The sequence below is a fragment of the Dermacentor variabilis genome, chromosome 8 (genome assembly GCF_050947875.1).
Source record: "Dermacentor variabilis isolate Ectoservices chromosome 8, ASM5094787v1, whole genome shotgun sequence".
NCBI classification, from domain to species: Eukaryota; Metazoa; Arthropoda; class Arachnida; order Ixodida; family Ixodidae; genus Dermacentor; species Dermacentor variabilis.
In genome coordinates this window covers 31,828,638-31,889,585 of record NC_134575.1, presented here as the reverse complement: position 1 = coordinate 31,889,585, position 60,948 = coordinate 31,828,638, and the positions used below count along the sequence as shown (strand labels likewise).

Below are 60,948 nucleotides of genomic sequence, written 5' to 3'. Positions count from 1 at the left end.
AAGTCTGAGCGCCGGCTGCAGCCCCGGCCAGTCCGCGTTTACATGCGCACTGCAAACGGGTCGAGCTGGATCGACCTACACCCCGTGCAGTCGGGTGGACTGAGCCCAACTCGACGCTCGTTCAGGCCGACCGAGCAGCGTGTGCACGAGCTGGACAGGCGAATTCCAACCCGAAAAGCCGACTCTACCTGCTTCTGTCGGGCTCATGCAAAACGCCCCGATATTGTGTAGTGTCGTTGAGCGGAAATACGGGTGGGAAGAAACGGGGTGGACAGGACTGAATGGTAAACAAGTCTAATGACAGACTGGCGAGAGAAATTATTGAGGCTGGCACAGCCTTCCACGAGTGTTAGTGTCCCGTCACTTGGCTTGACGGATAAAGAATAGACGTATCTCCTTGGGCGGTAGCATGTTTTACAATGCTTGCGCGTGATTATGCGCGAGGTTTGTATCTGCCTTTTGACTGCGCATGTGCGGCCCTCCGCTTCCTGGAAAACCTTTCATTAAGCTTCAGTTGTAAGGGAGCGTCTGTGCTGTCCACTCCGTTTCTTCCCGCTCGTATTCCCGCTCAACGAGACAACATGCACCTACTGGCCAACACTATAGGCTTCTGCCCCGATATTAGCGCTTCGACAGGGGCGGTATATCATGCTTAAAGGGACACTGAAGGCGAATACTAAGTCAACCTAAAGGGATAGATTGGTGCTCTAGAATTTCTAAGGTGTCTATCTTGTTGCGAACAAAGCTTTAATAATCGAGAAATTGAGGTAAATGCGGGACATGATTAGAGACTTCCCCGGTATGTTCAAGCTCTTGTACAATGACGAAAGCACTCCTCAGTTAAGTTCTGTTACTATTGCTGAGCTACTCGTTGCAAAAAAAACACATCCTTTTGTCGTATTATAGGATGGAATAAAGTGCTACTTGTCAAGTTCTATTTCATCTTTAGAAAAAAAGAACAACTAATTAAAATTGCCCATGACAACGACGCGGGCGGTCCAAAGGTTTCGTTTGCGCTCGACTGTGAGCCGCACACGCTTTCGCGCTTCAGCACTTTCCTAGTCGCGTAGTGCTGCGGTGGCTTTGCTGGCTCGCCAAACTCGCACAAACTGCAAGTACGAAAGAATTCAACTTCTATTTGATGTCGCGGTATGCCCGAACGGTCCACGCCACTTGACCAAAAAACAGCTGCAGTGGCGAATCCACAACTCTTCTTGACTCGGTACCGCCGTCTGTCGGGCGCCGTCTTACTCACGGACGGCAGGAAGCAAAGGGTTATGATGGCATATGCAACGTCAACATTCCCTCGGTTGGGTGGCGGGAGATTTGAATATAAAAAAAAGACATTCGGACCCTTCATATGCACTTTTGTCGTAAACTAAGTCTTTTCTTGGCACGAAACAGGCGTTGCGACGTTTCTGGGATGGTGTTTAAACAGTCCACGTCGACTTATCATTTTCCTTTAGTGTCCCTTTAAGTGCGCTCGTTCGTTGTGACAATGTGACACCGATAAGGCGATGCAACAACTCATGAGTGTTATTTTTACTTAGAGCATTGTGGCTGTTGTACTGAAGTCGCAAGAAAGAAAGAAACAAAATCTCAGTGCCCTTACACTCTCTGAAGAAGGATGACCAGCTAAGCGGTCTGTGTGGTCGCCTTAATGGCGAACTGCACCTCCATCCCGGGTCGCCCGGCATTGCACTATCTTCAGGATCGGCCCACGTATGGGGAGTGCTTAACGCCTGCTTCACCTGAATCGCGGGTCGGCCCGGCACTGCACCATCTTCGGCATCGGCCCACGCATGCGGAGTGCTTAAGGCCTGCTTCACCTCCGCCGTGGGTCGGCCCAGGATTGCACCATTTTCGGGATCGGTTTACGTATGGGGAGTGATCAAGGCATGCTTCACCTCCGCTGCGGGTCAGCCCGGCAATTTACTATCTTCGGGATCGGTCCACGTATGGGGAGTGCTTAACGCCTGCTTCACCTCCGCTGCGGGTCGGACAGGTATGGCAGCACCTTCGGGATCCGTCCATGTATGGGGAGTGTTTAACGCCTGCTTCACCTCCGCCGCGGGTCGGCCTGGCATTGCACCATCTCCGGGATCGGCCCACGTATGAGGAGTGCTTAACGCCTGCTTCACCTCCGCTGAGGTTCAGCCCGGCATTGCACTACCTTCGGTATCCTCCCGCGTATGGGGAGTGCTTAACGCCTGCTTCACCTCTGCTGCTGGTCTTCCCGGCATTGCACCATCTTCGGGATCGGCCCACGTATGGGGAGTGCTTAACGCCTGCTTCACCTCTGCTGCTGGTCTGCCCGTCACTGCACCATCTTCGGGATCGGCCCAGATATGGGGAGTACTTATCGCCTGCTTCCCCTCCGCCGCGGGTCGGCCCGGCATAATGGGGAATTTTTTGCTTACCGCGCCAAGAACCACACGAAAATTTTCTTCGATGGTAGAGGTATCTAGCTTCGCTGTAAAAGAGGGACAGCAGCAAAATTAGACAACAGCAATAGGACAGAGATTAAAAGTTGAACAGCTCACTCCCTTCGTCAACACGTGTTTTATGGAAGTTTATGTTCTCCCACGAGCGCGCTGTTCAAAAAGTCAATGTTTTAAGAATTTATAGTCATGGACGGAGCGCTTGCACATTTGTCTGTGTGGTGCGCTTTTAATGCCTTACCGTGACAAGCGCGCGACGCACCTTCTGGCGTAATCCTCGTTGGGCCGCGAGGTCCGGTGCCAGGCTCGGTGGACAACATCGGTCAACGCACCAAGTAAACACCGACGAGCACACATGCCTGCGGTCGATCATCGTTCACCACCACCACGCTGTGGAGCGTTTCTAACGGTGAATGCCTCGAGCCGCCCACCCTCGTTTGCGAAATCGGGCGGATCGCGACACTGGCGACGAGTGCCCAGGGATCGACGCACGCCTCCGCGAGCGGCGAACCACCGCTCCCCGTTCCTGACGCCATGGCGCTGTACGGAAGGCTGTACGGAACAAGTCAACGCGTTCTTGTGGATAAACGATACACCCGAGACCAAACAGCGGGACATTTTCCCGGTCAACTGCGGTACCCGCGTCTTCAGTCTCCTGCTCGACTTCCTCAAGCCGGCCACACCGCTTGTTGAGACGCTGAGTGAGCCTCTTACCATACTGTGCTCGCATTTCAACCCGGCACCATCCGCACTAAATGGAGCGGTTCCGATTCAACAACCGGAGCCGCCGAAAAGTAGAGACCCTCGGGCAGTTTATCGCAGCGCTATGAGGGTTAGCGAGTGTCTGTGCCTTTGGGGACTAGCTGGACTCGCTGCTCCGGGACCGTTTCGTCGGCGGCATAAGCAACCGCGCCATGCCGACATGACTCCTGCAGCTTTCCGGCCTCTCGTTGGACGACGCCGTGAAGGCAGTGCTGGCCATGGACGGTGCGGGCAAGGACGCCTGTGACATTTCCCGTGCGGCCGGCTCTACGTTGGCGGAAGCGGCGACCAACAAGATGGTGAAAAAGGGCAGTACCTGCAGTTGCTGTGGTGGGGATCATTCTCCCTCACAGTGCACGTTCTCCGAAGCACGTGCTTCACGTGCGGAAAAACTGGGCACCTGGCACGCGTATGCTGAGGTGGAAGGACGAATAGCGGACAGCAGCAGCAGCAGCAGCCTGGATCAAGGCCAGGTTCCACACACCCCTGCGGCCAGGGAATCCGTCGCAAGGATACGCGGCGGAGACGTGCGGCAGCAGGCTCGAGCTTCCCCGCGGCCAGGCTCCAAGTTATGGCCGAGTACCCGCCGAATTTTGACATGTGGCACACAGGCCTTGTTCCGTCGTGCGTGCCGCCGTACATGCTGACCGTCGGTCTGAGGACACCCCATTTGCATGGAGTTGGGCACAGGGACCAGTGTGTCATTCTTGTCGGGAAAACTTAAAGCGCACTTTCTTCGCCGTGTTCGTCCAGACTTCGGGCGTCATGCTGCGCAGCTGCTCCGGACAGCTCTCCCAGGCCTAGGGTCAGGCCCAAGTCAGCGTTCGCTTTGGCTCCTTCCCTTTACTTAACCAAGGGGTCGTCGCCGACACTCCTGGATCGAAACTGGATTCACGCACAGGGCGTTCGTCTGCGGGACCACCGAGAAGCCATGCCGCATGTGGTGAGATACGTTCCAAGTCTCCTGACCGATTTTAAGTGCGTGTTACAGCTACGGGTGTGTCCATTCACCGGGACGACAGCTGGCACCTATGTACCCGAGTGAGCCTGAACTCGTTTTTTTTTCAAGCCTCGCCCACTGCCGTTCGCCCTGAAGGATGGAGTAACCCATGAGCTGCGACGTTTTCAGCGAGAGGGCATCTTGGTACCCGTAAAGACATCTGAATGGGGCGCTCCATCGTACCATTCATCAAGCGAGACGGCAGTGTCGGGATGTGCGGTGATTTAAAAATTACTATCGACCCCGTCGCTACCGCCGAGAAGTACTAGCTGCGCCAGTTTGACGATCTCTGGTCAGCGTTGTTCGGGGGACAGAAGTTCACGAAGCTCGACCTCAGAGGCGCTTACTAGCAGCTGGTGCTTCAGGATGCCTCCCTGGAGTGTGTCACAATATCGACAACACTGGGGCTCTTCCAGTACACGCGCTTACCGTTTGGGGTGGCCTAAGCTTAAGCCATTTCTCAGAGTGAGATGGACAACCTCTTCAGGGGCATGATGCACGTCGCGGCGTACTTCGACGACATCCTGATTACCGGCACCAACAATGGGCACCACTTGCAGAATCTGCACAACGTCCTGGCACGACTGCAGGACGCCGGTCTCAAGCTCAAGTTGGAAAAGCGCGTTTTCCTGGCCCACAGTGTTCAGTACCTGGGACATGTCATTTCGCAGGCCGGCTTAGCCCCGTCCCCCTGCAATGTTGATGGTGTGCTCAAGGCGCCTAAGCCCCAACACGAGGAGCTCCAGAACTACTTTGGCCTCATCAACTTCTACAATAGTTTCCTGCCGAACCTGTCCGCGCATCATTTTCGGCTGCTCCATTTTCTGCTTCAAGATGGTCAGCACTGGGTCTGGAAGGAGCAGGATGTGGCCTTCCAGCGCAGCAAGGAGTTGTTCACCAAGGCTCCAATGGTGGTACACTTCGATCCCACCAAGCGTGTCGTCCTGGCGGTAGATGCATCGCCGTACGAAGTGGCAACCGTCCTGGCGCATCAGGACAAGTATGGCCAGGGACGACCTGTGTCGTTTGCGTCTTCTCGGCTTCATGCTGCAAATCAACGCTACAGCTAGCTGGACAACGAAGGCTTGGCCTTCATGTTCGGGCTCGAGTGTCAGTATCTGTGGGGCAGGAAATTTTAGGCGGTCATAAACCACAAACCGCTGTTGGGGCTGCTAGGGCCTGAAAAGGCGGTGACAAGCTGGTCTATCATCCGTGAAAGGACATGGGACCTGATGATGCCCTGAGATGTCTGCCCTTGCCAGAGGTACCCTGCTGCTGTTCCAGAACCTGCTGAAGTGTCCATGCTGGAGTTCGTGTACGCGGAGGTAGTCTCGAGATCTGTGATGTCACAGGCGACCAGCCAGGACCCAGCCCAGTTTCAGGTGGTCAAGGTGGTGTCCCGAGGGGTGGAAGTCTGTTCGGCGCGCCTATAGCCACAAGGCCGCCAAGCTTAGCCTGCAGCGGGGCTGCCAATGTGGGGTTCCAATGTGGTGACCCACAACGTCTACGGTCCGGGGTCTTGCATTTGCTGTACGCTGGTCATCCTGCCATGCAAAAGACTAAAAGCCCACAACAGGTCCGGTCCCACAATTGTTTGCCTGACCTGGACAAGGACATCGCTCACATGGCGAAGAGTTGCCAAGTCTACCAGGGGAATCAGCGGGCCTCGCGTTATGTGGAAATCACCCTCTGGCCGTTCTGACAGATACCCTGGTCCCACCTGCTTGTTGATTTTAGGGGGCCCTTCAATGGATATTACTTGCTTGTGGTGGTGGATACCTTTTCGCACTGGGTTGAGGTTTTGCCTCTAACTGCTCCAGCAGTAGGTGCGACTCTTGCGCCGCTGTGACAGGTTTTCGCCGCCCAGGGGTTGCCTGACGTTATCCTGTCCGACAATGGTCCCGCTTTGGAAGGAATAGAGTACATGGCCTGGCTGAAAAAGAAGAGAATCTGCCTCATGATGGGTCTACCTTACCGCCTTGCTTCAAACGGTGCAGCCGAGCGGGTTGTACAATCAGTTAAGGGCAAGCTCAAGAAGAGCCATGCTGAGAACTTCCGGACGCAGGTTGCCCGGGTACTGTTCCAGTACCGGACCACAGCCCATGATGTCACTGGGCATGCCCCCTGTGAGCTGCTACTGGGCCAGATGGTCAAGACACCCTTGGACGTCTTGCATCCGGACCTACGATCCACAGCGCTCCTGAAGCAGAAGCTGGCTGCTGACCGAGGGTGCCATCCTGTACCCTTGCCCAAGTCGGGAGCTCCAGTCTAGGCCAGGAACTTCCGCCCTGGCCCGCCCTGGTCCGTCGGACAGGTGGTGTCTCCTGGCAGCGCCTCGTCACTGCTCGTTCACATGCCGGACGGGACCACGTGGCACCGGCACGCCGACCATGTTAGGCCTCGCCTCGGAACCTGACTGGCACCATCGACTACCACTCTACAAGTCCAGCCCGCAGGGGGACCGACGGCAACACCAGTCGCTGCCAGCGAAGCACAGCCAACCTCGGAGGCGGCGAGCGTTGCCAGTTGTGGGGCGTCCGTTGCGCCGGTGTCAAGTCCGGCGCTACTCTCAAAGCCGGCCACTGCAGACCCTTCGGAAGGAATGAGGCTGGCTAAGGCAGCACTCGGTGTTGCCACACCCGGCCTGCCAACAACTGCACCCAGGCGGAGTACTCGACTGCGGAGACCGCCGGACAGTTACTCGCTTGGATAACACGCGCTGAGGAACCGGCTAGGACGGCGGCAGAGCGTCGTCAAGGCGTGAACTTATGGTATTTTTTTGCATTGAGGCTCGACATATTTTGCTTGTATTAAAGAAACTGAGGGTAACGGGTATGATGAGCATGTGACTAGCCATCGTGCATAATCTTCGGTGGCCCGCGAGGCTCGGTGGCCCGCCAGGCTCAGTGGAAATAACATTTCTCACCGTACCAAATAAACACCAACGAGCACAGCTCCTCGCGGTCGGTCATCGTTCACCACCACCTCGCAGCGGAGCGTCTATCTAACGTGTGGGTGCCTCGATCCTGCTTTCCTTCACGAACCCGAGCGGATCGTGACACTTACTGATCTCTTTCTCCATGTTAGTTAACGCGCGAAATAACTTCATAGCGTCGCTGAGCGTGGTACAGATGAGCGTGCAGCACAAATGGATTTAAAAATAAATTTCGCCGTTTTTACGCATCGAAACCCCGACATGATTATGAGGCGCTCTTTAGTAGGAATCCGGAATAATTTTGGCCACCTGGTTTTCATTAACGTGCCCCCAATGCGCGGTACACGGTTGTTCTTTTTTTGCTTTCGAAATAGCGATTCCCAAACTATGGGCATCAATACATTCAGTTCTGCTTCTTCTGTAAAAAAAAGGAAACCTCAACAGAAACACATTAGAAAACTTCCGCCACAAGAAGTTCCGGAATCACTAATTCTAATTGCTTGAAAGTGGTTTAGCAAACAAGCCTTCACAGTTAAAAGAAGCTCTAGAGCTTGACAAATTAATTCTGTATTATTCTCCGAAAACGCTTGCATAAAACTTATTTACGACCAGTTGTGCCGCTATTAGGTGGGATATATATTCCTTGTAGACGTCGAATGGCGATGAAAATGCACGAGGGCACTACGTAGGCAATTACATTTGAACAACCACGACAAAATGCTTACTCGATTTCTCGAGAGTTCTGAGCTATGAATTGTGTACAGGGTAGTCCAGTATCCCATTTTACAAAGATAATATGGCTTCTCTTAGAGCTAAGTGCCTTCTCTCCTTGAAGTGAACACGTAATGCATAGGTAATTAACAGTGGATTATGTATCGCGCTTGATTTCGTACAATATGGATAACGAGCGCGGGAAACTTCGGCAAAAACATTGCATACGCGAACTACGGGTCCGAGAGTGCGCATCGTGGCCAGGAATGTATATATATATATATATATATATATATATATATATATATATATATATAATGAACGGTGTTTGCTGGGGGTTACACTCGTGTGTTGGAACTTGATGCTGCCTTGCGCCCATTCCGGCGTCTTGTTCGACGCGGTTTGTTTTCAAATAGACCTCGTTTGTACTGGCTCGATGAAACAAGCAGTTCTCGGTGCGGACAGCTGAGGGATCCGATGTAGCAGGTTTTCGCGTATCGTGCGAAAGACAGCGGCAAAAAAGACAAGGTGTGCAACGCCAGTCCTTGCAGTAGAGCTCCGCACCAACACAACCAAAACAAATAGGTCGGGAAAGCGTTGCATGATCATTAATTGACTATTCATGAATTTGGCCTCCGGGCACTGCTTTTGCAACCTGCCGGTCCGAATATTAGCGTACGTTACCTTCGCTTAGCCGACCTGTCAAAAAGAAAATCGCTACGTACGTTTGCAACGAAATGACTTGACTATAAATTAGAACATACATGAATATTAATTATTATTACCATCGTAATTCTAACTGATCGCCCGCAGGTTAAAGGCCCCTGTCAGAGCCATCAGGAATCCCTGCCTTGCGTCAACCGAACCCAATGAATGTACATATTCAGGCCCTTATACAAAATTGAACATTGCGCATCAACGCTAATGGTCCTCTGCTTATCTGCCTTACGCATTACGGGAACTGCTCAGCTCAATTTATTTTTCTCTTATGAATAGGAATAGCACATCACCAGATACATCTAGTAGAGCGTAGGGCTCAATAAACGGGAGCTGAGGGCAATACTACATCACTGCACATCGTTCTGACGATGTCCAACAATGGTGAGATTTTACATATAATAAATTGCTTTGTCTATTTCGAGACAACCCATTTGTAGGAGAGTGTGTGGTGTAGCGCGAAGCGGAACAAGGGACAAAGAGGACCAAGAACAAATGCTTGTCCTGGTTCTTCGGTGTTCCTTTCCCGCTTCGAGCTGCATCACACAGTCTTATGGAAAACCCACTAGCCCGAACCATCACCCTAAATTACAATTAGCTGGTTTCCCAGGGCAAGGAATTCTTTCTCAACAGCTGGTAACTATTGTGCTAGTGACCTCCTTCATGTGTTTGTCCGGGAACTTGATCGTTGGCGCAACGACCGCGGTTCTCCTGCACCAGAGTGGTTCAGTAGGTGTCCTCTTGAATCTGTCTTTCTCCCTGTAGACTGCAGGAGCAGCAGTCGTGTTATACATATGGTGTTCGCTAACTTTGAATATGGAATTCTAGAGTCGAATACAATCCGAATAGCAAGAACCATTCGACTGGTATGCGATGGCTTGAACTGCCGTCGTCCTAGGTGCGGCCACATTGGAGGGCCAGCATGGCGAGAAGCTGTGTCACTGACGGCACGTATAAATTCCGAATATTCGCATGCATGTGTCGTATTTTCAGTGTTCCGGTTCTGTGGCTAAAAATTAAATTCGGTGCGCTCTATATAGGAAGTTCTTTGTAAGTGTTCTTTCAAGAACATCCCTGGAAAGGAACGTGCATGTCACAGAAAGGGTTAAAAACATACTCGAACAGCTCTCGTCTTTGACCGAGCGTACTGCGCAATCTATAGTGCGTTGTGTTGGCACTGGGCTCAGAACTTTTCTTCCTTCTCTGCTGCGTTAATCACCAGGGCTTCGCACATCGCCTCTGAGATTTGCCTCCCGATCTCGGAGGCAGTGTTTTGAGTTTTTGTACTACACGAAACCGAGGGGTGCGCCACGGAGGGCTCTGCTGACCTAAAGACCCTCAATTTTCCAAAATTAGCGCCATTCTTAGATCTTTTCGCCACCGCGCTCTCCCTTGTGTTTCCTCCTCCACGCATCTTATCGCCTCAGCGTCCTCCGCTGCCGCATTGGCCAATCTGTGTCACGTGGAAGAGCCCGTTGCTGTTTTGGATATTTTTTCTTTCCAGCGCCCTCCGACCGCCATTGCTGGCGCAGTGCGACGAAATTACGCGCAGACGGATCGATGGCGAGAGGTCGCGGGATCGAATCGCGGCCACCGCGGTCGAATTCCGACGGGGGCGATATGCAAACACGCCTGTGTCCCATCCATTGGGGACACGTTAAAGAACCCCAGCTGGTCAAAAATAAATCGGAGTCCCCCATTACGGCGTGCGTATAATAATATCGTGGTTCATGTGCGTAAAGCCCAGGAATAAATTTTTTTCTTTGGCTTGTGTGCTACGAGTGTTCCAGATAGAGTAACACTGCTTCGCTGCGGAAACTTACAACGCGAAAGAATACAGGCGCACATATACAGATATAAAATGAGCCCTGCAATAAAACTGTTACAGATGCTAATGAGCCAGGGATAATTATTTTCGGAACCTCTGTACAGTTGTCCCATCAAGTTCGCTCTTGGTATCAAATTCCACCCACTTGCACTGTAATAAACAAATAAGACGATTCCATGTGCTGGTATGTTGTTGAAGTTTTTAATACTGTCTACGTGTGAAAACGTTTCTCATGACCGCCACAATGCGTGCATGAGTTGCACACATCTGTAAAAGACGCGGAGCATAAACAGCCCTGTTGCTAGGCATTGCTGGTCCCAGGCATTTGGAATCTCACGCGCCGCCTGTACAAAGGTATCCGGCATTTACGTAATTGAACCTACGAAACCACGTAGACATACTTTATCGCAGTCGAAACCTGGAACTGAGGTAATTACGCGCGTGTTTGAGCACACTGTGTCCATGTGTCGTGTTTAAGCGACATGAACTCTCAAAGTGCCGGCGCTTTGTGCCGTAAATAACGGTCCTTTTCTAATTTCTTTTTCGCGATTCCAACATATTATTAAGGCGAGTTACCCTCTGACGAAGGAAAACCTCGACTCAAGAAGTGATCCGCAGGGCTGGAAACAACTTTTCCGCGGGTTTCGTCTGGTAGCGCGTTAGCCGTCTTCTACAGCAGGGCTAGGACAGGCGGCGCCATTGTCGAGGCCGCGCCGAGCTCGGAGCAGAGGAGGAGTGAAGTGGTTGGCGCTACTTTCGGAGATTGAGGGGTTTTATGTTGAGCAGCGTTTCCGCAGCGCCACCTGGACACGCCGTCACGCCGAATTGTACGTTCCCTGCTGCATGAAAGCGAACGATACCTGGCCCATGCGTTCCGGAAGCATTGTCTCGTTTCTGGCGCGATTTATACAACGGGCTCAAAAAGCGTTGCAGGGCACCCTCAGCGCGAGTTAATAGATATTGGAAGATACGATTGAAAAGTAGCCATTGATAAAATGAACAAGGGATAAGACATACATATTGAAGATAGCAATGAAAAAAGCAAACGATAAGCTCCATTATTGTAGGCAGCACTTTTACGCGTATCTAAGACATCTTATTACATCTAGGCCGTTCCTTCAGCTACATGATCTGTTTGAAGTCTCGATTCAGCGGCTTGGCGAGTCCTATGAACGTAGCCGTCGAACAAAAGAGGAAGCAGGGACCGCTTCGAACCAGGTCGCCACCACTTGTAGCACCAGCCCGCTTCATCCACGTGATCCGGTTCTCGGTGGCGCTGGTGGAGTTTCGGTAGTGAACGTGTACACACTTTATGTGAGGCTTCAGGCTGGCGGTGAACGCCAGCAGGGACACCGTGGCGACATAGTCCAGTAATGGCGCCGCCGACAGAAGGCACAGGTACTGTAGGCTGGCGATGCGGGAGATGTTTTCCTGGAACGTAACGATGCCCGCATGAAATTACGTTACATTTTTAAACAATTCACACCTTCAAAATTTTAACAAGGTTGTAAGTGTGTCTAACTCGCACTTTTACGCCGAAAAAATCTTGTGAGGGTATCATTTATAGACACATTATAAATCCTTTCTTTAAGGCTGCATATCATTTTAGTGTGCACGCATTTGGGCTGGCTAGCTCATGAACTGAGCAGAAATATCACGAAATAACAGCACATGTGTCTGGCCCTTTTTCCTGTCGTGTTACTTTCGCTATTTCAGCTCAAGCAACGACGCAACTGAGTGCAGCAGTGGAGGGGCAGAGAATATGACGTCTTCCCAAAGCAATATCAGTTGCCCTTATCTAACCCTTCGATTTCCTTGTCTGCGGTAAATTCTATGAAGAGAAATTATAATAAAAATTCATCGAAACACCCTAAAATGTTTGAAGGGAGCAAATCGGTTGTGTGTTACTGCAGGAACTTATGTTTGGAATCGGTGGCCTGTTCTGAGCGAAACAGCTAGCTCAGGAAGCAGTTTTCTTTCTTCATGTCTTCTGCTGTTAGACGGCGGCAGCGTCTGCTAGCGTAAGTTACCTTGATCATTTATCTCAAGAAAGATATACTTAACAGCAGTAAAGATAATGCAGAAGTACTTTGTTGCGGATTAGTTTTTTGATACTGAACTAGTAACGCAGTGAACAGAATATGTTTTTCTTTTTTTTCGCTTCTGACAGAAAAGTGTTCAGATCTAGTGCCCGAGTTGCAGCACAACGATTGTAAATGTTTCCGCATTTCTGAGTGGCGCTAGCGATTACCTTGCCTATATATTTACTTTCTGTCTTTTCTTGCAATAAACCAAACTGGTAGTCTGTGCTCTTTCCTACCACTCCCTTCATCGCTTTTCCGGTATTTTGCGCAGTACGAAACTCACTGAGAAAAGAAAAGAAAGGAGGAAATTTCAGTTCCGCCACCGTCGACACGTTCAGAGTACGGAGCTATCCTTAAATATGCTCGTGGCACGGAAAGCCCGTAGCGGAAACCCGACTCACCAGCAGAGACGCCTCGCCGAAGGGCAGAGCATCGTGCCGAAGCACGAGACAACTCAGCGAGCTGTTTCTGGCGAGCAGCTGACCCAGAGTCGGGTAGTCTGGGTGCGAGGGAATAGGGCAGTCTGAGAGCCGCACTGAAACCGCTGGACAGGCCTCGATGAACCAAAGGGCAATACGGCCATGAACTTCATTGAGAGTCAGCCTGGTAAGCACATTACGAAAGACAGGGGCGCTGTCGTACATTTCCAACCTGTCTTCGGGATCGAGGAAGAACTCACCCTCGCAGACGGCGCACCGAACGAAGCTACCCTGCCTTTCGATGCGGACGTCCAGTTCCTTGAAGTCCGGGCAGTTCTGCGCCAGACGGCGCAGAGCTGACGGGCGGCGAAGCCCGCAAGGGGTCGCCGAGAGGGATTGCAGATGCTCCAGCGAGCCGTCCTGGAGCAGTGCCGTCAAGTCGAGGTCCTGGCCGAAGTGGAACGCACTTATGTTAAGCTCGACGATTTGTTGGAGCTTGGAGGAGATGAAGTCGCGAAGACTGTCGCGATACACGGCTCCTGCCGTCGCGTAAACATCATTGGAGGGCTGTGCCGGAAATAGCGGAAGACAGAGTTGGCGCACGTTCCCCCAGAAGTGTCCCTGGCCGGCCACGCGAATCCATTCCGCCGTGGTGCCTTCTGCGTGGTGGACGGCAACCAGGATCAGCTGTTGCGGCAAAATGAGGGGATCAACGCCGTCGACAGCGAGGTCTTGGAGTCGAACACAGCTCCACGAGTTGGTCGACCTCCGGTATCTGACATTGGCGCAGACGGCCGCGCAGCCCGTGAAGTTCAACCGTGTGGACGGCAGGCGTTGAATGGTGGCTGGCACCTCGGACGAGAACTCGAATGTTTCCAAATTGACGCACTGTTGGAGGATGTCGTTGCACTCCAGGAGCGCGTTCAAGAATGCTCCGCGCACGAAATGAACACGCAGGTGGTTCAGCTTCGGGCAGTAGCGCAGGAGCGTGGAGAGGAGCTTGAAGTTCACGTAGCCGCTCACTTCGACGTACATGCGGCGGAGATTGAGAGCCAGGGCGCCTGGCATTTCCCAGGCGCACTGCTGCACGTGCCTTATTTCAGACTCCACGTCCGTGTCAGCCACGAGGGAGAACTCAACTTCCCCCAGATAATGAAGCTGTTCCAGCATTAAACCGAGCAAGGCGCTAGGCCTGAGTGGGCAGGCGACGCAGCGCAAGGTTAGGAGTCCCGTACATTTGCCGATGTGCAAAGGCAATTCGTTGGGTTCGACAAGAATGCAATTTGTGAGGTCCATTTCGCGGATGGCGCACGCCACTTCCACATCTTGCAGCTGCTCGTCCAGAGAAGACACCCCTAGGTTGGCGGGCAGACTCAGCATCACTGCGGTGTTCCGGTGGCGTGTTTCGTTAGGGAAGCTGTTCACACTCGTTGAATTAGAGGCGCGACTGGCGCGGCCCTACGAACAGGGAAAGGCGACTGTGCTAAATGTGCGTTACGCACGACCTTTGACAGATGTTTGTTGCACACGTGATACACTACGGGCGAGGAACGTGACGTCACGCAGGTGCGGCGGCACTGTCGTCACCCCCAACGCGTGCAGAAGAAATATTTCGGTGAGATGCGCGAAGGTGTGTTTTATCCGAAAGGTGCGCGACTGAATTTTCCGCCTTTCCTCGTCGAGGAATATTGTTCAAAGCAGCGAACAGCGATTAAGAGCGTAAGAAGTGACGAAGTTGTTCGCTCGTTTTGCCTTCTTCTGTAAGCCTGCTTGTTCACAGCATAAAGTTATAGATGCATGAACTCGTGGATATGATAGACTGCACGAGATAAGGTTCTGCCGAAGGAGCGCATGTGCGTCTGCAGAACACCGGAGCCATTTTCAAGCGGTATGTCCCCTAACCGTATAGGCTACACTTATGTTAACCCGACAGTTAGAAGATCGGACTGATTGAGCCTGACGTGACCGCAGCGCTTTTACATGAACTCGCTTCTGACAAGTCTTGAACAACGATGGCACGCAGCGTCGTGCCGAGACATCAGTGCGTAGGAACTGTACTTCTGGTTCCCGTAGACGTCTGCAACAGCTTCTGTTTCATGGGTCGCGTAGTTATGATTATGTTGAGTGCTTGTCTTTGCGCCGTGTCATGGTAGCCTTCCCGCTGCACAGCGCATAAATCGCGACGTTACACTGCTTCCGCGCTAGTCCCAGCGCCGGCTGTAGCCCCGGTCAGTCCGCGTTTATATTTAAACTGAACTGATGGTTACAGCTGAAACACCTCAGACGGAGCAGAAAAAGAAGATACCATACACACTGGCGCTGACTAATAACTTCTTTATTTCTTCGTCGTCGATGCATATATAAACCCTAGGCCACATATGCGCGCTGCAAACGGGCTCGAGCTGGATCAACCTGCACCTCGTGCAATCGGGCCGACTGAGCCCGACTCGACGCTCGTTCAGCCCGACCGGGCAGCGTTTGCACGAGCTCGACAGGCCAATTCCAACCAGAAAAGCCGACTCGATCCGTTTCTTTCGGGCTCACACAAGACACCCCGATATTATGTAGTGTCGTTGAGCAGAAATACGGGTGGGAAGAAATTGGGTAGACAGGACCGAATGGTAAACAAGTCTAATGACTGACTAGCGAGAGAAATTATTGAGGCTGGCACAGTGTTCCACGTGTGTCAGTGTCCCGTCAGTTGGCTTGACGGATAAAGAATAGACGTATCTCCCTGGGCGGTAGCATGTTTTACAATGTTTGCACGTGATCACGCATGAACTTTGTATCTTCTTTTTGACTGCGCATGTGCGGCGCTCCGCTTCCTGGAAAACCTTTCATTAAGCTTCAGTTGTAAGGGAGCCTCTGTGCTGTCCACTCCGTTTCTTCCCGCCCGTATTTCCGCTCAACGACACAACATGCACCAACTGGCCAACCGTCTACGCTTCTGCCCCGATATTAGCGCTTCGACAGGGGCGGTATATCATGCTTAAAGGGACACTAAAGGCGAATACCAAGTCAACCTAAAGGGATAGATTGGTGCTCTAGAATTTCTAAGGTGTCTATCTTGTTGCGAACAAAGCTTTAATAATCGAGAAATTGAGGTAAATGCGGGACATGATTAGAGACTTCCCCGGGATGTTCATGCACTTGTAGAATGATGAAAGCACTCCTCAGTTATGTTCTGTCACTATTGCTGAGCTACTCGTTGCAAAAAAATATCCTTTTGTCGTAATATAGGATGGAATAAAATGCTACTTGTCCAGTTCTATTTCATTTTTAGAAAAAAAATGGAACTAATTAAAATTGCCCATGACAACGACGCAGGCGGTCCCAAGGTTTCGTTTGCGCTCGACTCTGCGGAGCCCACGCTTTCGCGCTTCAGCACTTTCGCAGTCGCGTAGTGCTGCACTGGTTTTGCTGGCTCGCGAAACTCGCACAAACTGCAAGTACAAAAGAATTCAACCTCCATTTGATGTCGCGGGATGGCCGAGCGCTCCACAGCACTTGACGAAAAAGCAGCTGAAGCGGCGAATCCACAGCCCTTATTGACTCGGCACCTCCGTCTGTCGGGCGCCGTTTTACTCACCGAGGGTAGGCAGCAAAGGATGGTGATGGCAGGCATATGCAACGCCACCACTCCCCCGGTTGGGGGGCGGGAGATTTGAATTTCAAAAAAGGCATTCGGACCCTTCAGATGCAATTTTCCCGTAAACTAAATCTTTTCTTGGCACGAAAGAAGCGTTGCAAGGTTTCTGGGATGGTGTTTAAACACGCCATGTCGACTTAGTATTTGCCTTTAGTGTCCCTTTAAGTGCGCTCCTTCGTTGCTTAACAAAGGACAAGTTAACAACAACGTGACACCGATAAGGCGATGCAGCAACTCACGACGTTATTTTTCTTTAGAGCATGGTGGCTATTGTACTGAAGTCTCAAGAAAGAAAGAAACAAAATCTTAGTGCCCTTCCACTCTGTGAAGAAGGATGACCAGCGAAGCTGTGTATGTAGTCCCCTTAACGGCGAACTGCACCTCCGCCGCGGGTCGGCCTGGCATTGCACCATCTTCGGGATCAGCCCACGTATGTGGCGGGCTGAACGCCTGCATCACCTCCGCCGTGGGTCGGCCCGGCATTGCACCATCTTCGGGATCGGCCCACGTATGGGAAGTGCTTAACGGCTGCTTCAGCTCCGCTGCGGGTCGGCCCGGCATTGCACCATCTTCGGGATCAGCCCACGTATGAGGATGGCGGAACGCCTGCTTCACCTCCGCCATGGTCCGGGATTGCACCGTCTTCGGGATCGGCCCACGTATGGGATGTGCTTAACGGCTGCTTCACCTCCGCTGCGGGTCGGCCCGGCATTGCACCATTTTTGGAATCGGCCCACGTATGGGGAGTGCTTTTACGCCTGTTTCACCTCCGCCGCGAGTCGGCCCGGCATTGCACTATCTCCAGGATTGGCACACATAGGGGGAATTTTTTGGTTACCACGCCAGGATTGACAGGAAAATTTTCTTGGATGGTAGAGGTATCCAGCTTCGCTGTAAAAACGGGACAGCAGCAAAATGAAACAAAAACAAAGGGACACACATTAAAAGTTGAACAGCTCACTCCCTTCGTCAACACGGGTTTAATGGAAGTCTATGTTCTCCCACGAGCGCGCTGTTCAAAAAGTCAATGTTTTAAGAATTTGTAGTCGTAAATGCAGCGCTTGCGCATCTATCTGTGAGGGGCGCTTTTAATGCCTTACTGTGACAAGAATTCGACGCACTCTCGGGCGTAATCCTCGTTGGCCCGCCAAGCTCGGTGGCATACCAGGCTCGGTGGGCAATATTGATCACCGCACCAAATAAACAATGACGAGCACAAATGCCTGCTATCAGTCATCTTTCACACCACCACGCTGTGGAGCGTTTCTAACGGTCGGAAGGACGATCTGGTCAGCGTTGTTCGGGGGGCTGAAGTTCACCAAGCTCGACCTCGGAGGCGCCTACTAGCAGCTGGGGCTTCAGGATGCCTCCCAGAAGTATGTCACAATATCGACAACTCTGGGGCTCTTCAAGTACACGCGCTTACCGTTTGGTGTGGCTTAAGCCCCAGAACCGGCACCGACGACGGGAACCACTTGCAGAATCTGCTGAACATCCTGGTACGACTGCAGGACGCTGGTCTCAAGCTCAAGCTGGAAAAGCGCGTTTTGCTGGCCCATGTCATTTCGCAGGCCGGTCTAGCCCTTTCCGCTCGAAAGTTGATGCTGTGCTGAAGGCGCCTTAGCGCCACAACAAAGAGCTTCAGAACTACCTTGGCCTCATCAACTTCTGCAAGAGTTTCCTGGCGAACCTGTCCGTGCACCTACAGACGCTGCATTTTCTGCTTCGAGATAGTCAGCAGTGTGCCTGGAAGGAGCAGGACGTGGCCTTTCAGCGTAGGAAGGGGTTAATCACCAAGGCTCCAGTGCTGGTGCACTTCGATCCCACCAAGCATGTCGTCCTGGCTGTAGATGTGTCGCCGTACAGCGCGGCAGCCGTCCTGGCGCATCGGGACGAGTATGGCCAGGAACGCCCTGTGTAGTTTGCGTCTCGTTGGCTTCATGCTGCAGATCAACCCTACAGCGAGCTGCGCTAGGAAGGCCTGGCTTTCCTGTGCGTGCTCGAGCGCCAGTATCTGTGGGGCCCGAAATTGGAGGAGGTCACGGTACGCAAGCCGCGTTTGGGGCTGCTAGGGCCGGACAAGGCGGTGACAAGCTGGTCTACCATCCGGGAAAGGACCTGGAACCTGCTGATGCCCTGAGTTGCCTGTCCCTGCCAGAAGTACTCTGCTGCTGTTCCAGAACGTGCTGAAGTGTTCACGCTGGAGCACGCGTACGCGGACGCACTCTCCAGATCTGCGGTGTCACAGGCGACCAGCCAGGACCCGGACTTGTCTCAGGTGGTCAAGGCAGTGTCCCGAGGGGAAGAGTTGTTTCTGTGGGTCTATAGCCACAAGGCCGTCGAGCTTAGCCTGCAGCAGGGCTGCTTACTGTGGGGTTCTAGGGTGGTGACCCACAAGGTCTCCAGTCCAGGGTCTTGCAGTGGCTGCACGCTAGCCATCCTGACGTGCAAAAGACCAAGACGGTGGCCGGTTCCACGTTTGGTGGCCTGACCTGGACAAAGACTTCGTTCACATGGTGCAGAGCTGCCATGTCTGTCAGGAGCATGAGAGGGCCTCGCGTAACGTTGAAATCACCCCCTGGCCGTTTTTACAGAGGCCCTGGTCCCGCCTGCATGTGGATTTTGGAGGGCCCTTCAAGGCCCATTGCTTGCTGGTGGTGGTGGGTGCCTTTTGGAACTGGGTTGAGGTTTTGCCTGTTTCTACTGCGTCAAGGGGTGCGACTTTTGCGCCGCTGCGACAGTTCTTCGCCGCCCATGAGTTGCCTGACGTCATGCTGTCCGACAATGGTACCGCTTTTTCCAGGAACTGAGTACAAGGCCTGGCTGGTGAAGAAGGGAATCCGCCTCATGATGGGTCTACCGTACCACCCTGCTTCAAACGGTGCAGACGAGAGGCTGGTAGATACAGTTAAGGACAAGCTCAAGAAGAACCAAGAGGGGAATTTCTGGACGCAGGTTGCCCGAGTACTGTTCCAGTACCGGACCAAGACCCACGATGTCACTGGGCGTGCCCGCTGTGAGCTGCTACTGGGCCACATGGTCAAGGCACCATTGAAAGTCTTGCATCCGCATCGACCTACGATCCAGAACGCTCCTGAAGCAAGTGAAGCAGAAGCTAGCTGCTGAACGAGGGTACCGTCCCGGACCCTTGCGCGAGTTCCATTCTCCAGGAACTTCCGTACTGCCCATCCTGGTGCGCCGGACAAGTGGTGTCTCCTGCCAGCGCTTCGTCACTGCTCGTCCGCATGCCAGACGGGACCACGTGGCAAAGGCACGCCGACCACGTTAGGCCTCGCCTCGGAACCTAGCTTGCACCATCGACTGCCATTCCAGAAGTCCAGCCTGCAGGAGAGCACGAACGGCTACACCAGTCGTTGCCAGCGAAGCACAGCCGACCTCGAAGGCGGCGAGCGTTGCCCGTTGTGCCGGTGTAAAGTCCGGCGCCACTCTCAAAGCCTGCCGCTGCAGACCCTTCGGACGGAGTGAGCCTGACTAAGGCAGCACCTGGTGTTGCCACACCCGGCCTGCCAACAGCGGCACCCAGGCGGAATACTGGATGGTAGAGACCGCTGCACCGTTACTCGGTTGGATAACAGGCGCTGTGGACTTTATATATATATATATATATATATGAAGGGGTTTGCTTGGGAATACACACGTATGTTGAAATTTGATGCCGCCTGGCGCTCGTTACGGTGTCTTGTTCCACTCGGTTTGTTTTCAAATAGACCTGGTTGAAACAAGCTGTTCCCGGCGCAGACAGCTGAGGGATCCGATGTAGCAGGTTTTCGTGTATCGTGCGAACGACAGTGTCAAAAAAGACGACGTGTGCAACGCCAGTCCTTGCAGTAGAGCTCCGCACCAACACAACCAAAACAAATAGGTCATCAAACAAATACATCATTAAATGACTATTCATAAATTTGGCATCCGGGCACTGCTCTTGCAAGCTTTCCGCCCGAAGCTTAGCGAACGTTGCCTTCCCTGAGCCGACCTATCAAAAATAAAATCGCTACGTACGTTTGCAACGAAATGACTGCACTTTAAATTAGAACATAAATGAATATTAATTATTATTACCATCGTAATTCCAACTGATCCCTCAGCAGGTTAAAGGCCTCCCAAAGCCATCAAGAAAACCTGCCTTGCGTCAACCGAACCCAATGAATGTACATATTCAAACCCTTATATACAATTGAACATTGCGCATCAGCGCTAATGGTCCTCCGTTTATCTGCCCTACGCATTACGTGAGCCGCTCAGCTGAATTAATTTTTCTCTTAGGAAGAGAAATAGCACATCACCAGATATATCTTGTATAGTATAGCGCTCATTACAGTGGAGCTGAGGGCAATGCTACATCACCGCGTATCGTTCTGATGATGTCGAAGAATGGTGAGATTGTGCATATAATAAATTTCTTTGTCTATATCGAGACAACCAATACGTAGGAGAGTGTGTGGTGTAGCGCGAAGCCGGACAAGGAAGAACAAGGGCAAGCGCTTGTCCTCGTTTTTCGGTGTCCCTTTTCGCGCTTCTCGCTGTATCACACAGTCTTATGGAAAGCCCACTAGCCCAAACCATTAGAATAAGTTATAATTTGCCGGTTTCCTAAGGCAAGCAATTCTTACTCAATGGCTGGCAACTAGTGATCTAACTAGTGACTAACTGTGCTAGTGACCTCTTTCTTGCGTTTGTCCAGGAACTGGATCGCTGGCGCAATGACCGCGGTTCTCCTGCACTAGAGTGGTTCAGAAGGTGTCCGCTTGAATCTGTCTTTCTCCCTGAAGACCGTAAAAGCAGCAGTGGCCTTATACATATGGTGTTCGACAATTTTGAATATGGAATGCTAGAGTCGAATACGATCCGAATAGCAAGAACCATTTGATTCGTATGCGATGGCTTGAACAGCCGTCGTCCTAGGTGTGGCCACATTGGAGGACCAGCATGGCGAGAAGCTGTGTCAGTGACGGCACGTATAAATTTCGAATATGCGCATGCATGCTCCGTATTTCCAGTGTTCCGGTTCTGTGGCTAAGAAATAAATTGGCTGCGGTCTATATAGGAAGTTCTTTTTAAGCGTTCTCTGAAGAACATCCCTGGAAAGGAACGTGCGCGTTTTAGAAGTGGATAAAGACATATTCGACCAACTCTGGTCTTTAACCTTGTACACTGCTCAACCTCTCGTGCGCAGTGTTGGCACTGGGGATACAACTTTTCTTCATTCTCTACTGTATTAACCACCAGGGCTTCGCACATCGCCTCCGAGATTTGCCGCCCGATCTCGGAGGCCGTGTTTTGAGTTTTCGGACTACCCGAAACCGAGAGGTGCGCCACTGAGGGCTCTCTTGACCTAAAGACACTCAATTTTCCAAGAGTAGCGCCATTCTTCGATCTTTTTGCCACCCCGCTCTCCCCGGCGTTTCCTTCTCCACGCCTCCTGTCGCTTCAACCTCCTCCGCTGCCCCATTGGCCAATCTGTGTCACGTGGAAGAGCCCGTTGCTGTTTTGTCTATTTTTTCTTTCCAACGCCCTCCGACCGCTATTTCTGGCGCAGTGCGAGGAAATTACGCGCAGACGGATTGTTGGCAGGAGGTCGCGGGATCGAGTCGCGGACATCGCGGTCGCATTTCGACGGGGGCGATATGCAAACACGCCTGTGTCCCATCCATTGCGGACACGTTAAGGAATTCCAGCTTGTCAAAGTTAAATCGGAGTCCCCCATTACGGCGTGCTTATAATAATATCGTTGTTGATGTACGTAAAACCCCAGAATAATTTTTTTCTCTTGCTTGTGTGCCTTTAGTGTTCCAGCTAGAGTAACACTGCTTCTATGCGAAAACTTGCAACGCAAAAGAATACAGACGTACGTAGTATACAGATATAAAATGAGCACTGCAATAAACGTGTTACAGGTGCTAATGAGGGAGGGATAATTGTTTTCGGAACCTCTGTTCAGTTGTCCCATCAAGTTCGTTCTTGGCATCAAATTCCACGAACTTGCAATACTATCTACGTGTGAAAACATTTCTCATGGCTGCCACATACCGTGCATGGGCTGCGCACATCTGTAAAAGGCGCGGAGCGTAAACGGCTATGTTGCTAAGCATTGTTGGCCCGACCCATTTGGAGTCTTTCACGCGCCGGCTGTCCAAAGGTATACGGCATTTACGTAAATGAACATACGAAACCACGTACACGTACTTTCACGCAGCCGAAACCTGGAACTGAGGTAATTACGCGCGTGTTTGAGCACACCGTGTGCATGCTTGCTGTTTAAGCGACACGAACTCTCAACGTGCGGGCGCTTTATGCCGTAAATAACGGTCCTTTTTTCAATTTTTTTTTCGTGATTCAAACATGTTATTAAGGCCAGTTACCCTCTGATGAAGGAAAACCTCGCCTCAAAAAGTGCTCAGCAGGGCTCAAAATAAGTTTTCCGCGGATTTCCTCTGGTAGCGCGTTAGCCGTCTTCTACAGCAGGGCCAGCATAGGTAGCGCCATTGTCGAGGTCGCGCCGAGCGTGAGAGTGGAGCGGTGAAGGAGCGAAGTGGTTGGCACTAAAACCCCTTAAACTTCGTAAAGTAGTGCCACGCTCTGAAGAATGCCGCCTCCTCCTCCGGCGCTCTGGCCGAGGCTGACGCGGCGTCGCTGTTGGCCTAATAGCATCACGTGGGTCCTCGCGCCATGCATCCGCGCCATTTTTGCTCGAGAAGCGTCTACGGAGTGGCGATGAGTGCATGTTGGCGCAGTTGCTACGCTCGAGCAGTGTAGGCGGCGCCACGGTCGAGGAGGGAGCGTTGAAGAGAGGAGAAACGAGGAGAGGGAAGGCGGAGGTGGAGAGCGTCACTACTTTACGAAGTTTAAGGGGTTTTAGTTGGCACTACTTTTGGAGATTGAGGGGGTTTTATGTTGACCGGCGTTTTCTCAGCGCCCCGTGGGCACGCGGTCACGCCACACCGTACGTTCCCTGCGTCATGAAAGCGAGCAATAGGCCTCGTGCACCGCCTATAGAGGCGCCACTGATAGCCACCTAGCGGGCGCTTCCAACAGTGCGCGCGTGAGCAATAGCAGACGACATTCCTTTGGAGCAAGAATGGTTGAAGTTCACGGCTGCGATTTCTCCTTTGTTCGGGTAGGGAAGACGCTGACATCTGTGGGAGCATGTATGAACACGATGTTACTGGTGTTTGGGACAACATGGTCGACATACGTGCCTGGTACGCCCCGCAGCCAAACACCATGAACCCCATTTACATTACGTGGAGCTCATATTAACTAGCCGATAAATTTGTTGAGTAATGTGATCTCTCGATTGTTTTCTTTTAATTCTACCCTTGCCGTAATGCTGCTTCTGTACCTCAGTAATCAGCACCCGTCCTTAGTGCAGACTTATATCAAACAAATGCGCACGGTGGAATGTCTGCATGTGCCGTTGTGATTTTTCTGCCGATGAATACATGTGACATCGCCGAATAAGTGCAGTCGAAGTCGCCTCGAGAAGAGTAATTGAAAATTTCTTTATACACTAGTCAACGAAGTCGCCAACCGCACGGGTTAATAAAACCGCGTGTTAGTGCTGTACCGCCGATGCAATTCTGCTGCATACGGTGATGAACTCCGTTCCCGCTGCAGTTTGTTCAATTTTAAATTCCCCAAGGTAGCTTCTTGGAAACGTACAAAGCTAATGCCTAACTTTTCAGTACATTTTTTTATATTGCTAGAGAGAGGTGCTACACGATATATTTCAAGCCGCAGCAGGGCCAGTCAAAGTAGGTGAGCGCTGTCGACAAGGCCGAATTTATTCCTCTGCAGCGTATGCATAATGAGAAAGAATTCAGTTGAGTACAAAATTCACATGCAAGAAGGGACTACGTTGCGAAACAAATTGCTCGGCTTGTTAAATCTGCTCAGGCAGCATCGAGGTGTGATGACTTCCCAAACGTGACGCGAACTTTTCAGCGAAAAATGGAGCAAGGATACCATATGTAGCAACCATTAGCAATTCTCGCACGGGGCTACCTATTTTCTAAACACATTTCCAAAAGAAAACACAATATCTAAGATACCCTAGGGCGAAAAGAATAAAGCTGTTAAAGAAGCACTTCCTTGCTATCATTCCAATGACACACTGCGTGATTTATACCCTTTACAAAGGAGGCAGGGTGAAAACCTCGTAGCTCAAAAGAATCAACAAGAGTTATGCATGGAGCAACTAGCAACAGTTAAACATGTGCGAAGCCACGCATAAAATAAATGTAAAAACACAAAGTGCGCGAAAGGTGGTGCGAGAACTTACCGGGCCACATTAAACCAACAATTTCAGTTCTTACAAACTTCGTAGACGTAAAACACAATGCGCTCGTGCAATCGTGCTACCTAGCTAGCTCAACGCAGTAAAGAAGCGGAAAACAATATAAGCAGCAAACGGCATTCCGAACTTTACGAAATGCCATTAAACCGCATGCGGCACTGCAGACGAACTTTGTCGCTTACGCGTCTAAGTATGATCGAGTGGAAAAAAACACCGACGAGACAACGGAAAGGATGAGAACAAGAAATTTCCCGCGGAAGCGACGATCCATTTTTGCTATCGTTGCTCCCGCTTGATGAGGCTTTGCCGGGAGTGATTAGAACCGTATCGCCGGTACGTTTTCGCCGGTATTTGAGCCCCCCACCGTGCAAAAATTCTTATTCGACATTCCTTGAAGCTTTGGCCACCCCACACATGCGAAGGGTGTTGCCTATTTTGCTCTGAAAACATGAATAAGACAGAGAAGCACTATCAATGACACAACAAACTACGGCGCTTGCCTGGCTCCTCTCCCGTGTGTTCTGCGCAAGGGCGCCACCAGAGGCGCGTCCATCGGCGCGCACTACGCGTATACTTGGCCTATGCGTTCCGGAAGCATTGTCCCGCTTCCAGCGCGGTTTACTTAACGGGCTCAAAAAGTGTTGCAGGGCCCCTCCAGCGCGAGTTGATACATATTCGAAGGTAGGAATGAAAAATAGCTCTTGATGAAATGAACAACGGATAAGACATACATATTGAAGGTAGCAATGAAAAAAGCAAATGATAAGCTTCATTATTGTAGGCAGCACTTTTGCGCGTATCTAAGACATTTTATTACGTCTCTGACGTACCTTCAGCTACATGATCTGTTTGAAATCACGATTAAGGGGCTTGGCGAGTCCTATGAACGTCGCCGTCGAACAACAGAGGAAGCAGGGACCGTCTGGAACCAGGACGCCACCGCTTGTAGCGCCAGCCCGCTTCATCCACGTGATCCGCATTACGGTGGCGCGGGTGGAGTTTCGGTAGTGAACGTGTACACACTTTATGTGAGGCTTCAGGCTGGCGGTGAACGCCAGCAGGGACACCTCGGCGTCCTTGTCAAGTAATGACGCCGCCGACAGAAGGCACAGGTACTGCAGGCTGGCGATGCGGGAGATGTTTTCCTGGAACGGAACGATGTCCGCAGAAAATTACGTTATATTCTTAAACAATTTAATAACGGCGTCATAACGGCGTAAATTTGTCTTTAACTCGCACTTCTACGCCGAAAAACAATCATGCGAGGGTATGAGTTATAGACACATTTTAAATCTTTTCTTTAAAGCTGCAAATTATTTTACCGTGCACGCATTTGGGCTGGCCAGCTCATGACCTGAGCAGAAATATCACGAAATGCCACAGCGTGTGTCTGTCCCTTTTTCCTGTCGTGTTATTTTGCGCTGTTTCAGCTCAAGCAACGATGCAACTACGTGCACCAGCGGAGGGGCAGAACCTATGACGTCTTCCCGAAGCAATTTCAGTTGCTCTTATCCAACCCTTTGATTTTCTTGTGTGCGGTAAATTTTATGAAGAGAAATAATATCAGAAATTCATCGAAACACCCTAAAATGTTTTAAGGGAGCAAATCGGTTGTGTGTTACTGCAGGAACTTATTGTTGGAATCGGTGGCCTGTTCTGAGCGAAACAGCTAGCTCTGGAAGCAGTTTTCTTTCTTGTGTTCTGCCGTTAGAGGGCGGTAGTGTCTGCTAGCGTAACTATATTTTTACCTTGAGCATCTATCTCAAGAAAGGTACTTAACCACAGTAAAGATAATGCAGAAGTACTTTGTTGCGGATTAGTTGGTTCATACTGAACAATAAACGCACCGAGCAGAATCTGTTTTTCTTGTTTTCGCTTCTGAAGGAAACGTGTTCAGATCTACTGCCCGAGTGGCAGCAAGGCGATTGTAAATGTTTTCGTATTTCTGAGTGGCGCTAGCGATTACCTTGCCTGTATATTTACTTTCTGTCTTTTCATGCAATAAACCCATTGGTAGTCTGCGCTCTGTCCTACCTCTCCCTTCATCGTTTTTCACTGATTTTGCGCAGTACGTAACTCACTGAGCGAAGAAATAAACGAGGAAATTTCAGTTCCGCCACCGTCGACACGTTCAGAGTACGGAGCTATCCTTAAATATGCTCGTGGCACGGAAAGCCCGTAGCGGAATCCCGACTCACCAGCAGAGACGCCTCGCCGAAGGGCAGAGCATCGTGCCGAAGCACGAGACAACTCAGCGAGCTGTTTCTGGCGAGCAGCTGACCCAGAGTCGGGTAGTCTGGGTGCGAGGGATTAGGGCAGTCTGAGAGCCGCACTGAAACCGCTGGACAGGCCTCGACGAACCAAAGGGAAATACGGCCATGAACTTCATTGAGAGTCAGCCTGGTAAGCACATTATGAAAAACGGGGGCGCTGTCGCACATTTCCAACCTGTCTTCGGGATTGAGGACGAACTCACCCTCGCAGACGGCGCACCGAACGAAGCTGCCCCGCCTATCGATGCGGACGTCCAGTTCTTTGAAGTCGCGGCAGTTCTGCGCCAGACGGCGCAGAGCTGACGGTCGGCGAAGCCCGCAAGGGGTCGCCGAGAGGGATTGCAGATGCTCCAGCGAGCCGTCCTGGAGCAGTGCCGTCAAGTCGAGGTCCGCGTCGAAGTGGAACGCGCTTATGTTAAGCTCGACGATTTGCTGCAGGAATAGGGAGATGAAGTCGTGAAGACTGTCGCGGTACGCGACGCCTGCCGTCGCGTAAACACCATTGGAGGGCTGTGCCGGAAATAGCAGAAGACAGAGTTGGCGCACGTTCCCCCAGAAGTGTCCAAGGCTGGCCACGCGAATCCATTCCGGCGTCAAGCCTTCTGCGTGGTGGACGGCAACCAGGACCATTTGTTGCGGCAGAATGAGGGGATCAACGGCGTCGACAGCGAGGTCTTGGAGTCGAACACAGCTCCACGAGTTGGTCGACCTCCGGTATGTGATGTTGGCGCAGACGGCCGCGCAGCTCATGAACTCCAACGGTGTGGACGGCAGGCGTTGATTGGAGGCTGGCACCTCGGAAGAGAACGCGAATGTTTTCAAATTTACGCACTGTTGGAGGATGTCGTTGCACTCCAGGAGCGCATTCAAGAAGGCTCCGCGCACGAAATGAACATGCAGCTCGTCGAGGTTCGGGCAGTAGCGCAGGAGCGCCGAGAGGAGCTTGAAGTTCAGGTAGCCGCTCACTTCTACATACATGCGGCGGAGGTTGAGAGCCAGGGCACCTGGTGTTTCCGACGCGCTCTGCTGCACGTGCCTTATTTCCGACTCCACGTCCGACTCAGCCACGAGGGAGAACCCAACTTCCGCCAGATGCGGAAGCCGTTCCAGCATTAAACCGAGCAGGTCGCTCGGCCGGAGCGGGCAGGCGACGCAGCGCAAGGATTGGAGTGCCGTACATTTGCCAATATGCAGAGGCAATTCTTTGGGTTCGACGAGAATGCAATTTGTGAGGTCCAATTCGCGTATGGCGAACATGGCGTGCGCCATCAGATGTTTCAGGTTCTCGACCAGAGAAGACACCCCTAGGTTGGCGCGCAGACTCAGCATCACTGCGGTGTGGCCGGGATGCGCCTGGTTAGGGAAGCTATTCGCACTCGTTGAATTAGAGGCTCGAGTGGCGCGGCCCAACGAACGGGAAAAATTGACGGCGCTGACCGAGCTTTACGATCGACTTTCGCCAGATGCCTGCTGTAGACGTGAGACACTACGAGTGAGCAACGTGACGTCACGCAGGTGCGGCGGCGCTGTCGTCACCCTCAACGCGTGCAGAAGAAATATTGCGGCGAGATGCGCGCAGGCGCATGCTTTATCCAAAAGGCGCGCAACCGAGTTTTCCGGCTTTACTCGGCGAGGGTTATTGTTCAAAGCGGCGAACAGCGATTAAGAGCATGAGAAGTGGCAAGTTGTTCGATCGTTTTGCCTTCTTCTGTGTGCCTGCTGGTACACAGCATAAGGTTATAGGTGCATGAACTAGTGCATGTGATGCACTGCAGGAGATAAGGTTTCATCCGAAGCAATGCATGTGTGGCGACAGAACACCGGAGCCGTTTTCAAGCGATATGGCCTCAAACCTTATAGGCTACAATTATGTGAACCCGACAGTAAGAAAATCGGGCTGATCCAGCCTGTCGTGATCGCGCGCGCTTTACAACGGCACGCAGCGTCGTGCCGAGACATCGGCGCGTAGGAACTGGACTTCCGGTTATGGTAGTCCTCTGCAACAGCTTCTGTTTCATGGGTCGCGTCGTTATGATTATGCAGGGTGCTTGCCTTTGCGCCTTGTCATGGTAGCCTTCCTGCTGCGCAGCGCATTAATCGCGACGTCAGACTGCTTCCGCGCAAGTCTCCGCACCGGTTACAGCCCCCTACAGTTAGCGTTTACATGCGCATTGCAAACGGGTCGAGCTGGGTCTGCCCACGCCCCGTGCAGACGGGCCGACTTAGTCCGACTCGACGCTCGTTCAGGCCGACCGGGCAGCGTTTGCACGAGCTGGAGAGGCCAATTCCAGCCCGACAAGCCGACTGGACCCGCTTCTGTCGGGTTCATGCAAGAGGCCCCGGTATATTAGCGTTTTGACAGTGTATCACCAGTATACCGTCGGCGGGATATCGTGCCCAATAAACGGGGACACGGGTCTTGAAGACGAAAAAAAATTACGAGAAAGTCGATTCTTCAATTTTGTTATGATCGCGTTCAGCACATCATTCTTTACCTGCTCGAAAAGAATTAGCGCCTAAAAACTCATAGTTTTGCTAAAAAGCAAGTTTTATTTGTCGACGGCGCGAGTTTAATGCTGGTGAAACACCCCAAGGCAGCCAATTTGGCGCCGTTCGTAACTTCGCAGCCATTCACCGGAGTCCGGCCATATTGGTCTCCTTCGAAAATGCCTCCTTCGGGCTTTCTTTCCCGCCAAGCGCGAGCATTCAAATCTATGCTGCGCAGGGCTGTCGAACAAGAAAGAAATACGAAATCTTGCTGTCTGATTGGTCCGAAGCCGACATGTGACAAAACGGCGGCTTGTAATTGGCTGTTAGCAGTTTCGATGGCGTCTCAGGCGCCTGGCATGAACGAGGTGTTCGCCATCTTGTCATAGACTGTCATCGAACCCCCGCGAGCGCTATGCCTAAGGACTATCGAAAATTCCACACCCTGTACCAGTTCGGCAAAAACAGACGAAAATGTGCCGCGAAGAGTTGTACCGCTGCCATCTATGGAGACGATAGCGAGCGTCGAAACGGCAGCAGAGAGCTCGACATCGACAAAATGTGTGGCGGCAGCCGACGCGGACGCCTTGGATGTTGCCCCGACAGTTGCAATAACGGCCTCAGCAGAGGTTCGAGATCCGCGGAAGGCGCGTTGGCAAACGACGCGTACGCCTTGGATGTTTAACCGGCAGTTGCGATAGCGGCCCCACAGGACGACGTAGCAGTGCGGCCCCAACGCACAAGGCTTGATTCAACTTTTTTTGACGAGTGCAGGTTGTGGCATCCGGGAGCAGCGAACCCTGCGGAGAATTTCTGAACTCACGTTGGTTTAGGCGACGGAACGAAAAAATGAAGTGCCTCGCGAGTGAGTGCAGAGCCGAGAGTTCTCCCACGACGTACACGATTGTAGACATGGACGCCGTGAACATCTTGTTGGAAGTTGCTGTTTGCCGAGTGTGCGTTGGAGCACTGACTGTTGAAAGGGAGACGCGTGAGTAAGGCATAGCCGTGAAGCGGAAAGTGTTGTTGCAGCAATTGTTGGGAAATTCGTTAGCAGTGAAGCTCGCGACGAATTGCAGGATCGGCGAACTGCAATCCATTTGAAGTAAGTCTTCTTGCGGCGCTCGCTTTGCAGAGCACGGGAAATGGGCAGAGTGTCCTAAATGATATTTTTTCCGCAGTAGGAGTGATATTTTTTCCGCAACCAGAGCATGCACTGATAACGTGCAGAAGTGTGGCGCTGCCGGAAAAAGAGCTTTACAAAGAGCTAAATTTCGGAAAATTTTTGAGCTGTTCTCGGGGTATCTGCTTGAGTATGTGGTCCTTTCCAATTTCTGCCTTGGCTTCGAGTATGGACCAAAACCAGACAGCCGAGGTTATGCTAAATGGAACGCAAAACATTCTTGCCAAAAAAAAAAAAAAGAAACGCAAGCTGCAAGCTAGGCCGGCCAAATTGAAGTTGAGGCAGCGAAGATACTGTTTCAACGTTCACTCTCACTACATGGCCTCAGGTATACCGCCATGCTCTGTGATGGGGACAGCAGGTCCTATAATACCATTGAAGAAGCCAAAATTTATGGCCTTATTGCGGTTAAAAAAGAAGACTGCACAAATCATGTGCAGAAGTGTATGGGCAGGGCACTTCGTAACCTTGTGCAAAAGCACAAGTTTGATGAACCTGGACAGCACTTAGCGGCAAACGATGACTGACTGGAGACTTGATCACAAAGATCTCCAGCTATTACGGATGGGCGATCAAGTCTTTTGCTAGAGATGTTGACAAAATGCACAATGCTGTGTGGGCCACATTCCATCATATTACATCGATGGATGAGCTGCCAGATCACAACTTCTGCCCGTATGGTCCGAACTCGTGGTGCAAGTATAACTCTGCCATGGCAAAGAATGAGCCAGCACCAAAAAGCAGGTGCAACCTGCCAGTAGTGGTCAGCAATACACTGCGTCCTGTCTTGCAGCGCCTGGCTGACAAAAAACTGCTGCAATGGTGCCAGCGAAGGCACACACAGAATGCCAATGAACCACTGCACTCTGTGATTTGGAACCTTGCTCCTAAAGACAAAACTTCATTATTGTTTGCATTTGAGGCAGCAGTTGCAGAGGCAGTGATGCGCTTCAACCTTGGCACCCATGAGGCCAGCTGAAGCATATTGAGAGAGTTGCAATTAGAACAGACCTCTAAAGGTAGTCGGAGGGCCACTGAAAAGGACTGTCGTCGCATTGCTAGTGCAGGGAAAAAGCGAACGTCCTCAGCAGCTTTTCAAGCAGCTGGGAAACGGAGTCAGCGAGGAAAGCCACATTCAGATTATTCCCCTGGAGCCTTTTGAATCATTGGCTATGCCAATTTCATGCATGCAGTAGAATAAAATGTTTTTCTTCACATGGTGATTAGTTTTTTCTACTTTTCTCAATAGACTTTTTGGTAACCAGCAATTTTCCGGGAGGCATGGCTGCACTCCTAATAATCCAATTTGAATAATTTTTGCTTTGTATGGATAGCTAGGCACCCAGGGAGTGCAGCTAATCTATAATACATTTCTGCTCTTTGAAACATGGAAATTTTGAGGAAGCCAAAAAAAGTTCATATGTCAAGTTACAGTTTTGGATATACTAGAGATAGAAACACGAGACAAATCTTACTGCACTCCTTGAATATTCAGGGATATGTTCACACAATTTTTACCTTTCTTGCTGCAAAACGTTTTCTGCATGTAATTCCGAAACTTGGGAACAGAAAAAGTAGTATAAAATAACTTTCTAATTATATAGAGAAAAAGCAATTGCATATTTCCATGGAGCACATTAAATTACATATTACCTATACATTTCATTCCTCTAGCTGTAATATAACAATGGTGTTGCTCGAGACCCAGGTCCACCCTTAAGCGCGATCTTTATTGCTCAACGAAGGAGATGTATGTTGACAACAATGTGACGCCGATAAGGGGATGCGACAACTCACGACTATATTTTTTCGTTTGAGCATGGCGGCTATTGTACAGAAGTCACAAGAAAAAAACTGGTAGCAGCAAGATTACACAAAAAATAAAAGCGACACAGATTAAAACATGATCAGCTTACACACTTCGTCAACACGTGTGCCATAGAAGTTTATTTTCTCGCACGAGCGCGCCGTTTAAAAATTCAATGTTTTAAGAATTTAATATCATACATGGAGTGCTTGCGTATCTATCTGTGTGGTGCGCTTTTAATGTCGTACTGTGACAAGCATGTGACACACCCTCGGACGTAATCTTCGTTGGCCCGCCAGGCTCGGTGGCATGCCAGGCTCGGTGGGTAACATTGATCCCCGCACCAAATAAGCACCGACGAGCACAGCTGCTCTCGGTTGGTCATATAGTTCGCGACTTCCACGCTGCGGAGCGTTTCTGTAACGGTGGGAACCCGAGCGCATCGTTCATGAACGGAACCCCCTCGTTCAGGAACCCCCTCGTTCATGAACCCGAGCGCATCGTGACACTTACTGATCTCTTCTGCGTGCTATCTAACGCGCGAGATAACTTCGTAGCGTCGCTGAGCGTGGTTCTCATGAGCATGCCGTAGAACTCGATTTAAAAATAAATTTCGCTGTTTTAAGCGCCGAAACCCCGACATGAATTTGAGGACCTCCCTTGTTTGAGGAAGAAAAAGACGGCGAACTTCCTTTTCTGAACGTCCTCGTGAAACGTGACTGGCACAGTCTGGCATTTTCATGTACAGACAGAGCACACACACAGGCAGGTATCTGTATTTTAATTCGGGGCACCCGACGAACCAGAAGAGATCGGTAGTAGCCTCTCTTGTCGGCAGAACCAAGCGTATCTAAACAACGCCACAAAGCCGGGTTGCTAACCTACAACAAGTGCACAAAAATCTCTCGGCATGTGACTACCCGAGGTCCTTTGTGAACTCGGTGGAACGCCATCTGTCCCTGCCCCCAAGTGAATGTGTACTCCTAAGAAAACGCGCCACCATACCGTATGTGCCCAATGTGAGCAAGGGCTCAGCCCGCGTTCTACGCGGCTGTGACGTCCAGGTAGCTCACGTACGATCCCAAAAATTAAGCCATCGGTTGGTAAACATGAAAGACAAACTTCCGAAGACAAAGCTTCCTGAAATCGTCTACGGGATTCCATGTGAAGACTGCGACTGCGTATATATCGGCGAGACAGGCAATTTAGAACAGCTGTTGGAGCAGCATGCCAACGATGTGAAAAAGAAAAAAAAGTCTTATCAAACGCCCTGGCAGAAAGTGCAGGTGACTTTGGTCACAGGATTGATTGGGATAACGCCAAGATATTAGAAAAAAGAAAGAAAGTTGACTTCAAGACACCACTTGGAATCCCTCCTAATCGAAATGACAGATAGCACCCTCAACCGGAATGTTGGAACCCTCCCCCGCATATACACGTGGTGCTTACGTCATATCTTAAAGCCATATAAACATTGTGTCGCACGTCCTTGATTTCATTGTGACGAAGGCTCCCGTCAGGGGAGCCGAAACGTCTTTCCTTGTATTCTTTCAGTGGTCGTTGTCCCTTTTACCCTTCTTCATGACGCCTCTCGACCAGACGGGCTTCCGTCAAAACCTAGACTTCACTAAATCAGAAATTGTTTGCTCCTATTTCCAAATTGTTTTCCCAGCCTCAGAAAAACAATTACTAGGGCTCACTCACTCACTCACTCACTCACTCACTCACTCACTCACTCACTCACTCACTCACTCACTCACTCACTCACTCACTCACTCACTCACTCACTCACTCACTCACTCACTCACTCACTCACTCACTCACTCACTCACTCACTCACTCACTCACTCACTCACTCACTCACTCACTCACTCGGCGTTATTTACTTTATTAGAACTTAAAACTTTACTAAAAACCCAAACGACCTCCAGACTAAATGAGAACTTTTTTTGTTTGCTCCTATTTCAAAACGGTTTACTCCCATTTTTTCGCTTTTCAAAATGCGTTACAATGTATTACCAGTTGACATCCACCTTCTATATGATAGGCATCACCCGTTTGGTTGGCAACATTTCTGACCTCTGAGTTAAAAAAGTCTCCTGCATACAACGCACACTCCTTGTAGCTTACTGCTGCATTCCATTCAACTGGTGCGAAATGCATCTGGTCGTGAGTCGATCACCTGTGTAGTCGCCTCTCTCCTCATGTATTGTTCTGAGCCATGGATTATGAATTATGTGCAAGGTAGTCCAGTAGCCCGTTTTACTAAGATAATACACCTTCTCGTAGAGCTAAGTGCCATCTCTCCAGGAAGTGAACACGCCATGCATAGGTAACTATTATCGGATTAAGCATCGCACTTGATTTTGTACAGTATGGATAACGAATGCGGGAAGCTTCAAGAATCCAATGAAGGAGAAAATATGGAGGAAGGGTAACGTGCGGCAAGAACATTGCATAGGCGAACTGCGGGTGCGAGGGGGCACATTGTGGTAAAAAAAAGATATATATGAACGGTGTTTGCTGGGGGTTACACATGTATGTCGAAACCTGATACCGCCTGGCACCCATTCGTGTGCCTTGTTCCACGCGGTTTGTTTTCGAACAAACGTCGTTTGTACTTGCTCGGTGAAAGAAGCTGTTAGAAAGAATCTGAAAGATCCACTCGGAACAAATTTTCAAGATGACACCAGTTTCGAGACATAAATTCCCGAAGTTTGCGGAGAAATGCATTGGCGTTCTAGTTAATTTGTTAACAAAACGTCGTTTCATGCACGGAAGCACACAAGTAACTGGAACGCCAGTGCATTTCTCCACAAAGTTCGGGAATTTGTATCTCGAAAGTGCTGTCGTCCTGAGGATTCGTTCGAAGGGGATCCGTCTCGCGAAGTACGCCGCTAGAATTTGTAAATTGCAATATGGGTCATAATATAATTAGGTTAAAGCTAATTAGCGAATTCTTGTTAATTATTCAATTTTGCATTTCAGTTTTTATGCAAGTAGTGTCCGCGGCTTCGAGTAGACCGGCTAATTAGCTAGAATTGAGCTACCTGCCACAGGCAACCTTTAAAAAATTTTGAAAGTGTTCGCTGAAACATCCTGTATATATATGAACGGGGTTTCCTGGGAGTCACACATCTACTGTGAAACTTAATGCCGACTGGCGCCCAGTCCGGTGTCTTGTTCCACGCGATTTGTTTTCAAATAGACCTCGTTCGTACTGGCTTGGTGAAACGAACCGTTCCGTGTGCAGACAGCTGAGGCCTCCCATGTAGCAGATTTTCGCGCATCGTGCAAACGACAGCGGCAAAAAAAGACGACGTGTCCAACGCCCGTCCTTCCAGCAGAGCTCACCATCCACCCCAACAGAACCAAAATAAATAGGTCGGGAACGCGCTTGCCTGATCATTAAACGACTATTCATGAATTTGCCCTCGGGCTACTGCTTTTGCAACCTGCCCGTTCGAAGCTTAACAAACGTTACCTTCGCTGAGCCGTCCTATCAAAAATGAAATCGCTACGTACGTTTGCAGCGAGATGAGTGCACATTAAACTAGAACATACGTGAATAAAATTTGTTATCTCTATCGTCAATCTAACTGATCCCCCAGCAAGTGGAAGGCGCTTCCCAAAGCTATCAACTATCACTGTTTTGCGTCAACCGACCCCAATGAATATACTTATTCAGACGCTATATATACAATTGTACATGGCGCATCAACACTAATGGTCTACGGGATCGGCACATACATGGGGAGTGCTTAACGCCTGCTTCACCTCAGGGGTGGGTAGGGACGGCATTGCACTACCATCGGGATCGGCCCACGTTTGGGGAGTGCTTAACGCCTGCTTCACCTCGGCCGCGCGTCGCATCGACATTGCACTATCTACGGGATCGGCGCACACATGGGGAGTGCTTAACGCCTGCTTCACCTCCGGGGTGGGTAGGGACGGCATTGCACTACCATCGGGATCGGCCAACGTATGGGAAGTGCTCAACAACTGCTTCACCTGTGTCGTGGGTCGGCCCGGCATTGCACAAGCTTCGGGATCGGCCCACGTATGGAGAGTGCTTAACGCCTGCTTCACCTGTGTGGCGGGTCGGCCTACGTGTGGTGAGCGCTTAACGCCTTCTTCACCTCCACCGCAGAGTTTTTTGCCTGCCGCAACGACACGAAAATATCCTTGTACGGTAGAGGTGTACAGATTCGCTGTAAAACATACTCTACCAACTCTTGTTTTTGACGGAATACCCTGCGCATCCTCTCGTGGACAGTGTTCGCACTGGGTATACAACTTTGCTTCCTTCTCTATATACTGCATTAACCAACAGGGCTTTGCACATCGCCTCCTAGATGTGCCGCCCGATCTCGGAGGCCGTGTTTTGAGTTTTTGTACTACCCGAAACCGATAAGCGCAGCACTGAGGGCTCTGTTCACCTAAGACCCCTGAATGTTCCAAAAGTAGCACCATTCGTAGATCTTTGCGCCACTCCGCTCTCGCCGGTGTTTCCTCCTCCATGCCGCCCGTCGCCCCAGCCTCCTCCATTGGCCAATTGAAACGTGGAAGAACGCGTCGCTCTTTTGGGTATTTTTTTTTTTCGTTCCAGGGCGCTCCGACCGTCATTGCAGGCGCAGTGCGACGAAAGTCAGCGCAGACGAATTGACGGCAGGAGGTCGCGGGATCGGGTCGCGGTCGCGGCGGCCGCATTCCGAAGGGCGCTATATGCAAAGATGCCCGCGGTGGCCCGTCAATTGGGGACACATTAAAGAAGCCCAGCTGGTCAATATTCGGAGGTCGCCATTACGGCGTGCCTATAAACATATCGTGGTTCTGGTACGTAAAGCCCAAGAATGAATTTCGTTCCCTGTCTTGGGTACCTTGAATGTTCCATGTAAAGCAACGCAGCTCCTCTTACAGAACATACAAGGCAAAAGAATGGAGACACACGTAGTACAGATATAAAATGAGCGCTTGAATAAAAGCGTTACTGGGGCTAATGATGGGGGGAATCATAGATAAATATGTTCCGAACCTGTGTTAAGTTGTCCCGTCAAGTGCGTTCTTGCTATCAAATTCCAACCACTCGCGCTGTAATAATTAAATAAAAAACGATTACATGCGCTGGTACGTTGTTCACATTATCAATAATGTGTACGTTTGAAAATGTTTCATGCCCACCACAATGCGTGCATGACCTACACACATCTGTAAAAGGCGCGGGGCAGAAGCGGCCCAGTTGCTAGTCATTGCTGGCCCCAGACAGTTGGAAACTCTCACGCGCCGGCCGGCGCAAAAGTATGCAACGTGCACATAAATGAACCGACGAAACCTCATACACGTACTTTCACGCAGTCGAAACGTAGAACTGAGGTAATTGCGCGCGTGTGTGAGTACACTGTGTGCATGCGTCGTGTTTAAGCAACACGAACTCTCAACGTGCGGGCGCTTTATGCCTTAAATAACGGCGCTTTTCTGTTTTCCGTTTGAGCGATTCCAACACGGCATTATTAAGGCAAGTTTCCGACTGACGAAGACACCCTCGCATCAAAAACTGCTACGAAGGGCTCGAATGAACCTTTCTGCGGTCTTCCTCCGGTAGGGCGTTAGCCGTCGTCTTCCATGGCAGGGCCAGCATAGGCGGCGCCACTGTCCAGTGTGCGCCGAGAGCGGCAGTGGAGCAGAGGAGGAGGGAAATCGTTGCGGCTACTTTTGGAGGTTGAGGGGTTTTATGTCGACCGGCGTTTCCGCAGCGCCACCTGTGCCTGCCGCCACGCCCCATTGTACGTTTCCCGCTTTAGAAAAGCGAGGAATTCATGGCTCATGCGTTGCGGAAACATTGCCTCGCAACTAGAGCGATTTATCTAACGGGCTCAAAAAGTGTTGTAAGGCTCCTTTAGCGCGAGTTCAGATACTGAGTGAAGAAAAATAAACAAAGGATAAGGCATACATATTCGAAGATACGAATGGAAAAAGCAACTGATCAGCTGTATTATTGTAGGCACATTTACGCGTATCTAAGGCATTATATTACGTCTCGGCCGTGCATTCATCTACAGGATCTCTTTGAAGTCGCGATTCAGCGGCTTGGCGAGTCCTATGAACGTAGCCGTCGAACAATAGAGGAAGCAGGGACCGTCTGGAACCAGGACGCCACCGCTTGGAGCGATAGTGCGCTTTATCCACGTGATCCGCTTCTCGATGCCGTCGGTAGAGTTTCGGTAGTGAACGTGTACACACTTTATGCGAGGCTTCAGTCTGTCGCTGAACGTCTGCAGGGACACCTCGGCGACATTGTCCAGTAACGGCGCCGCCGAGAGAAGGCACAGGTACTGCAGGCTGGCAATGCGGGAGATGCTTTCCTGGAACGGAACGATGCCCGCAGAAAATTACATTACGTTCGTAAATGATTTAGACCTCCAAAAATTTAAGAAGGGTGTAAACGTCTAACTCGCACTCTTACGCCAAAAGAAAGGATGCAATGTGCGAGCTATAGACATTTCCAATTTTAAATCCCTGTTTTTAAGGTGAAAATTATTTTACAGCGGATGCGTTTGAGCTCGTTAGCTCATGACCTGAGCAGAAATATAACGGAATAACAGGACGTGTGTGTCCCTCTTTTCCCCTCTGGTTATTTCGCGCGTTTCAGCATAGGACGCCTTCCCGAAACAATTTCAGTGGCCCTTATGTAAGCCATCGTTGTCTTTTTATGCGGCAAGTGTTTTAAAGAGAAATTAAGCTTTCAGAAATTGTGCTAAGCACCCTAAAGGATTTGAAGGCAGCAAATAGGTTGCGTGTTACTGCATTAACTTATGATAGGGATTGATGGCCTGTTCTGGCGAAACGGCTAGCTCTCGAAAGCAGTTTTTCTTTTTGTTTCTACTGCCATTTGAGGGCGACAATGTCTGCGAGTGTAATGATATAGTTACCTTGAGGATTTATCTCATGAAAGATACTTAACCGCAGTAAAGATAATGCAGAAGTACTTTGTTGCGGATTAGTTGGTTCATACTGAACAAGTAATGCACAGAGCAGTGTATGTTCTATTTTCCCGCTTCTGAAAGGAAAGTGTGCGCATCTCATGTCACAGTGGTGGCAAAACTGCTGTAGAAGTCACCGCCTTTTCGGGTGGTGCTAGCGATCACTTTACGTATATGTTGGCTTCATTTCGTTTCTTGCAATAAACCATTCGTGGACCTTATTTTGATGTACGGCAAGCTGATGAAGAACAATAGAAAGCCCCATCTGATAAACAGCTATGTGTGCGTCAGATGTGCCTTTCTGTTGTCCTTGTTCAGCTTGCGCTACAACAAAATAAAATATGCCGTACCAACAAGCCCCTATAGCTATCCTCATAAAGAATAGGTAGTATGCTTTGTGCCCACCTGTACCTCCACCATTTTTCATGTATATTGCGCACTACCTAACTCGCTGAGGAAATAAATAAACGAGGCAATTTCACTTCCTGCGCCATCGACACGTTTAGGGTACGGAACCATCCTTAAGTATGCTCGCGGCAAGGAAAGCCTGTTGCTCAAACCCGACTCACCAACAGACACGCCTCGCCGAAGGGCAAGGCATCGTGCCGAAGCACGAGACAACTCAGGGAGCTGTTTCTGGCGAGCAGCTGTCCCAAAGACGGGTAGCGTGGGTGCGAGGGACTTGGGCAGTCTGAGAGACGCACCGAAACCGCTGGGCAGGCCTCGACGAACCAAAGGGAGATACGGTCATGCACGTCAGTGAGAGTCAGCCTGGCAAGAACATTGTGAAAGACGGGGGCGCCGTCGTACATTTGCAGCATGTCTTCGAGATCGGGGATGAACTCACCCTCGCAGACGGCGCACCGAACGAAGCTACCCCGCCTATCGAAACGCACGTCCAGTTCTTTGAAGTCGGGGCAGTTTTGCGCCAGACGGCGCAGAGCTGACGGGCGGCGAAGCCCGCAAGGGGTCGCCGAGAAGGATTGCAGATGCTCCAGCGAGCCGTCCTGGAGCAGTGCCGTCAAGTCGAGGTCGGGGCCGAAGTGGAACGCGCTTATGTTAAGCTCGACGATTTGCTTGAGCTTGACGGAGATGAAGTCGCGAAGACTGTCGCGGTACGCGGCGCCAGCCGTGGCGTAAACACCATCGGAGGGCTGTGCCGGAAATAGCAGAAGACAGAGTTGGCTCACGTTCGTCCAGAAGTGTCCAAGGGCGGCCACACGAATACATTCCGCCGTGGTGCCTTCTGCGTGGTGGACGGCAACCACGACAAGCTGTTGCGGCAGACGGAGGGGATCAACGCTGCCGTCAACGAGATCCCGGAGTAGAACACAGTTCCACATGTTGCTTGACCTCTGGTAGCAGACGTTGGCGCAGACGGCGGCGCAGCTCGTGAAATCCAATGGTTCGGGCGGCAGTCGTTGAATGCAGGCTGGCACCTCGGAAGAAAACGCGAATGTTTCCAAACTCGCGTAATGTTGGAAAATGACGTTGCACTCCAGGAGCGCGTCGAGGAAGATTCCGCGCGCCAGATGAACACGCAGCTCGTCCAGCTTCGGGCAGCAGCGCACGAGCGCGGAGAGGACCTTGAAGTTCAGGTGTCCACTCACTTCGGCGTACATGCGGCGGAGATTGAGAGCCAGGGCGCCTGGCACCTGCGACGCCATGTAGTGCACGTGCCTTATTTCCGAGTCCACGTCCGTATCAGCCACGAGGGAGAACTCAACTTCCTTCAGATGCGGAAGCTATTCCAGCATTAAACCGAGCAGGGCGCTCGGCGTGAGCGGGCAGGCGACGCACCGCAAGCATTGGAGTCCCGTACATCTGGCGATGTGCAGAGGCAATTCGTTGGGTTCGAGAAGAATGCAATTTGTGAGGTCCAATTCGCGGATGGGCCCCTCCCCCCTCATAGCTATTTGGAGCTCGGCCAGAGAAGGCAACCTTAGGCTGGGGCGCAGTCTCAGCGTCATTTCGGGGCTCCGGGGACGTGTCTCGTTAGGGAAGCTGTTCACACTCGTCGATTATAGAGGCTCGAGGGGGGCGGCCATACGGACGGGTATGTGCGACTGTGCTAACCGAGTGTTACGGGCGACTGTTCACACATGTTTGCTGCACACGTGATGCACAACTTGATGTCACGTGGGTGCGGTGGCGCTCTCGTCACTCCCAACGCATGCAAAGAAAATATGTCAGCGAGATCAGCGAAGGCGTGCGCTACTCGAAGGGTGCGCGCACGTGTTTTACACATGCACTCGGCAAAGATTATTGTTGAAAGCGGCGAACAGCGATTAAGAGTAGCAGAAGTGACAAAGTCATTCGCTCGTTTCAGCCCCTTCCACATGGCTGCTTGTTCACAGCGTAAAATTTAGATGCACGAACTCGCTGATATGGTACATATCACGAGTTCGTGCTACACGAGATTAGGTTTTACGCTATCCGTAAACAAAGACAAGTGTACCCACACAGGTCTCCTCCGGAGAACACTCTGGCCGAAAGAATGGACTAGGCGACAGGTGTACCCACACAGATGCACATTTAATACAACCCACGCGACACGAACAGCAGCACGCAAACCTAACAAACTAACACAGAAGATACAAAGACTAACAGTACACACGACCCGGTAACACTGCCACTAGCGTTCTACCGTTAGAGGTTGGCGTTCGTGCTCACGTCTGGTTCGGTGCGGGTGTGGCGTGGTGTGGGTCCCATAGCCGGCGTCGGAGTGGCGTTCGACGTTCTAGGGCTGGCGTCGCTGGCGGCGTCATTGGTTGGGTCGTACACGCTCCCGGTCCAAGCTCCCGTGGAGGTGTGGCCGATGATGTTTGCGTTGGGGCACCACCCGGAAGAGTGGCAACAGCGGTAGAGACACCCCTGGCCGCAGCAGGTGGTAGCGTCCTCCGTGGACTCCCCGGAACGGACTCAGGAACGGCAGGAAGTCTGTGGAGCAAAGCCGTAGAACGCGAGCTCACAGGAGCAGTAGCCGGCGTCGCTCTCTTCCGGTCGAACCGTCCCTGACCCGCCGAGTCTCCGCTACTTTTTTCTTCCCCCCATGTCTCGCCCTTCCTCGCCCTTTTAGAGCCCTGTCTTGTCTTGTCTTGTGTCCCAGACAGTGGCGCATACCCACTATGGGGGATTGGCCAAGAAGCAGGCGGTTTTTCGTATGCTTATTAGTAAAGCCAAACTAGGTTTAAATTGTGGAGCGTGAGACTAGAACTGTAATTTAGACGTATGATGAAAATATTGTGAAGAATTTTGATAAAATAAGTTAACGTAAATAAATGAAATAATAGAAAATATTCATAGTTTTAGAAAGTCAGCAAGGTACTCTTTTTGTATCTCTAATAAAATTGTAAATTGCAAGAAAAGCATCCCTGTGGCTTGATCCCAGTGAGGTCGCACCAAAAGAAAGAATGGTTGTTGAGTTTAGCGATAGCCCAAGTTTGGTGAATGAGTGTACTAATAATTTTCTTTGTCTTATAAAGCGGTGGCAGGAGAGAAAATAATGTTCGATAGTTTCAGGTGCACTGCAAATAGAACATAAAGGGGACATAGCGACACCAGACCTGCGTAAGTAAAAATTTAGAGGAGGTATACGGCATCTCAATTTTGAGAAATAATCTTCCAATTGTCTTGAAGGACACCAATTATTATTCCATGGGAAGCCAAGATGCCGGAAATCAGAAGACGGTGTTAGTATGGATGTCGCAGAGTTTTGGGATATAGCGAAATTTCTGTACCCAGTTGCGGTGAAATAACCTGATGTCTGCAAAACAGATAGGATAGGGCCGTTGAGGGATGCTCGTGCGAGTGAATCGGCCATTTCATTCAAGTGTAACCCATGATGTCCCGTTACCCAAAGCAAACATACTTTCCGTAAGTACGGAGGTACCATCGAACGAAAGGTTCTTTGAATTCTTGTATCTAAAGATGCAGTCAGTGCTGCACATACAGATAGCGAGTCGGTCACAATAACAGCTAATGGGTCGTTTTGGGGAAGTTTTCGTAACGCTAATATAATCGATAATAATTATGCTTGAAATATAGGTGTGAAATCGGGAAGGCGAAGCGAGTAAGACCATTGTAGAGATTCAGAGAAGATCCCCACTCCCGCCTTCTCATTGCACACAGAAGCGTCAGTGGCTATTACATTTTCCGTGGTTAGTTGGTATAGGTGGTCGTGTAAGACGTTAATTAAATCTCGCCTTGGTAACAGTTTAGCATGATTCGGAAATAAGTCCTCGAACTCAATTTTGAGGTCTGTTAAGTCATTATTTGAATGACAAACTTGGCGTATGGACACGTCCAATTGTTGTAACTGTGCTTGCACAAATAATATCCGAGGGCTGTGGAATCTTGACCACGATGCCTGAAAAAACTCAGATGGTTCAGTGATAAAAGCATATTGCGTACGCCTTTTCGAAAACTCATAAATTTTTAAATATGTCTGAACCGTAAGCATGCGGAATCTGCAATCTAGGGTGGGTATATGGGCTTCCTGATATAAAACAGCGTTGGCAACAAATCTAGGAAGCCCGAGGCATGGCCGTAGAGCTTCTCTTTCTAAAAGTATGAGAGGTTTAATTTTGTAGGCGGGGCCACCGGAAAATATTACGCAGCGAAATTCTAATATGGGCCGAACATACATTTTATAAATAATCAGTAAGGTATCCCTGCGTAGTCCAGAGCGGCGGTGGCTGAGCCGGCGAAGCATAGCTACGGCTCGTTCTGCCTTTGTTTTAATATGTTCAATGTGACTGCGCCAGGTGAGTTTGCCATCGTAAATAACACCAAGGTACCTGACTTCCTCAACTTGAGGAATGATTTCCTGTCGGTATTGCAAAGATATATGCACTTGTGTAGTTAATGGGAAGACTAAGACCGCACTTTTGCTAATATTTAATGACATACTTAATCTCTCTAGCCATGTCTCCAGCATTCCTAAGTAATTTTGCAACGACTGTTGTAGAGAATGTATATTGCTTGCCGAGGAAAAAAATGCGATATCGTCCACATAAACATAAACATGTACTTCCGGAGACAAAGGAATGGTGCTTAGCAAAATGTTAAATAATACAGGGGAAAGAACGGAACCCTGTGGTACACCTCTTGTCTGCTTGTGTTTAGACGTCGAAATACCGTGTTGGTAACAATAAAATTCTCTATCCCTTATAACTTCGCAGATCCAAGCGGTTATATATTTTGGGAAATTCGCAGAGTGAAGCTTATCGAATAGAATGCAAAGTTCTACAGAGTCATATGCTTTTGCTAAATCTAGCGTGACCAAAGCTGCGTACTCTCGTTTGCGGCGAGCAAGTTTAATACGGCTCTCTAAATCTACATGGGCGCGCCATATGGAGTGGCCCGGACGAAATCCAATCTGACAAGGACTGAGAAGGTCATCATCGTGCATAAAATTTGTTATACGGCCGTGAAGAACCCTTTCTATTAATTTGACCACATTTGAGGTAAGAGAAATCGGTCTTATGTTTTCTAAGTCAAGTCCGGATGATTTTTTCTTCAATAGTGGGATAATTTTAGCTACTGTCCACTCTCTTGGAACCCATGAATTCTTGAGAGAGAAATTTATCATGTTTAGTAGGTCCTGAGGCGCATAATCAAATAAAACATTTAGCATTCCTGTTGTAATTTCATCTGGACCGGGGGCTGACGCCGGCAAAGAATTAATAATGCCTTCAAGCTCTGTCGCTGTTACTGCTACAAAGTCGTCTACCAAGGGAGGTTTCTTTAGTCCTATCGGCAATTTATGTGTTAAACGTCGCGCAAGTCCTTGAGCAATTTTCTCAAGTGATTCTGATAATTCTTTTGTTGATAGAACGACAGATTCGACGTTCACGGGGGCCGGTATAGCTTTGCGAGATCGAAGAAATTTAAACAGGGCTTTTTTATTGCTGAGACTTCGAAAGGTATGTGTAGTGCCTGGAATCGTAATCCTCCTTAGCTTTCGAGACTGTTCGTTTAAATGTGGTAGCTATATATGTATAATCAGCCCAATTGACAGGACACTGGTTGTATAAAAGCTTTTTCCATGCAGCTTTTCTACGTCTAAAATCTCGTTCGCACTCAGAATTCCACCAGGGACAATATGATCCATCCTTATAAGATTTCACAGCAAATTTAGTTTTTTTTTTATGACTGTTTTAGTATCGAACATAGGCTCATTGCTTTAATATCTATCTCCATGCCCTCCTGGGCTTGTAAAGCTGATTTTAAAGCATTTTAAAGATTTTCGTAGTTAACAAAAGTACGCATATTATTATTTAAACTAGTTAACGGAGTAAGCAGTTCAAAAATTATTGGAAGGTGATCACTGTTGGTTCCGGTATCTACAGTCTTCCAGGAGGTGACTGTCATGCTCGGGGTAGCAAACGTAAGATCTAAGGCAGATCGCGACTGACCACGCACGAAAGTATGTGCTCTCGAATTTAAGCAGGAGATATGATTCATTAAGACCCAATCCCACAGGCGTTTGCCACAAGTGTCCGTTCGGAAACCCCACGGTACATGATGAGAATTAAAATCACCCACTAGTATGTTGTTCTTCTGACTGCGAGCAATAGAGGTATCTAGATAACGGGTATCTTGTACTCCAACGGGGAAGTACGTGTTAATTATAGAAAAAGGTGTACAACCAGGTAGTATTATATCGAGTGCTAGGATTTCACAGTCTGGGGACATTATCTGGTATGCTATAGTAGCTATATGGCAGATTTTTGATGACACAAACAACACTAAACCACCGCCTCGGGATGGGCGATCCAATCGAAAACATCGGAAATTTTTTAGATGAAAAGATTCACCAGCAGCAAGCCAAGTTTCCTGTAAAACAATAATATCTGGCGGGTATGTAGAAATAAGATATAATAAATCTGTTGCGGCCGAAAGTATGGAACGACAGTTCCACTGAATTACTGTTAAAGTTCCTATGGTGAATAAATCCGAGCAGCAGAGACTCCTTGGTCTAAAACGTTCTTTTTTAAGAAGTCCTTCTTAGTCGGGGTCTCTCTAACGTACTTTTTTGCTTTGGAGTTGATGGGAGAGCTAGATTTTTTTTCTCTGTCGGTGACCTTGTTCGTTGAAGAGATCGGGGGTCCATATCTACATCATGATTTTCCACCCCATCTGTGTCGGAGAGACAGATTTGGTCGACTTTCTCAGGAGTTGATGGCTTTGGTGAATCGTTATTTGTGAATGGCTGCGCGGTCGATATTTCAATAGGTGGACTCCACAGTAGACCCGACACCTGTTCCACAAGATTGGGTTTATTAGTTAGTTGAAGCCACGGAGTTAGTTGTGAGGACAGCACCTGAACAAGGGAGTCGGTGAGATTTGTCATGATGCGCTCCATTGATTTCTCCAATGCCTTTTCTACGGAAGCTGCCGCAGCCTCAGAGATTGAGTTCTCTATAGAAAATGTTTGACGGGCCGTTATACCAGCATACCCTTGAGATCTGCTCTGGATTTCTCCAATGGCCTCACGACGAGAGCATCGACGTCTGTCAATTATTTCGAGGATTTGCATTTCTTTTGCCCTTGCAGGGCAATTAGGTTCATTTGCGGGGTGGGGACCACTGAAAAGGCAGCAGGACTCATTTCGGGAAGAACAGTCATTTGAATGATGGCCTTCTCCACAAATTCAGCATCGTGTGTTTGACCTGCAGGCTTTTGTCGAGTGCCCAAACCGCCAGCACTTTAGGCACTGAAGGACGCTAGTTGATAGAGGCTCAACTCGGTATATAAGTGGCCATGCATTGATTTCCGATGGGCAGTTCATTCCAGCGAAAGTAGCTATGAGTGTTTCAGTGGGCGTGCGCTTATTATCAACGACACGGCTGCAACGATACACAGAAATCAGGCCTGCCGCTGAAAACATTTCCAAGGTTTCTGCCGGACATAGACTTATGTGTACACCGCGGACTAGGCCTTTGGTACATGCAAGGTGACGAGGAATGAAACTGTTCACCGGATGTGTCGCAAAAACACCGCACTTCAGCAAATCTTGAACACAAGCCTGGTCTGACGAGCAGCAAAGAATGGACCCTGGGTCAAACTGTCGAACCTCGGTGATTTGTTGAAAATTGGCCGAGGTCATCCGGAGTTCGGTTTGAATTTCTTTGGGATTCTTCATGCGAATCACCCCGCCATCACTCGGAACCAAAGCCACAGGTACGCTGCTCGTCCCACTGCGTTAAGAAAATCTCCACCGGCAAATCAGAGTTAGGAACAGAAGCCGACCAGGGGAAAACCTCCTGGCCTGGCGATGAGAGTGACATTGCCATAAAATAGGAAATTACTTTGGAAGCTTATCAGATATTGAACAAAAGCTCAAAACCAAAATACGTAAAACACACAGATTGAAAGAAAACCGCCAGCTACTTGACCAGAAGCGGTGTTCGGGAGCTCAGGCACCAGCTTGCCGCGTTTCATTCGCGTTTGTTGAACCCAAGGCGTTGTTGCTTGCTTGCTTGCTTGCCAGGGCAAACTCTCCTTCTTGTTAGTCCACGTAATCCTTCTCGTCTTCTTCTCTTCTCCACCAATCATCGCTTTCCATCTCACCGGGTACTTCTTCTTCTTCTCTTCTCCACCAATCATCTCTTGTCACCTCACTGAGAACTTCTTTTATCTTCTTTCGTCTTCGGTTAATACACGCCATTCTTAACGCCATCCTCGTGGTCTTCTTGAAACCTTTCTTCGTCTACCATTTTATTTTATCTTCCCTATTACATGTGACAATGCGACCCGTTTTCGTTGGCTATATTTGGGCTTCGCGTTTTCCAATGCCTACCCGTTCCGCATAAGGATGGCTGACACCACAGCATGTGGCGACTGCGGCTACGCGGAAACCTTCCGTCACGTTCTTTGCCAGTGGCCGCAGTACACTGAGTAGAGACAATCGCTTGCCGTCGTGCTGAACCAGTTGGACGGCCAGCCTCTTCCGGAAAAAAGGATTCTGAAACATCGACCCGACTTGACATCGCATCAGAAGGCATCCCAGTTTGCTCTCTTATTAACTCCGATTTCTTCCTGTCTCTTAAAGTTTCGACTAAAATTTTGCAGCAAAGCTGTATACCTCTATCCTCCAAAGAAATTTTTGTGTCGTAAGCAAAAAACTCCCGCATACCTGGGTCGATCATTGAGATTGTGCAATAGTGGCCCGACCCGCGGCGGAGGTTAAGCAGCCGTTAAACACTCCCCATACAGGGCCAATCCAGAAGATTCTGCAATGCCGGACCGACCCGCGGCATAGGTGTAGCAGGCGTTAAGCACTCCCCATACGTTGGCCGATCCCGAAGATAGTGCAATGCCGGACCGACCCGCGGCATAGGTGAAGCAGGCGTTAAGCACTCCCCATACGTTGGCCGATCCCGAAGATAGTGCAATGCCAGACCGACCCGCGGTATAGGTGAAGAAGGCGTTAAGCACTCCCCATACGTTGGGCGATACCGAAAATAGTAAAATACCGGCCCGACCCCGGCATAGGTGAAGCAGGCGTGAGGCACTCCCCATACGCGGCCGATCCCGAAGATAGTGCAATGCCGGACCGACCCGCGGCATAGGTGAATCAGGCGTTAAGCACCCCCCCATACGTTGGCCGATCTCGAAGATAGTGCAATACCGGCCCGACCTGCGGCAAGGGTGAGGAGGCGTTAAGCACTCCGCATATGTTGTCCGATCTCCTAGATGGTGCAATACCGGACCGACCCGCGCCATAGGTGAAGGAGGCGTTAAGCACTCCCCATACGGCGGCCGATCCCGAAGATGGTGCAGTGCCGGGCCTACCCGCGGCAGAGGTGAAGCAGGCGTTAAGCACTCCCCACATGCCGGCCGATTCCGACGTTAGTGTAATGCCAGGCCGACCCGCGGCGAGGTGCACCTCACCATTAAGGGGCCCACATACATAGCTTCGCTGGTCATCCTTCTTCACCGAGTGGAACGGCACTGATATTTTTTTCGTTCCGTCGTCCTTCGCGCGGTCCTTAGCTTGTTCTAAGGACCGCGCGAATAGGTAGGTCCGAATAGGTAGGACTATTGGAATCGTATAGGATGACTTGTACTGACGTTGGTCTAGCGGCCATGTTGGTGGACCGGGACGGCGAGAAGCTGCGTCCCTGACGGCACGTACAAACCTCGAATATTCGCATGCATAGTCCGAATTTTGAGTTTTCGGTTATGTCGCTAGGAATTGAATTCGCTGAGGTGTATGCGGAAAGCTGTTTTTAAGTGTTCTTGGAAGAACATCGCTTGAAAGGAACGTGCGTGTATCAGTAATGGATAAAAACATACTCGATGAACTCTGGTCTTTGGCCGAGTACATTGCGCAACCTCTCTTGCGCAGTGTTGGCACTAGGCATACAACCTTTTTTCCTTCTCTACTTAATTCACCACCGGGGCTTCGCACATGGCCTCCGAGATTTGCCGCCCGATCTCGGAGGACATGTTTTGAATTTGTGGACAATCCGTAACCGAAAAGCGCGCCACGGGGTGATGTGTAGACCGGCGTTTCCGCAGCGCCACCTGGGCAGGCCGTCACGCCCCATTCCACGTTCCCCGATTCATGAAAGTGAGCAATATTTATTTCATGTGCTCCTGAAGCATGGTCTCGCATGTAGAGCAGTTTATTTAACGAGTTCAAGAAGCGTTGCAGGGCCCCTTTAGCGCGAATTCCGACAATGAGTGAAGAAAGAGAAATAAACAAAGGATAAGGCATACATATTCGAAGATACCAATGAAAAAAAAAACAAATAAACAAGCTGTATCATTGTAGGCACTTTTACGTGCATCTATGACACATTATTACGTCTCGACTGTGCCTTCATCTATACGTGATCTGTTTGTAGTCACGATTCAGCGGCTTGGCGAGTCCTATGAACGTAGCCGTCGAACAATAGATGAAGCAGGGACCGTCTCGAACCAGGACGCCACCGGTTGGAGCGCCAGACCGCTTCATCCACGTGATCCGCTTCTCGATGCCGTCGGTAGAGCTTCGGTAGTGAACGTGTACACCCTTTATGCGAGGCTTCAGCCGGTCGCTGAACGTCAGCAGGGATTCCTCGGCGTCATTGTCGAGTAATGGCGCCGCTGACAGAAGGCACAGGTACTGCAAGCGGCCGATGAGGGCGATGTTTTCCTGGAATGGAACGACGCCCGCAGAAAATTATATTATTAAATAATTATGGGATATAGAAATTAAATAAAATTGGACACGTAATAACGAAGGAAGATAACCGATGGTCATTAAGGGTTACGGTATGGTTTCCCAGAGAAAGGGAAGCGTAGCAGGGGGTGGCAGAAAGTTAGGTGGGCGGATGAGATTAAGGAGTTTGCAGGAACAACATCACCAGAATAAGTACATGACCGGGGTAGTTGGAGAAGCATGGGAGAGGCTTCTGCCCTGCAGTGGACGTGGCCAGGCTGATGATGATAATGAATTTATACCTCCAAAATTTCAATAAGGGCGTAAATATATTTACGTGGCACTCTTATGGCGAAAAAAGTGTTGCAAGGGTGTGAGTTATAGAAATTTACATTCTCAATCCTTTCTTTCTGGGTTCTAAAAATTTTACAGTGCACGCCTTTGGGCTTGTTAGCTCCTGACCGTAGAAGAAATATCACGAAATAGGAGGATGTGTGTATGTCCCTCTTTTCCTGTCGTATTAATTTGCGCGGTTGAGCTCAAGGAACGATGCCACATGCAAGTGCACCAGGCGAGTGGCAGAGCCTAGGACGTTTCGCCGAAGCAACTTCAGTTGCCCGTATCTAACCGTTCTCGGTAAATGTCCGTGTCTACGGTAAATGTTATAAAGTGAAATTAAACTTTCAGAAATTGTGCTAAACACCCTAAAGAATTTGAAAGGAGGAAATAGATATTGTGTTACAGCAGAAACCTATGGTTCCAATCGGTGGCTTGTTCTGAGTGAAACAGCCAGATCTGGGAAGCAGTTTTTTTTTGTTTCTTCTGCCGTTAGCGTATTTACCTTGAGCATTTATCTCAAAAAAGATACGCAATGCCAGTAAACACGACGCAGAACTACTTTCTTGCAAATTAGTTTTTTCGTGCTGAACAAGCAACGCACCACACAATCTGTTCGTCTTTTTCGCTTCAGATTGGAACGTGGTATCTCATGTCACAGCGGTGGGAAAACGATGTAAATGTTTCCGCATATCGGGGTGGTGCTCTCGATTACTTTGCCGATGTATTGGCTTGCTGTCGTTTCGTGCAATAAAAGAGTTGGTAGTCTGTGCTTTGTCTTATCTCTCCCTCCACCATTTTTCTTGTATTTTGGGCAGTACGCCATTCACTGAGGCCACCCCCTCCCCCAAATAAATAAACTGAGAAATTTCATTTCCGGCGCTTTCGGCACATTTAGATTACGGAACCATGCTCGTGGCACTGAAAGCACGTAGATCAAACCCGACTCACCAACAGACACGCCTCGCCGAAGGGCAGGGCATCGTGCCGAAGCACGAGACAACTCAGCGAGCTGCTTCTGGCGAGCAGCTGACCCAAAGACGGGTAGTCTGGGTGCGACGGATTGGGGCAGTCTGACAGCCTCACCGAAAGCGCAGGACAGGTCTCGATGAGCCAAAGGGAGATACGGCCATGCACGTCACTCAGAGTCAGCCTGACAAGCGCATTGTGAAACATGGGGGTGCCGTCTTGCATTTCCGGCATGTCTTCGGGATGGAGGACGAACTCACCCTCGCAAACAGTGCAGCGAACGAAGCTGCCCCGCCTATGGATGCGCACGTCCAGTTCTTTGAATTCGGTGCAGTTCTGCGCTAGACGGCGCAGAGCTGACGGGCGGCGAAGCGCGCAGGGCGTCGCCGAGAGGGATTGCAGATGCTCCAGGGAGCCGTCCTGTAGCAGTGCCGTCAGATCGAGGCCGGGTCCGAAGTGAAAGGCACTTATGTTAAGCTCGACTAGTTGCTTGAGCTTGACGGAGATAAAGTCGCGAAGACTGTCGCGGTAGGCGGCGCCAGCCGTCGCGTATACACCGTCGGAGGGCTGTGCCGGTAACAGCAGAAGACAAACTTGACTCACGTTCGCCCAGTAGTGCCCAAGGGTGGCCGCGCGAATCCATTCCGCCGTGATGCCTTCTGCGTGGTGGACGGCAACCAGGACCAGCTGTTGCGGCAAATGGATGGGATTTGTGTACCCGACAGCGAGATCTCGGAGAAGAACACAGTTCCACATGTTGCTGGACCTCTGGTAGCTGACGTTGGCGCAGACGGCCGCGCAGCTCGTGAAGTCCAGTGGTGTGGACGGCAGGCGTGGATCGGAGGTTGGCACCTCGGAACAGAACGTGAATGTTTCCAAATTGAAGCCCTGTTTGAGGATGGCGTTACATTCCAGGAGCGCGTTCATGAAGTTTCCGCGCACGAAATGAACACGCAGCTTGTCCAGCTCCGGGCAGTAGCTCAGCAGCGCCGAGAGGAGCTTGAAGTTCAGGTCGCCGCTCACTTCGGCGTACATGCTCCGGAGACTGACAGCAAGGACGCCTGGCACTTGCGACGCGGTGTTGTGCAGCTCCCTTATTTCCGAGTCCACGTCCGTCTCAGCCACGAGGGAGAACTCAACTTCCTTTAGACTTGGAAGCCGGTTTAACATCAAGTGGAGCAGGGCGCTCGGCCTGAGCGGGCAGGCGACGCACCGCAAAATTTGGAGTCCCGTACATTTGCCGATGTGTAGAGGCAATTCCTTTGGTTCGAGAAGGATGCAATTTGTGAGGTCGAGTGCGCGGATAGCCGGAACCAGTGTCGTAGCTTCTAGCTTCTCGATCAGAGAAGACAGCCCTTGATGGGCGCGTATCACCACCATTACTTCGGTGTCCCTGTGCCGGTGTCTCTTTAGTGGAGGGCTTCAGGCTCGCCGAATCATAGAGGCTCAAGTGGCGCGGCCCAACGAACGGGGAAAGGCGATGGTGCTAACCGACCGTTGCGCACGACTTTCGACGAATGCTTGTTGCACACGTGATACAATACGGGCGAGCAACGTGACGTCACGCAGGTGCGGTGGCGCTGGCGTAACACCAAATGCGTGGATAAGAAATATTTCCGCGAGATTTTCGACGGCGTGCGTTATTCGGAAGGTTCTCGAACGAGTTTTACACCTTTACTCGGCAAACATCATTGTTCAAAGCGGCGAACTGCTATGAAGAGCGGCAGAAGTGACAAAGTTGTTCGCTCTTTTCACCCCCTTCTGCTTGCCTGCTTGTTCGCAGCGTGCAGTTACAGATCCGTGAACCAGTGGATATGATACCCTACACGAGATAAGATTTTACCGTAGGAATGCATGTGTGGCTGCTATAGAGCGCAGCCAGCTTCAAGCGACATAGCCTTTGACCTTATAGGTTAGAGGCTATAGGTTACAGGTTACACTTATTGGTTACCTTTACTTATATGTTACAGGCTACACTTTAGTGAACCCGACAGTCAGAAAATCTGGCGGAATGAACATGGCGTGACCGCGTGCCCTTTATATGAACTCGCTTCTGAGAAGTCTTGAACAACGACGACACCCAGGGCCGTGCCGGGATATCGACGCGTCCGAACTGTACTTCAGTTTCCCGCCTGCCGTCTGCAACAGCTTGTCTTTCATGGGTCATGTCGTTATGATCAGGTTAGATGCCTGTCTTTGCCTTGTTATGATAACCTTCGCGTTGCACAGCGCACAAATCGCGACGTCGCACTGCTTCCGCGGAAGTCTCAGCACCGGCTGAAGCCCCGACGAGTGAGCGTTTACATTCGCGCTGCAAAGGGGTCGAGTCGGGTCGACGTCGCGACGTCTGGCCTACTCAGCCAGACCCGACACTCGTTCAGGCCGACCAGGCAGCGTTTGCTCGAGCTCGATAGACCAATTACAGCACGACAAGCCGACTGGACCGGCTTCTGTCGGGTGCATGCAAAACGCACCGCTATATAGACGCTTGGCAGGTGCTGTCGCCGGCCGTATATCGTGCTTAAGCGCGCTCCTTCGTTGCTTAACAAAGGATAAATTAAAAGCAATGTGACATCGATAACATGATGCGTCAACTCACAACTAATTTTTTCCCTTAGAGCGTGGTGGCTATTGTACGGAAGTCACAAGAAAAAAACAAACACGGAACTGAGGGCAACAAAATTAGACAAAAAACAAAGCGAGACACATTATAACTTGAACAGCTGACTCCCTCCGTCAACACGTGTGTTATGGACGTTCATGTTTTTTGCAGAATCGAGGCGTTCTAAAATTTTGTTTTAAGAATTTATAGCCATGGATGGGGCGCTTTCGCATCTATCTGTGTGGTGCAGTTTTGCTGCCTCATTAATCTCTTCCTCCGTGTTATCTAGCGCGCGATATAACTTCACAGCCTTGCTGACCGTGGTTCTCGTGAGCGTGCCGCAAAACTTGATGTGAAAACGAATTTCGCTATTTTACGCGCCGAAACCACGATACAATCATGCGGTACCCTGTAGATAGAGGACTCCGGAATAATTTTGACCACCTGGGTTTCTTTAACGTGCGTCGAATGCATGGTACAGGAGCGTATTTTTGCGTTTTTAGCGTGGCAGCAATGTAAAAAATGGAATTATAAATCTAGTAGAGTATAGTGCTCATTACAGAGGAGCAGAGGGCCATGCCACATCACCGTACATCGTTCTGAAGGTGTCCAGCAATGGTGAGATTGTGCATATAATAAATTGCTTTGTGTATATCGAGACAACCTATCTGTAGGAGGCTGTAGTGTAGGGCGAAGCGGGACAATGGATAAAGGAGAACAAGGACAAGCGCTTGTCCTTGTTCTTTGGTGTCCCTTGTCCGGCTTCCCGTTGCACCACATAGTCGTATGGAAAACCCACTACCCTATACCATCACTATAAGTTACGATTTGTGGGTTTCCTAAGGCAAGCAATTCTTCCTCAACGGCCGGTAACTATTGCGCTAGCGACCTCCTTCATGGGTTCTTCCATGAACGGGATAGTTTGTGCAACGACCGCGATTCTCCTGCACCAGAATGGTTCAGAAGAGTGTCCACTTGAATCTGTCTTTAGCCTTGTAGACTGCAAGGGCAGCAGTACACTCCCCTTATACATATAGTGTTGTACAACTTGGGACAGCGAATTCTCAAATCGAATACGAAAAAAATATCTAGGACCATTCGATTCGTACATAATCGCTTGAACTGCCGTCTTGCTAGCTGTGGCCACGTTGGAGGACCAGCACGGTGAGAAGCTGCATCCGTCAGGGCGCGGGCAAATTTCGAATATTCGCATGCATACTTCGAATTTTCAGTGTTCTGGTTCTGTGGCTAAGAACTGAATTCGCTGCAGTGTATATGGAAAGTTATATTTAGGTGTTCTTTGAAGAACATCTCTGGAAAGGAACCTGCGTGTCTCAGAAATGGATAAAAAAATCCCTGTGCCCTTGCGATCTGTGAGGAAGGATAACCGACGAAGGTTTGTATGATGGTCCCTTAATGGCTAACTGCACTTCTGCCACGGGTCGGCGCTCGTATGGGGAGGGCTTAACACCTTCTTCACCTCCGCCGTGGGTCGGCCCGGCATTGCACTATCTTCGGGATTGGCCCACGTATGCGGAGTGCTTAACGCGACTTCAGCTCCGCCGGGGAGTTTCTTGCTTACCGCAACGACACGAAAATTTCCTTGGACGGTAGAGGTATACAGCTTCCCTCTAAAACATGCTCTACCAACTCTGGTCTTTGACCGAGTATTCTGCGCAACCTCCCGTGCGCAGTGTTCGCACTGGGTATACAACTTTGTTTCCTTTTCAACTTCATTCGCCGCCATGGTTCCGCATATCGCCTCCGAGATGTGGCGCCCGATCTCGGAGGCCGTGTTTTGAGTTTTTGTAGTACCCGAAACCGACAAGCGCGGCCCTGCGGGCTGTGCTCACCTAAAGTCCCTTAAACTTAGCAAAGTAGTGCCACGCTTTGAAGAATGCCGCCTCCTCCTCGCGCGTTCTGGCCGAAACCAACGCCGCGTCGCTATTGGCCTAATAGCATCACGTGGGACCTTGCGCCGTGCATCAGCGCCATTTTTGCTCGAGAAGCGTGTACGGAGTGGCAATGAGCGCATGTTGGCGCCGTTGCTAAGCTGGAGCAGTGTAGGCGGCGCCACGGTCGAGGAGGGAGCGTAAAAGAGAGGAGAAACGAGGAGGATCGAGTGAAGGTGGAGGAGGAGAGTGTTGCTACTTTACGAAGTTTAAGGGGTTTAATTTATGCTGACCTAAAGTCCCTCAATTTTCCAAAAGTAGCGCCATTAGATCTTTCCGCCACGCCGCTCTTCCCGGCGTTTCCTCCTCCACGCCTCCTGTCGCCCCAGCCCAACACCTAGTTCTCTAGAGGGTGTTGCCCAGCCTCCTCCCCTCCTCCATTGGCCAATCTGTGTCACGAGGAAGCACGGGTTGCGCTTTTGTATATTTTTTTCTTTGCAGCGCGCTCCGAACGCCATTGCTGGCGCAGTGCGACGGAAGTACGCGCACACGAATTGATGGTGGGAGGTGGCGGGATCGAATCGCGGCCACCGCGGCCGCACTCTGATGGCGGCGATATGCAAACACACCCGTGTCCCAACCATTGGGGACACGTTGAAGAAACCAAGCTGGTGTAAATTAATTCGTGGTTCCCCATTATGGCGTGCCTCTAATCATATCGTGGTTCTGGTACGTAAAACCCCAGAATCAATTTTTTTCCGTCTTGTGTGCCTTGAATGTTCCAGTTAAAGCAGCACTGCTCCTCTGCGAAAAATTACAACGCGAAAGAATACAGAGAGACGTAGTATACAGACATAACATGAGCACTTCAATAAAAGTGTTACTGGCGCTAATTAGGGGGGAGTATGGAGAAATATTTTCGGAATCACTGTTGAGTTGACCCGTCAAGTGCGTTCTTGCTATCAAATTCCAGCCACTCGCACTGTAATAAATAAAACGATTCCATACCCTGGTACGTTGTTCAAATTATTAATACTGAGTACGTGTAGAAACTTTTCTCATGGCCGCCAAAATCCGTGCATGAGCTACAAACATCCGTAATAAACGCGGAGCAGAAGTGGCCCTGTTGCTAGGCGTTTCTGGCCCCAGGCATTTGGAATCTCTCGCGCGCCGGCCGAACAAGGGTATCCTGCAGGTACGCAAATGAGCCTACGAAACCACGTACGCGTGTTTGTGCACACTGTGTGTAAGCGTTGTGTTTCTGCAACACGAACTCTCAATGCGCGGGCGCTTTATGCCTTAAATAACAGACCTTTTCTCTATATTTTTTTAGCGATACTAACACGACATTATTAAGGCCAGTTACCGCCTGACCAACAAAACCTCGCCTCAAAAACTGCTCTGCAGGGCTCGAATGAACTTTTCCGCGGATTTCCTCCGGTATCGGGTTAGCCGTCGTCTTCTACGGCAAGGCCACCATAGGTGGCGCCACTGTCGAGCGCGCCACTACCGCGGGTTTGGAGGGGAGGAGGAGGGAAGTGGTTGCCGCTAGTTTTGGAGATAGAGGGGTGTTATAGTGATAGGCGTTTCCTCAGCGCCACCTAGGCACGTAGTCACGCCACATTGTACATTCGGTGGGTGAGGGAACAAACGCGAGTTAGTGACATCTTAGTTGAAAGCAAGAAAAAGAAATGGGCATGGGCAGGACATGTAATGAGGAGGGAAGATAACCGATGGTCATTAAGGGTTACGGTCTGGATTCCAAGGGAAGGGAAGCGTAGCACGGAGCGGCAGAAATTTAGGTGGGCGGATGACATTAAGAAGTTTGCAGGGACGGCATGGCCACAATTAGTACATGACCGGGGTTGTTGGAGAAGAATGGGAGAGGCCTTTGCCCTGCAGTGGGCATAACGAGGCTGATGATGATTGTACGTTGTCTGGTGCATGAGAGAGACAGAGAGAGAGAAACACCTTTATTTGCCATTGCAGGGTTGGAAGTTAGGACAGGTAGGCCTAGTGTGGCTCCCAGTTGGGGGCAACGTCTTGGCCCCACGAGACGAGTGAAAGTTGCGTTTTCTTGTCTGCTCTTGTCAGCAGCTGGTTCCAACCCTCCTCGGAGGGAGCTGGCAGTAATGATTGTGGGGGAGGGTTACCCTCGCATGCCCACAGAATGTGTGTACTAAGTTCGACCACGGAGTGTTGGCTTGCTCCATGAAAGCGAGCAATTTTTGGCCCATGCTTTGCGGAGACTGTCTCGCATACAAGGTGATTTACTTAACGGGCCGAAAAAGCGTCGCAGGGCCCCTTTAGATCGTGTTCAGACACTGAGTGAAGAAAGAAAAATAAACAAAGGATAAGGCATACATATTCGAAGATACGAAAGAAGAAAGCAAATGATAAGCAGCATTATTCCAGGCACATTTACGCGCATCTAAGACATTATATTACGTCTCGGCCGTGCATTCATCTACAGGATATCTTTGAAGTCACGATTCAGCGGCTTGGCGAGTCCTATGAACGTTGCCGTCGAACAACAGAGGAAGCAGGGACCGTCTCGAACCAGGACGCCTTCGATTTCATCGCCAGCCCGCTTCATCCACGTGATCCGCTTCTCGGTGGCGCGGCCAGAGGATTGATAGTGAACGTGTACACACTTTAAGTGAGGCTTCAGACTGTCGCTGAACGCCAGCACGGACACCTCGGCGACATTGTCCAGTAATGGCGCCGCCGACAGAGGCATAGGTAGTGCAGGCTGACGATGCGGGAGATGTTTTCCTGGAACGGAACGATGTCCGCAATAAATTACGTTATATTATTTAGTAACTCGCACATCGAAAATTTCAATAAGGGCGTAGATGTGTCCTTAACTCGCACTCTTACGCCGAAAGTACGATGTGAGGGTATGAGTTATAGACACATTCTTCATGCTTATATTAAGGCTGGAAATTATTTTACCATGCACGCATTTGCATTGGTTAGCTCATGACCTGAACTAACCTGTTTTCCTGTCGTGTTAGTTTGTGCTGTTTCAGCTCAAGGAAAGATACAACATGCGAGTGCATCACAGGCGGGGCAGAGCCTTTAGGACGTCTTCACGAAGCAATTTCGGTTGCCCTTATGTAAGCCCTCGATGTATTTTTATGCGTTAAGTGTTAAAGAGAAATTGAGCTTGGAGAAATTGTCGTAAGCACCCTAAAGGATTTGAAGGCAGCAAATAGGTTGCGTGTTGTTGCAGAAACTTACGATAGGGATTGATGGCTAGTTCTGAGCGAAACAGTTAGCACTGGGAAGCAGTTTTTCTTTGTTTCTTCTGCCGTTGGAGGGTGACAGTGTCTGCGAGTGTAATTATTTAGTTACCTTGAGAATTTATCGCTATAAGGATACGCAGCCGCAGTAAACTCTGTTGCGGATTAGTTGGTGCATGCTGAACAAGTAGTGCGCCGTGCAGAATCTTTTTTTTCTCGTCGCTTCTCAAGCGAAAGTGTGCCCATCTCGTGTTACAGTGGCGGCAAAACTATTGTAGATGTTCCCGCATTTCTGGATTGTGCTAGCGATTACTTTACCTTTATATTCGCGTCATGTCATTTCTTGCAATTAGACAGTTCGCATATCTTATTTTGTTGTAGCGCCAGCTGAACAAGAGCAACCGAAAGGCACGTCTGACACATACAGCGCAGTATGTGTCAGATGTGCCTTTCTGTTGTCCTTGTTCAGCTTGCACACCAACATAATAAGATATGCCGTACCAACAAGCTCCTACAGCTATCCTCATCAACAAATGGTAGTACACGCTGTGTCCTGCCTCTCCCTCCACCATTTTTCATGTATATTGTCCACTACCTAACGCGCTGAGTAAATAAATAAACGAGGAAATCTTAATTTCGGCGCCTTCGACACGTTTAGAGTACGGAACCATCCTTAGATGTGTCCAGAGCGGTGGTGGCTGAGCCGGCGAAGCATAGCTACGGCTCGTTCTGCCTTTGTTTTAATATGTTCAATGTGACTGCGCCAGGTGAGTTTGCCATCGTAAATAACACCAAGGTACCTGACTTCCTCAACTTGAGAATGATTTCCTGTCGGTATTGCAAAGATATATGCACTTGTGTAGTTAATGGGAAGACTAAGACCGCACTTTTGCTAATATTTAATGACATACTTAATCTCTCTAGCCATGTCTCCAGCATTCCTAAGTTATTTTGCAACGACTGTTGTAGAGGATGTATATTGCTTGCCGAGGAAAAAAAATGCGATATCGTCCACATAAACATAAACATGTACTTCCGGAGACAAAGGAATGGTGCTTAGCAAAATGTTAAATAATACAGGGGATAGAACGGAACCCTGTGGTACACCTCTTGTCTGCTTGTGTTTAGACGTCGAAATACCGTGTTGGTAACAATAAAA

General features: G+C 50.1%; 4 protein-coding genes across 4 annotated transcripts; 1 reads left to right on the top strand and 3 right to left on the bottom strand.

The window, feature by feature from the left end:
- Positions 1–14,517: 14,517 nt before the first annotated feature.
- Positions 14,518–20,032, top strand: LOC142591356 (uncharacterized). The gene is made up of 6 exons (XM_075703679.1): positions 14,518–14,527; positions 18,184–18,461; positions 18,705–18,944; positions 19,141–19,261; positions 19,350–19,645; positions 19,799–20,032. The coding sequence occupies exons 1-6, from the start codon at positions 14,518–14,520 to the stop codon at positions 20,030–20,032; spliced, it is 1,179 nt and encodes a 392-aa protein (XP_075559794.1).
- Positions 20,033–25,646: 5,614 nt separating this feature from the next.
- LOC142590989 (uncharacterized) lies at positions 25,647–28,597 on the bottom strand. The gene is made up of 2 exons (XM_075703364.1): positions 27,059–28,597; positions 25,647–26,005 (listed from the first exon to the last, which is right to left on the bottom strand). Exons 1-2 carry the CDS (start codon positions 28,460–28,462, stop codon positions 25,697–25,699), a joined length of 1,713 nt encoding a protein of 570 aa, XP_075559479.1. The 5' UTR covers positions 28,463–28,597; the 3' UTR covers positions 25,647–25,696.
- Positions 28,598–38,616: 10,019 nt separating this feature from the next.
- LOC142590988 (uncharacterized) lies at positions 38,617–41,750 on the bottom strand. The gene is made up of 2 exons (XM_075703363.1): positions 40,160–41,750; positions 38,617–38,972 (listed from the first exon to the last, which is right to left on the bottom strand). The coding sequence occupies exons 1-2, from the start codon at positions 41,255–41,257 to the stop codon at positions 38,664–38,666; spliced, it is 1,407 nt and encodes a 468-aa protein (XP_075559478.1). The 5' UTR covers positions 41,258–41,750; the 3' UTR covers positions 38,617–38,663.
- Positions 41,751–50,231: 8,481 nt separating this feature from the next.
- Positions 50,232–53,430, bottom strand: LOC142591355 (uncharacterized). The gene is made up of 2 exons (XM_075703678.1): positions 52,033–53,430; positions 50,232–50,739 (listed from the first exon to the last, which is right to left on the bottom strand). Exons 1-2 carry the CDS (start codon positions 53,428–53,430, stop codon positions 50,425–50,427), a joined length of 1,713 nt encoding a protein of 570 aa, XP_075559793.1. The 3' UTR covers positions 50,232–50,424.
- Between the last annotated feature and the right edge of the window lie 7,518 nt (positions 53,431–60,948).

Coding starts and splice junctions, on each gene's coding strand:
- LOC142591356 (XM_075703679.1), top strand. Junction 18,945..19,140: donor CTAGGGTGGTGACCCACAAG/GTCTCCAGTCCA, acceptor CCGTTTTTACAG/AGGCCCTGGTCCCGCCTGCA. Junction 19,262..19,349: donor TGTTTCTACTGCGTCAAGGG/GTGCGACTTTTG, acceptor CGCTTTTTCCAG/GAACTGAGTACAAGGCCTGG.
- LOC142590989 (XM_075703364.1), bottom strand. CDS start 28,462: ATGCTGAGTCTGCGCGCCAACCTAGGGGTGTCTTCTCTGGTCGAGAAC. Junction 26,006..27,058: donor TCGGCGAGGCGTCTCTGCTG/GTGAGTCGGGAT, acceptor GTTCCGTTCCAG/GAAAACATCTCCCGCATCGC.
- LOC142590988 (XM_075703363.1), bottom strand. CDS start 41,257: ATGGCGTCGCAGGTGCCAGGCGCCCTGGCTCTCAATCTCCGCCGCATG. Junction 38,973..40,159: donor TCGGCGAGGCGTGTCTGTTG/GTGAGTCGGGTT, acceptor GTTCCGTTCCAG/GAAAGCATCTCCCGCATTGC.
- LOC142591355 (XM_075703678.1), bottom strand. CDS start 53,430: ATGGTGGTGATACGCGCCCATCAAGGGCTGTCTTCTCTGATCGAGAAG. Junction 50,740..52,032: donor TCGGCGAGGCGTGTCTGTTG/GTGAGTCGGGTT, acceptor GTTCCATTCCAG/GAAAACATCGCCCTCATCGG.